This window comes from Buteo buteo, chromosome 13 (genome assembly GCF_964188355.1).
Source record: "Buteo buteo chromosome 13, bButBut1.hap1.1, whole genome shotgun sequence".
Classification (NCBI taxonomy): Eukaryota; Metazoa; Chordata; class Aves; order Accipitriformes; family Accipitridae; genus Buteo; species Buteo buteo.
Window position 1 is genome coordinate 26907933 of NC_134183.1, and position 71858 is coordinate 26979790.

At 36.6% G+C, this 71858-nt stretch overlaps 1 protein-coding gene and 2 pseudogenes across 2 annotated transcripts; 2 read left to right on the forward strand and 1 right to left on the reverse strand.

Moving 5' to 3' along the window:
- The first annotated feature begins 8219 nt into the window (after window positions 1-8219).
- Window positions 8220-16345, forward strand: LOC142038561 (NAD(P) transhydrogenase, mitochondrial-like; annotated as a pseudogene).
- Window positions 16346-24942: 8597 nt separating this feature from the next.
- On the forward strand, window positions 24943-37561 carry LOC142038562 (NAD(P) transhydrogenase, mitochondrial-like; annotated as a pseudogene).
- A 2703-nt stretch (window positions 37562-40264) lies between these two features.
- DTWD1 (DTW motif tRNA-uridine aminocarboxypropyltransferase 1) lies at window positions 40265-52320 on the reverse strand. 2 transcript variants are annotated; one of them, XM_075045212.1, is made up of 5 exons: window positions 52110-52320; window positions 49270-49551; window positions 48058-48201; window positions 46515-46788; window positions 40265-42157 (listed from the first exon to the last, which is right to left on the reverse strand). In XM_075045212.1, the coding sequence occupies exons 2-5, from the start codon at window positions 49543-49545 to the stop codon at window positions 41928-41930; spliced, it is 924 nt and encodes a 307-aa protein (XP_074901313.1). In that variant the 5' UTR covers window positions 49546-49551; window positions 52110-52320; the 3' UTR covers window positions 40265-41927. The 2 variants fall into 2 exon arrangements, with proteins under 2 accessions (XP_074901313.1, XP_074901314.1); XM_075045213.1 differs by lacking the exon at window positions 52110-52320 and adding an exon at window positions 51497-51625.
- Between the last annotated feature and the right edge of the window lie 19538 nt (window positions 52321-71858).

The following is a 71858-nucleotide window of genomic DNA, read 5'->3' on the forward strand; positions in this document are numbered from 1 at the left end:
TTCAATGACCAATTTACCAGAGGGGGGAAGTATGAGTCTGAATGTATCTGCTTCACAGGCTTGCCCTCAAGATAAACTGCCAATTTCCAGAAAAATCTTATGGAGATTTAGATCCTGTTGCTTCTAGGGCTGCCAGAACTTTTACTGCTATTGCATTTATAGAGATAATAAAAAGATGACTTTCCCCCATAAGTGGCTACAGGAAGAAATGTGTCAACAGAAATAGCAGCTTTAGAATGCTTTTTATCAATGTGGTCTATACCGCATAAACTTTTAGAATAATATTTCACTTTAAGGTAATAGTCACAGTTGCTTGCATGACACTGAAGCAGTGATTTGAGGATTCAGCCTTTTCAAATTTGATACATAGATGAAAATACCATTTCCAATATAAAACTTGAATCTAAATCTTGAAGACCAGATGCCAGTCTGTAGTGCTGTCATAACATCAAAGAATGGAAGTTGATATAGATGACTTATAGAATTGACTACAGCTTGAAGGCTAGTGCTGAAAACCAATTCTTCCTATATTGTGCAACCAGTTTGCAAAGTATTACAGTGTTCTTAAGGATAAAAAAAAAAAAAAGTTTGACCTTAGAATAATCTAGGATACGAAAATTACTGTGGGTTGAATCTTTTGTTTCTTACATTTGTATAATTCCACTAGCCATATGGGGTAGAACAGGATATAGGTTAAGCATTTCCAGAACCCATTTTTCCTTTTCCTTTGGTTTACTTGGATCTTGCATCAGAGGTATTCTGTGCTTATTTCCTTCCTTCCTAGAGTAAATGGGCAGGGATTAGAGGGACATTTTGCTTTACCTGCTACTCATTAACCAAGCACCTGATATGCAAGTGCATTGTGTATAGTAATTGCTGATAGTGATGAATTGCTGTCTGCCTCCCAAAGGACAGGGAAGAGCTGTTAATTTGAGGAGTGTATCTGAAGCATATTTTCTTTAACAGAGTTGGTTGTGTATCTTCCCAGGATTGTAACAAAAAGCTTCTATTTTCTGTAGCACTTTACATATAAAGGTTTCCCTTTTTAATAAAAAAAGTATTTTCTTTTAGCTTATTGGCCTGGAAATATCATGCACACATGTGCAGGATGGAACTGAGATTTTTCCAGTGAACTCGTTATGACGCTTTTCTTTGTAGAATTATAAATACTGGCAGTTATTTCCTTTGTGTCAGTTAAATTTCTTATAGTTGTTCCCAGCTTTGCTCTAATGCCATGTGTATATCTTAAGCAAAATGTGCTCTGTGCTAAATGGCTTTGTTTAGAGTGTTTCTAATAGAAATGTCCCCGCCACATGTATCTGCTTGGTCTGTATAATCTCTTGTAGAATGTTTTCTGGCATTGAACTGAGTGTATGTTTCAGCAAGCATGCTTTAGCTTTTGCATTTCTGCTAGTAATTAATGTATAGCTTGGGGTATCCCTAGTTAACTACAGGGACAACCATGTTTTAATGAGATGTATGCAATCAGATATTTGATTGTGTGTAATATTTAAGAAAAATGTAATTTGCAGAAAAACTTTTATGAAATGATGTGGGTATGTTAAAACATTTTATTCTCTTTTGTAATTGGTCTATTTTGGGGCTAAATATCAGGTCTACCTGATGTTTGTGAGAATATTCCTGTTGAATTAGACAGAACAGTACTTGGATGAAACTGATTCATCTTTCAAGGCATCTCCATGGTTCTCTATGCATACTACTTTAACAGACAGCATTGGGTTTTGACAGTATTCTGGAGGATCAAGCCATAAAGGTAAATCTAAATAGTTCAGGGAAGCAGTATGTAACCTTTCTATCACTTAAACTCTGTTTTGAAAGCACAGGCAGGATTTGGGTGATAATGTAGTTCTTGAACCAGTGCTCAGCACAGGGGGAGTGTAATGCTTAGAAATCCAGTTTCCCCGAGTCAATGAAAATATTCCACTGCCTGCAAGGAATAGTGAGCTAGTAGAACAATAATCTAGGACTTCATCCTTCTGTGGATCATCATATTTAGTATGGATATGTGTATACAGTCAGGCATATATATATTTATTTATTTATTTTATACATATAAAAGAAAATGTTTACATGAATGGATGTGCTAACGGGGAAGAGAGATTGCTCCCTAGTCTGCTTCACAAAATGACTTCATTTCTTATTAACAAAACATGGTTTATCTAAACACAAGCCAGGAAAAAAAAAGTGTCCTTTCCTAATCCTGCAGTTTTGTTATTGGTTTTCCCACCTCATGTGTGAGTGGAATTGAGGTTGTCACCTCATTGTGGTCAGTTCCACACCTTTTTCAGGGTAAACAGCATGCAAACTTGTATAAGCAGCATCTGAGCCAAGGCCCTTTTATAAACCAAACTTTAATTTGTTATTGTTTTGGCATCTATAAATGTGTGTGAGACCATGTGGGCTGGCTGTGGAAGACGCACTATAAAAACTAACAGTGGAATGTTCATCTGGAGATGTTCTGTGTTAGTTATGAAAACTTGGGGCCCAATCCTGCCACCTTCTCTCACGCTAACTATCTCGCTAAGGTCAGCCAGTGATTATAGTTCTTTAAGGATGACTTACGTGCATAAAACTTTACTGGATTTAATATATGGATGGAATTTTCAGACTTCATAAGGGAATTAGATAAACGGTGTCTGCTGACATCCATTGGATGTTGAAATGCAATCTATGCCTTTGGAATTAAATAAAAACTAAGATGCAATGAACTAGGTGGGGAAAAGTCTTTGTATTTAGTTGTATCTCTTATTTTATAGGTGTTCACGATAAGGACCTGTTTTGGGGAGTTACCAAAGAAATGTAAAGCTGAGAAGTGGGTTGCAGACTCTCCTACCGGCATCTAGTCCTTGGTAAAACAAGGATTAAAAGTGCAAGTGGAACATAAAGCTGACAAAGAAGCAAAGTTCTTTGCTGAGCAATCCAGACAAGCGGGAGCAGTAATTAATGTTGCAAAAACTATATATTGTTCAGATACTGTTTCAAAGGTAAGTTTGTAATTTGATGTGAATAATGTAACCATATTTATTCTGAAGACCCAAAGTTTCTTTTCATATTTGTACCACCAAATTAGTTGAATTACCTGTAGTGTGAAATCATTCAGCAAGTAGATGTAGCTTCATATATTTGCAGTGAAGAAATGGATATTTTGAATGCCAGTGCTTTAGACTTGTATTAAATTTCTTTTGCATTAGAGATCTTGTTTCACGTCCCAGACAATTTTATTAGTGATCTCCTAGCTTGTATAACCTTTAGCCAGATAAGTCACCTGCCTGACTAGTGGAATTCTGGTCACTTAATGCAAATTACTTTAGTCTACTTCTGTTTGCTATTGCTGGTCCTAGAGCCTCAATCCTGTGCCAGGATCTGTTACATCTGTACTTAGTATAGGGAACATATTGAAAGCACAGTAGAGGGTAGCACAAGGGAAAAGAATCCATATGATTTAAAGAAGAATCTTAAATTAGACTTAGTACCAGCTTAAATTATTAGGATGTTTAATTAAACAAGCATGATATGTTTTTTTTGTCCATGCTTAAATGAGGATCTAGGAGTGCATGAAGCAATTTTGCTCAAGAAAAATGCAACACTTGCCAGCCTTATCTATCCAGCTCAGAACCCAGTCCTCCTGACAAACTTACTGAATGCAAAGCTACAGTTCTAGCAGTGGACTAAGTTGCTCAAGGATCTGATGCCCTTGGCATGATGGCCAACATCTGCAGAGTACTACCAGACAATAACACTAGCGCCAGATCATACTGGATTATTGTTTGTCCTGCTGCAGGCTTTACCACACAGGTAGAATTATCTTAGAAGGACGACTAGAGCAATGCTGGCAGTTTCTAGAACCTGCTTTCCAGATGGACACTGAGAGAGGAGGAGCCAGCGGACATATTGTCTACATGAGGCAAAAACAGAGCTAGCAAAGAATGGTTTTCCTCACCATTCAGGGCACCCAGTGCAACCCAAAGGAGGGAATGAAAAAAAGAACTGAATTAACTTAGTCTGTGTCAGCTAAATGTGATTCAGTTTAGAAACTAGAGCAATTTGAGCTTCAGGAATACTCCCCCCGTGTTCTGGCTTCTGCTTTACACAAGCAGTCCTAACGAAATGCTTTTGACTGCTTTACCAAAAGGTTGAATTTTTTTTTAGGGCTCAGTAATATGGAGCGGGGGGGGTTGCTGCTTAAGCATCACTCTTTCTTTTTGTAAATTACACTATACAGGCTCTTTGTAAGAATGATAGCTATTATAGGTATAAAACAAAACTGATTTTAGTAAATCCATTGAGGCATATGGTAAGAAATTCCATTGACAGCATGATAAATGTGTCTTGTATTTGGCATAGCTTTAACATACCACTTCTTATTATTTTTCCATGATAATCTCATGTGAGTAAGAGTGTAATATAAGATTGTTTGCAAAGAAAAGTGTGAACTGATCACAACATGCAAACAGTATTGTCTTCAGCTTGGAGTAGAACCTGTAATACTGTCTTTGAAGTTGCTGTGTTTATTTTGAGGCCTGGCCCTGGGGGACAGTATGAACTGGGTAAAAGAATCTGTTGCCCTTCCTAAACCTGCAGCCTCTGACAACTAAAAGTGCAACATTCTCCCTGCTAGTTTTGAACTCTGGCTCCTCATGTAGTATCACATTGCATTAGTGGCCAAAGAGTCAAGACCAGTCGTCATTCAGTATAAGACACATTTTGAAACAATTCAGATTTGGAACTGATTTCAAAGCCATTTAGATTTCTATAAGGAGTTCATTAAAAAAAAAAACCTAAAACCAACCACAAACAACTAGTTTAAATACTGAACCAATTTTTTATGTACATAGGCTACATATTGAAATGGTTTAAAATTTGAACCAGTTCATCTCAAACAGAATCAATTTGGTAAAGATATCAAACATGTAAGTGCTTCATTGAACAAGGCATTTTCCCTGCCACTTGCTGCCTTGCCACTGATGTTTTATTCAGAAATCAGTTTTTCATACCACTGCTTATGATATCATGGCATTCCATTGTGGAGGTGCAGAGTGAATGTAGTCCTCTGTTTTTCACATCATGCATACCGTGCTATAGCAAAGTAATTTTATGCATTTCTTTTCTGCTCTGTGTATATCCAAAAAAGTAAAGTGCTCTTTTATAGCAAAAAGGTGGTTTGGGCCCATCCCTGGGCCACTCCTGCTTAGCTGTTAATATCCTATATGCAAAAGAGAATCAACTCTTTCCCAGGATTTTTATTTCCGCAAAACTTGTCCAGGAGTCGGATATCTAAGTGTCTTGAGAATCAGTAAAAAATAAGCTTAAATTTTAGTAGTAAATTGTACAAAATCTGTATTTTTATGCAAGATTTTCTTCAAATCTTGACTAATTTTAAGAATAAGGTACAGCTAGCCTGACATACTCAGGGGCTAATGCCTTTATCATAGTATGTCTAACAAAACCGGAATGGGACATGTAGGGGGTTAGGCTGAATCAAACCATTAATTTGCTTTCTTTGAATCAGAACAACAATTCAAAACAAGATCTCATGTTGCTTTATAGGAGACCCATTTAGCAAAAAAACTTTGCACTTACTGCAGTCTGCAGAGCAACAATTTGTCCTCCCTTCTCCCAACTAGAATGAACACTAAGCTTCTATTGAAGGGAGAGTAATGGTTCACTCCAATACCTGTATTCTCATGCTGTCACTCCTTGGAGTGCCCTGTAAGTGCTTGTGGTCATGTCAGCTTTCACACAAAACCTTGCCTCAATTCCATTCTAACTCTGTGTCATCGTGCATGATTTTGCTCTGTGCCATGTTGTTGCGTTAAAGGGTGAAGAAATTTGGCAGAAAATAAACCCCCTTGCATTCCAGCTTATCCTCAGATGTCAGAGGGGCTGGGGGCACCTAGGTTTAATTTCTGAGTGATGTCCAATCCACAGAATAAGATTCAGTAATGGTTACTAAAGAAGGAAGAGAACTAAAAACTCATATATGCTGGTATTTGGAGAGCTTTGATGTGGTGTTGACACTCCCTGGTGTTTTCAAACCAGACTGTTGTAGTCAGACTAAGCTGAAGCATATTATACAAGCCAGAAATTGTCTTTTCACTTTCTGTCCATATTTGAGAATGAAAAAAGTGAGATGAGGTAAGTTGGTGAGCAGTAAGGTGTATTGATGAAAACAACCTGGGAGTTAGCTGACAGCAAGTAGGGATCATCAATTTTTTTTTCCACAGAGGAAAGTGATGTTAGTGCCATCAGGAGTAACAGTATTGGAGAGCTAGAAAGCTCCTTTAACTGTATCATATCTGGACTGAAGAACAAAGTAAAATTTCTAGAGAACTAATAGATGTCTGATTCTTCTCTATGCAACCAATAACCTAAATGACAAGCTTTCTTGTGATGAAATATATATAACCTTCCCACATCTCTAAGGTCACAGAACAAGACCTTGTCCTGTACCTGGGGGGGGGGGGGGAGGTCTGCTTTTCTTTCCAATTTGGTGCTCTTTTTCATCTGACTTCAGTAAGGTTTGAATGGAATCAGATATGAAGAAAGGCCTTAATCCACAGTGTAACAGTTTAGTTCAGTAGATTTGCTCTTTCGTTTGTATCTCTAAGGAAATTATGACTATGACCTCACATTTCAAATTGCCTTTAATAGGAAACATTTCCTACTTTTCCAAAGCCAAGTTATGTTTATGATGGGGATTGTGTGGTGTTTGCAGTTGAAGGAGACTGGACCTCATGACCTAGATTGGGCCCTTCAGTTGCTGCTTCTTATCTTATTAAAAGGGGTATCCTTCTCTTTTGTTGCAGAAGGAGATGAAGCTAAACAAATGACTTTTCAGGTAGTCAGCCACAGTGAAGTTAAAGGGGGGAAAAAATTACAAGCCATGATAATGTCAGCAGTCAATATTGTTTCTCTTTACAGAACCATAAACAAAATCATGAAACTAGTCTCTAAAAGGTCTTGATGACAGCTCTGGTAAATTTAAGCAATCTGGCTACAAAGATGAATGGTATTTTCCTGTTGCACATTCTCTCTCTCTCAAGCTATTTAAATCTAATTAACCTCGTGTCAAACTCTCTGATTTCCCTTCAATGTTCTAACACATGGCCCTAAACAATGTTGGGCTTTTATACCAACTTCTCTGAAAGTATTTGTTTTTAACACTTATCCTTTTATTTGCCTGTATACCAAAATAGATTATTACCTCAGGATTGTATGGCTATGACACTGAAGCAGATGGTACCCACAGAAGAAAAACAGTTTTTCAACTAATACAGAAAGCATGTGTATACAATGACTGTCTTGCCTTGGCTCAACTTGGATATTAGCAATTCTCATTTTTGTTAGTCTTTAATTTCCTTCCACTGTGTGAAATTTCACATCAGTGAAGCCAGTAGAAATTTGTCTGTTCAGTAGGGAAAAATTCTCACTCACGATTAGCTACAAAATACTAACTTCGGAGAGTTGTATAGGAATTCCCAGAATGGCTGCCTATCTTACCCTGCAGTACTGACAATGGACCAACTTCTCTGCCATCTGTATCCAAGGAATTGGAAGAGTTGCACTGGATGTACCCTGCTTCAGCATTTAGGGCACTGATGTTAGATAGGTTTTATATCTGTTACCCTTTTAGGATAAAGAGAATTTTACTCCCATGTCCAGCTTAGTTTTATTTTAAGCTTTGAAAGGAGAAAAAGATTTTAAGAAAACTATAAAGATGAAAAAAGAGTTTTCCAATTGTCCAGTTTTGCTAAGCAAAATCTTGAAGTTGCTTGGCCTTTTGACCAAGTACTATAAAGCGCTGAGAAACCCATAGTTAACTGGCCTGAAAATCTTTCTTTAACAAAACAAGCCCAAAACAACAGCAACCCCCCTTCAAATTACTGCATACCTGCAGTACTTTTGAAGAAATCAGTAATTCTTTCCTTAATTCCTCAATAAATAAAAAAGAAAAGCAAACCACCCACCAAAACCCCCACAAGTTTTAGATGTTGCTAACAAAAAAGCCTGCTGTAACAAAGTTATACTCTGGTGTGGTCCATATAGCTGCAAATTGTAGACACAAGACAGCATTTTAGTGAATAATTTTTGGGCCACCTCCTGTTCTCTGAACAAAGAACAATAAATTCAAAAGACTTTTGAGCAATAGCTTATTGGGAGGGATAAGTTGTACAGGAATGCTTAAGCAGCATGTAACTATGAATGCAGCTGATGTTTCAAACATACTTCCTTTTGAAGGTAACTGAAAGGCTTGCCCTATTTTCCAGTTCACGTAAAGTTTATATAATCATCAACTCGTTACTTTAGCAAGGGAATCTGTGCTGTAAATTCCTGGAACAGCTATGAGCAGCCTTGTGCACTGTCCACATTCTGTGCAAGTGGGATGACAGTCAAATATAGGCATGTCAGCTGATCCACAGAATTAAAAATAAATAATTCAAATATTGTAGTTGCAAGAAGCACTTTATGCTATGAGTCACCACCTTTGGTATGCATTCTTTTCCCAGCATTTGTTTTCCAACAAACTTTTAATTTTCAAGCCACTAGTATAAATTGGAATGACATTTGAATGTATTGTTTCAAAATTTATTGCTTTAAGATGTCCATTATGCTATTTTTTTATGAGGCTTCTATTAATTATCTAATTGATTTGGTTTATGTATTTGTCTCAAGAGGTTTTGGCTCTGCTTCTGTAATTTGTGTAATGACATCTGAATTCTAGGGAGTATGATATGTCACGGCATATTTTTGGCATGGATACTTGAATGTTTTCTCATCTGAGGGTGTCACTACCTATCTACAATGTTACCTGTTTACATGGTATAGGTACGTATCATAAGTGCTGGTATCTAATAATATTGGCAGGGATTTTACAGGTCAGATAATGGCTGCAGGACAAGTTTCTCCTGTGAAGGTACAGTTGCTACAACTGATATTTAGAGAGTAAAATTTTGTACTGGAAAGCTGGACTACTAGTGTAACAGGGCAGTTCAGCTCTCTCACATACCTTTCTAAGAGATAACTAATAGCGTTTGATTCCTTGTGATTTTATTTGGGTTTGCTGGACTGTACTGGCTTTAGACATTTGAGCCATCCTGTAAAAGTTGATTTGGCTGTATTTGAGAACTTCTGAATGCAGACTTTTCTTCATCAGAACCTTTTAAGACTTCCCCAAGGGGTCAGGATTGGATTGTTCACAGGATGGTCCCCCAAAGGATGTTGTATTAGATCTGCTTCTGCTTGGCAGGACACCAGCATCAAGGACTCCTGTCTTCTCACCTGCCTTAATGCAGTGCAGCCAAGGGCAATTGAACTTTGTGGGTGAATGTATTATGTATGTTTTAGTTCTGCCTTGGGTTTTTATTTTATTTTTGGTGAATGCTTGATTGATTGCAATTATTTTAAGTGTAAAAAAGACACTAAATCACATCATACCTCAGAAGGACACTCACTATTTTTTAAGGATCTTAAAACAGTCTATTTTTTCATTCACAGACTGAACGCTGCCTTCTGATACCCATATCAGCATACCTGTCAGAATTAATATCTGAGAAAAGCTATAGTAAAGGAAAATATTTGTATAGCTGGACAAATAGAGTTAGCATCCTTTGTTACCAAAGTCTGAGTTAAGGTCTATGTCCTGTGGGACTGAAAAAAATGGTTCTAGTCATGTTTTGTTTAACTTAATTTTTTAAAACTTATTTCTATCTTATTTTCTACATATGGCACCTTTTGTACAGACGACCACCTGCTCTTATAGCCCAAACCAGCTGTTTAACTATGTTGCATTGCTGAGATTTTTTTTTTTGCTTCCCTGAAGTACTTACAGTTTTTAGCCTTTGACGCTCTTTAAAGTTCAAGTGCTTTTGAAGATAAGGCATATTGCAGACACAGCATGTGATGGAATAAGTGAACATAGAATGCACTTTACTATCTGTTTGATCTCCCTAGATGCTGATAATTGGTGGTGGCGTTGCTGGGCTGGCTGCAGCAGGAGCTGCCAAAGCAATAGGAGTTACTGTCAGGGGATTTGATACCAGCAAGAGTAAGAAAATATGGCTTAGAATCTAGAACACTGCTTAACACTTTATAAAATATTCTGGTCAAAGTTCTGCTCTGCTTTGCACCGAAGGATGTCCTTCAAAAACATCTGCCATGTTTCTGTGTCACAGGAAAAAGAGTTAACTTGCAGAATTTTTACCTAATTTATTGCTAATTAACACAAACTTCAAATTATTGATTTAAGTATTCAGAAAAAGAGAACGTAATTAAAAAACCCCAACCACTCAAATATGCTTTTTCCCTAATTCCTAGGCCCAACTTAAGCCAAACATCATCTTTCTCCCTGCTTCCTAGTCTCAGCTTTCCTTGTTTTCCTTGCATGTTACACTCAGTCCATCCCAATTCCTTCAAGTGTGGGGTTGTGTGCAACTGTTTCTGATCCACCCCTCATGGCTGCCTCTATCCCAGTGTGGGTCATCCCTGGGCTGCTGTCCCTCAGACATGCCATTCCCTTTGGTATGGAATGCCAGCTTCCAAGAATGTCTCACCAGGTGCCTGTCTCCTCTGCATTCCATGTCTCTCTATGTATCCCTTCACATCTCTTACCCTTGCAGCTAGTGCTCACACATGTGTGAGCAGGGGTGCTATGTGCTGCTCTGGCAGCTTTTGGTGTGTGAGAGGGTGTTTACATGGGTTTCAGAGCTAGATGCAACCAGATGGCACAGGGCGGCTCATGGCTGCCTTCTGTTCAGGTCATCTCTGCAGCCCCTGCCACCTAACCTTGCAATTTATGCCCACTACAGTGCTCACACATGAACTGATTAGGCACTCATGCATGTACTAATTGGGTGTTCATGGGTAAATTAATTGTGTGTTCACGTGTTAACACTGCAATTTGTCCAGGATGCTGGTGGTGGTCTTTGCCACAAGGGCACATTGCTGGTTCATGGTCAATGTGGTGTGCACAAAGACGCCAGGTCTTTTTCTACAAAGCTGCTTTCCAGTCATTGCTTCTAAGCCTGTACTGGTACCTGCTGTTCCCCAGCTGCAGCTAAGGAAATACTGGTAAGCAGATTTCTACCTAGCATTCTGCTATAGATCTTGTATTCCTGTCAGTCAAATTGCTTCATGTTCAAACTTTCAAAAACTGGTAAACAAATCATAATAATTTTGGACAGAAAACCCTGTTATGTCATTCAGTCCATTTCTCTGTCAATGTAATCCATTAACTACAGTCCCTTTTTATTTGACTAATCAAGTCTGTGTCCCAAGCAACTGAACTTTTCTGGTTCCTCTCACATCCTTTGGGAATCTCTTTACTTGTATTCAGGAAATGCCTTTTTTTTTTTCCTTTTTATTCAGACAGTTATGTAGATGTGATTGGGCTCCAATTCTATATCGAAGTCTAGGGACTGTTCACCTGGAGCCCATCAAAATAAAATGGGAATCTGCACAAGAACAGCTGTTCCTCTGCATATACGAGACAGAGTTGGAACCTTGGTGTTGTAGCAGCGACGAGTAGTACTGCAATCCTAAACATACTTTGTTAATGAATATAATACAATTATGGAATAACTACTGCAGTACCTACAGCAAAAAATGAAAGTGCTACAAAAATCCTTCAGTAATCCATATAGATTATAATGTACTTTAATGCACAACAGAGAAAATATGCCATTTAATTGCTTCAGAACTTATTGTAAGTGGTTTATCCAAGGGAACAGCAACTCTCATTACTTAAGAAAGCAGGTAGGTTTTTCCAATGAAGTTATTAAATTGTATGCTTAGACGTGTTAGGGACAGTATCTTTGAGCAGTGACAACTTAGCAAAAGCAGCCTATTTTTAGTTTGGACAAACTAACTTCAGTTTTTCTTTAGTAAAATAACCACCCAGGTAAGTATTTTCACATGTATGAAACTAATTGTAGTAATCAGTTTATTTTTGAAATTCTTGTTTGAAATAAAAAGTTTAGAAGCTGCTGAGATAAAGCTGACGAGTAAGTTGGCACAGCCTGATTTACCTAGTGTTTATGAAAAACTGACTCTTGTCCCTTTTTTAAACAGATCTAGTTATGATGAGAGAGTCTGTTAACTACTATTGTCTTGCTTCTGTTAACATTGCAAAGATTGTTTTTATAAAAACAGAAAAAATACTGTCGTGGTTTAACCCCAGCCAATAACTAAGCACCATGCAGCCACCCACTCACCCCCCCACCCCACCCCCCCCACCCCCCCCGCAGTGGGATGGGGGAGAAAATCAGGAAAAGAAATAAAATTCGTGGGTTGAGATAGGAACGGTTTAATAGAACAGAAAAGAAGAAAAGAATAATGATAATGCTAATAAAGTGACAACAGTAATAATAAAAGGATTGGAATATACAAATGATGTACAGTGCAATTGCTCACCACCCACAGATCGATGCCCAGTTAGTCCCTGAGCGGCGATCCCCCCAGCCCCACTCCCCCCAGTTTCTATAACAGATGTGATGTCCCATGGTATGGAATACCCCTTTGGCCACTTTGGGTCAGCTGCCCTGGCTGTGTCCTGTGACAACTTCTTGTGCCCCTCCAGCCTTCTTGCTGGCTGGGCATGAGAAACTGAAAAATCCTTGACTTAGTCTAAACACTACTTAGCAACAAATGAAAACACCAGTGTTATCAACATTCTTCTCATACCTAGCTCAAAAACATAGCACTATACCAGCTACTAGGAAGACAATTAACTCTATCCCAGCTGAAGCCAGGACAAATATAATCATGTATCTGTTGTCTCCATATCTGTGCTTTGGCCTCCAGCACTGGAAGACCTTAAATTCCTTGGCACAGAACCTCTACAAGGAGATAACTGCTGAAACAGGAAAGGGTGTTGGTGGCTGTGCAAAAGAAATATCCCAAGAATATATTGAAGCAAACCTGGTGGTATTTGCCAAACAGTGTAAAGAAGTGATATTGATATTAGTACAGCTCTTATTCCAGGTAAGACACTGCTTATAACTACTGGAGAGTCTAAACACATGTCCCTATTAGTATAACATGCTTAGTGAAATATGCACGTACCTAGATATGTACTGAAAACTATTAATGAGTAAAGGCTTCAGGATTAGGTTTTATTTCATTTTTATTCAATGGTTTAGAGTATTTCCTTCTCTCTGCTAATGATTACTCAGTAATTTTCAATTCAGGCTCAATACGATTAATATTTTATACTTCTGAAAGCACCTATGTGTATTACATATTTCTCCATTCACCCTCTTTACTTCTAGTAAGAATTAATAAACTTGTTTGGTTTGCTGTCTTAAACATGGATTTGAGGAAGAAAGCTCCAATTCTAATCACTAAGAGTATGATGGATTCAATGAAAGAATGATCAGTGATTGTGGAGCTGAGGCTGGAGGTAAAGTAGAAATGACTCATCCTGCAGAACCTTACATTTTTAAGGTGTATAGATTATACAGCAGCATTTAGAAATAACTGAAGTGCAGAGAAAATACAAAAATAGAAATCTGTATTGCTCTAACAAATGAAAAAGTAATAGATGTTATAGTAATAAAGACTGTCTGTCCTTGAAGCCACTGCAAGTCTGTCATGGAATTCTTACCAATGTGTTAAGGGGTAATAAAGCAGAGTCTTTCATAAGTAATGAAACCACAAATTGGAATATTATCCAGACACCATTCCATCTTTGAATGTTTTATGTGTTGTGACTTTTATAAGCATGGTAACATCATTTTTTAAACAATGATATCTATAAATGCTCTTAAATTCATCCCTGGAGCTTAATTAACAAGAATTGAGTGTGCAATTCCAAATATAGAAAAAGAGAAAAATAAATTTAGAGATTTGTTTAATTTCAGTATTAAGTGTTCTGTGTTACTGTTTTACAATATGAATGGTAGATTTTTTAACAGATTACCATTAAGAGGATTACCATTTTTAGATGAAGACTAAGTTCAGGTGTGAGCTGGAAAAGTCATGCACTGTGTAACGGTAAGATCATATAAAGGTGCAATTTTTTTGTCTACCACCAGAGCATATGTTACAATATTGTCTAAACAGTTCAAGTTTTACCAGGTTTTTGTTGTTGTTGTGAGTTTGGGTGGTTTGGTTGGGGGCGTTTTTTGGTGTTTTTTTTTTTTTTTTTTTTTTTTTTTGAACAGTGCAGTTTTAAGTGGTGATATGCCTAAGAAGATGGGAGACCATTTTCAAAATGTGTAAAGATGTAATCAATCTTAAACTTTTTCTTTCCTTATCTCTTCAGGGATCATACTTAGTTACAAGGATATTATTCTTTTTGAATGGAAGTCTATTTTTGTGTAATGATCTGGTTCTGGCAGTTAAATCTCAATGAAAGATGTAAAACTGATGATATCAAGTGTTTGTAAACTTGCTGGCCTACACTGATATTCTTCTAGGAGGGCCTACCTTTGTCTCTTGATTTTTGCATCTCTAGTTATGTGCTAAATTGGTTGTCCAAATTATTTTAAATTTGTAATGTTGGAGCCTGATTAAAGACAGAGTTGGGAATTATGTAAACTTCACTATGTTTAGCAGAGCTGAGAGGAAATTTGCTCCATCACCTTCTCTTAACGGGAAAAGTCCAGTTATGCCTTTTTCACTGGGGGGAAGAAATATTTTTGTTGATTTTCTGTTGAAAACTTGAATTGAAATACTTAGATTTTATATAGATCTTGCAAATTTTAATATTCCCCTTATTGAACCATTTCCAAGTATTTTGTTCTGGGTCAGGTTGTATGTGCCTGAGCTGATCTGGTGTCACGTATAATGAACAGTGGATATTGGTTGCCTCTCCTCCCCACGTGTGCTACCTAGACTGAATGTCCCATGTTGCACTATGTTTGTGTTGGTGTAGCAGTGGGCTTTAGGCACACAGAAGGCCTGCATATGTGTTGTGGGGCTCAAAGGTTTGTTCAATGTATTAATTTAAATACTCAGCTTACACAGTGAAAAACCCAAATTGTGAGAGTCCTGTAGTGCGAAAACACTTCAAGTACTGTTGTGCTGAGAAAAATCCTCTATGCACCTGCTATTCTCTACCTTACTCTCTTCAGTGATAACTATAATGCTGCATTTTTCCTCCTCTTTCTAGTACTGTCATTTGTTTTCCTTTGTAAAGACCCATTATTTGAAGCCATTAAAAATGGTGTCATGTTAGCATGTGGGAATTTACCTGAGGAGGACAAGTGTCTCATCAGTAACCAACTTGGGAAGTGAGCTATAAAGCAATAGCAGAATACTTGCAGCCTTCACTGTCCTCCAGGTAGTAGATACATGAATTGGCCTGTTCTGGAAAGCTAGGTAAAAAGAACAGTCCAGCTAAAAGTATTTCATTTTTACCTTGTATTGACTACCTCTGTAGCTGCCATACTTGACTATCATGTCATGACTTATTCCAGGATGTGTACTGAAGCCAACATGTGTGGCTGCATATGGGATGAACTGGCAACTGCAATGTCCAGATGGCTATCCTGGAATGATGCAATGAAAGAAAGAAACAATAATTTAGAGTACAGTGTTCAAGATCAGAATTCAATATAAGTTGTTTTCAGAGCATGGCATTAGAATTCTTTTGTGGTTTTTGATGTTCTGCATTCATAATAATATGAAGGGATGTTAAAGAAACATGATCTTAACCCAGATGTACTTGCAAAGAATTTAAGTTTTGAAGGCATCTCTATCTTCTTCCTTAGGATTGACTGGAGTGCAATTAATCTGTGAAACACATTGTGCAATGTGATTCTTATCAGACAATCATGAGGTGTTTTCGAATTTGAAGAAGTAGTTGACTTCTTATTCTCAAAAATAAGCACCATATGGTTTTGTAACCAGTTCCCTGACTGGCCTCCCAGCTCATTTAGTCTCTGGCTTCCTGACAAAATTGCTGACTTTCTTTGGTCATGCATCAGAGTAAGCTATTAGTTTTAAACAGAATCCTTAACTTGTAAAAGAAAGCTTTGGTAACTCATGTCTGCAGTAATATGCAAATTTGATTTGCTAGCATGTATAAAACAGGCATCAGAACTGTGGAGAACATGTGAAAAGTTTCCAATACATGAAAGCTTTGACAAGTATTTATTTTCCTTTCTCATCAGGGTGTGGTGAACACTGGTTACAAGGACTTGCCAAGTAGAATGGCTACTCAAGCCAGTAGCCTTTATTCCAATAACATCTTGAAATTATTAAAGCTGTTTCTCCCGAGAAAGAATATTTTCACTTTGAACAAAAGGACGATTTAGATTATGGGGCTATTGATCATGTCATTAGAGGAATTTTGGTAATGAAGGTGAATTTCAACACCACTTAAATGTTTTTGATAAAAACATATAAAATGTGTTGTATGAAAGAAGTGATTTTGTTAGTGAGTTTAGTCATTCCAGGGAAACATTATCATTCAATGTCTACATGATAATGCAGTGAAGGGAACTTCTTGCATGTTTCAAGCACTGAAATATGGGGCAAAAAGAGATTTATAAAAATTTTGATACTATAAAATCAGTTTTTAAAGAATGTGTTACTGAGAATCAGCCCATCTCCTGAGCTACTGAACTGTGCTTTAAGCAATATGACTTCAAGTGCCAGATAGTTTATGGACTCAAATCAGTATGTGTTGAACAAAGGTGCTGACAAGTAGGAATAGGTGAGCTGTGTGTGATACTCAGAAGGACTTCAAGTAGTGCAAGTACTTCAAAGGCCAAATGGTTTGATGACACTTACTACGTCTTTGTGCCAAGGTCAGGAGAGGTACAGCATTGTTGCTTATAAAGATGCGGTGGTTTTCTATTGAAACAAGCAGGGGTTTAGCCTCACAATATGAAACGTATTTCAACCCTGATATGACATCATTAGGCTACATCCTGCATAGTCCCTGTTGTAATAGCAGTAGCCCTCATACCTTCCTACATCATTTGGCCCCTTATCCTGGGAGAAGAAAAGGAACTACATATAGAGTTAAATCAGGAGGCAGCCTTAAGATCTGTGAAAACTGATACTACTTGTATGTTGGCTGCAACTTTCTGTATGCAAGATGTTTCTTGAGAGACTGATTCTTTTTCAGTTTATTTTGGATGTAGTAAAGAGGGAGGCTTAATTTCTGTAGTCATGGTGAGTGGAAGATTGACAGGAATGCATATTTGCCTGCAGGTAGCATTAAACCGAAGTACAGTCATGCTAAAAATTTAAATATTGGCAGACTGGAATTAGTGTTTGGCTAAGAAAGTGTTTGTAAAGAGAAGCATATTCATGTTCAGATTTTAAGGAATGTAGTCTAGGATTTAGGTAGGGTTTTTTGTTTAGTGTTTTTTTTTTTTGGACTTTTGTGTGTGTGTTTGAGTTTTTGGTGTGGTGGGTTTTTTTTCCCTCCAATGTCAAGTGTATTACATCTGAAATACATCAGGCCAAATTTGGTGCAATAACAACACAAAGATGGTTTTTACAACTGACCAAATTCAATGGTCGGTGCTATTTTACAGAACAACGGTTACTGTAATCAGGATAAGGTAAAGGCCGAATCCCATTCTATTTACTCGTGTGAGTAATCCCGCTAATTTGAGAAGGACAAATGCGTAACCATGACAGAACTTTGCCTGAAGGGTCAGTCCATAGTATAATAGGAGGCAAGATGAAATAGAAATCCATCACAAAGATTTTTTTTTTTTTTTTCAGCAACAGGAAGGTGAAAAGTGTTATTTCCATAACCAAGATCAGCACCCCTTTCTATTAAAAAAAAAAAAAAAAAAAAAAAGCACAAGAACAGGAAGAGCCATACTCTTACAATCTTGGAAAATGATAACCATAGCTGGAATTTATATAAAAGCTGCAAGGGAATTAATTTATCTATATTTCTTGTTGCCAGTTTGGCATTTAAATGATGAGCAATGCTAGGAATAATTATGTAAAAATAAAATGAGCTCCTGAAAGGTAGTGTGGATTAACATTGTAAAGCAGCAGGCAGTGGTAAGTCAGGGTTGCTAACATGTCATGTTGCTTTCCAATTGAATGAAAGGCTAAAAATTCAACTTTTCAGGATCCTTGGTGAATCATTGTATACCTTTTGTTACCAAGAAACTACTTCTGACATTAATTAGAAGTAGAAATAGAGCCAATATGGTATAGGTTAGGGACCCAACGCAGGACCAATTGAAATTAACATAGACTGTTCTCAAAAGCTTTTGGATTGGGGCCTGTATATACTGCATAATTCCAGATGTCATTATCTCTATTGGAATATATGAAATGGAAAATGAATCGTATAGCAAGGTTTTGATTATGTTGAATAATATTTTTCCTCATAAACAAGATTATTATGCTCTTCATATTAACTGCCTTTAAAAGTAATGATGGAATGAAAAAAGAATAATGCAAATGATGACAGAAAATGATACATATAGCACACCTTTTCAAGGGTTCATTACCTTCAAAGCTCCTGTTCAAGATAAATGAGTAATAGTAGAAATGTCTATTAGTTCAAGGAAACCAATTTTTGGTGGTACAGAAAGTTGATTTTAAAGGAAGAAAAAAGAGAAGGAAATCTGTTTCATTTCGGTGAACCATTCCATAACCAAGCTTTGTACAGCATCTGAAAGACCTTCTTTACTGCCTCCTCCCAGGGTCACTGACTTAAAGTGTTTTGTCCAAAGTATCATCCTTGTTTGAAGATCTATTTTCTTTGATTAATGTTGGGCAATTTGTATACAAGTTTTAAAGTTTTTATTAAAAACTTCCTAAAACGATAATCCAACTGAAAATTAAACTCCTGTGATCTCCAAGAGTGAAATTGTGATATCTTTCTACATTGGGCTTTGTCTTGATTGGAGAAATTCAAACTGTACATTGATTTGCTCAGAGCTTACTTGGATATATTTAACAAAACATTGTGCAAGTGATGACAAAATATGTCTCCAAGTAAAATATCATATTATCTTGGATTAATGAAATGATCTAGTCTTTTCCTAAAGAGGGAAAAACATTTCCTTAAACCACCAACACATATGGTCAAAGAGACTAGTACTGGGAGCAATAATATTTTCTCCCAAGGAAGTATTGTTGAACTCTTTGTGTGGTCTGCATCTTTTAACAATGTTCAGATGCTACACTGTGGTCTGTATTCCTACTAAAGCAGTAAAGGTTGTGAGAAGTCATCGGGGAATTTACAACATATTTAATTTTGTTTTTTTGATGAACTATTTCTCCATATTTGCCCAAGTGGAATATTTTTTATTTAAGAAATTTAGCTTGGCAGTACCATATGCATCTGCTGGATCCTGGGGTCCCCACTTCATCCTCAGGTTGACAAAGATTCAATTATTCCAAAATTAGTTTTCTGGCAAAAACAATGTATGCAAGTTATGCATGCAAAAGCATGTGCAGGAAATGCCTTCCGCTGCCATGGGTGTCAGTGACACAACTTCGGTTGAAGTAGGGCTTGGGTTCTACGCCTGTTTTTATTTTATGACTAATAAAAAGTGCTTTTTTATTCTTCCGAGTGCATACTTTTTTTTTTTTTTTAAATAGATTTGGCAGGTATTTTAGGACTGACGCTTGTTTCTCCTAATCCTTCCTTTAGTCAAATAGTGACCAGATTTGTTCTTGCTTGGAATAGTGGTTGGCACACTAGCCAGGGACTCACACCTGGCCTCCATTTGCCTCTCATACCAGAAACTGTATTTATTATTGCTAAGTGTACTATCTGCTTCTTTCTTCTCTTGTATGCCTCATTATGACAGATTGGAGTCCAATTTCATTAGGAGGGACCTACAGGAAGTCAAAACCAGGTTAATGACCTACCCAAAGTGAATTACAAATGAGATTAGTATTTATGAGTTCCTGCCTCAAAACTTTTACTCCAGGCACTGAACATTCATGCACAGAAATTTTACTGGCAACCAAAGGATTGTATAATGATCATTGCTTGTAAATATAGGAATGCCAACATAAGCATGAGCTTTATGTTTATACCCACTGTTTCTACAGTACATATACGTATTTCCATGAGCGGTAAGATGACCAAAGAAGAAAATGTTTAACAGAATTAATGGGAATAGTGAGAAGACGTGATGAGAAAACTTTGATGTCACCTCAGGTATGTGTGTCTATATCCTTTGCTTTTTCATCTGCATAGGAACAGCTTCTTTCTGCATGGGCTTGTCCAAAAAGGAAGATGTCTCCAAAAAAGGAGGATGGTTCTTCAGTTGTTGAAACGACTAGGTTAAATTTTCCAAAGATCATTGATAAACAAGTAGCTAGGTTACCTTGCCTAACTGAGATACTATCAACATCCTTACTGAGTCAACTGTCAATTTCTTGGAGTAGAGCATTTTGCAGAGCAGACTTTTCTTGATGTTTTCAGCTTTAAATTTCCCTTTCAGATGGGAAAAGTATTTAAAAATTGGATTCTGTTCTAAGCAAACCTGAATGCAAGTGGACCTCAGTTTGGCTCTAGAAACATTTTAATTAAATTTAAATTTTTATAGAACTTTAGAAATAAGAACCTGTTCTTTTAATAAACTGCTTATGTACAGTTTTGTGAAAGTAGTCTAATTGTTTTGGTAGTAGAAATCAGTTGTCACTATTCAAGACCTTTGCTCTGAAAAAACATTTTCTAGGATAATTGACCATTTTTTTCTATATAGGATATCTATCTCTGATGTTCAGTACATGAGACTGAGTACTCAGGTGTGGAAAACTTCAGATTACAGAAGTATCTGAGTCAGCAAGTTAGTGTTCAGAAGCAAACCTGTAACAAAAATGTTTGCACAGATGCACACAGTGGAGAGGGATAGATTGTTAAGATAAATTGATTCAAAGGGCTCATTGTAAATAGCCACAATCAAAACATACTTTCATATTTTAGTTTGATCACACTTGCACTGAGACTACCCCTCCACAGACAGGGTTTTCTGCTGGAAACCTGTCTTAGAATCATAGAATGGTTTTGGTTGGAAGGAATCTTTAAAGGTCATCTAGTCCAACCCCCCTGCCATGGGCAGGGACATCTTCAAATAGATCAGGTTGCTCAGAGCCCCATCCAACCTGATCTTGAATGTTTCCAGGGATAGGGCATCTACCACCTCTCTGAGCAACCTGTTCCAGTGTTTCAGCACCCTCATTGTTAAAAAAAAAAAAGCCTTCCTTCTATCTAGTCCGAATCTACCCTCTTTTAGTCAAAAGCATTACCCCTTATCCTATCACTACAGGCCCTGCTAAAAAGTCTGTTCCCAACTTTCTTGTAAGCCCCCTTTAAATGCTGGAAGGCTGCTATAAGGTCTGCCTGGAGCCTTGTCTTCTCCAGGCTGAACAGCCCCAACTCTCTCAGCCTTTTCTCACAGGAGAGGTGTTCTGTCCCACTGATCATTTTTGTGGCCCTCCTCTGGACTCACTCCAACAGGTCCATGTCTTTCCTGTGCTGAGGGCTCCAGAGCTGAATGCTGCGTTCCAGGTAGGGTCTTACCAGGTCAGAGTAAAGGGGCAAAATCACCTCCCTCGACCTGCTGGTCATGCTTCTTTTTATGCAGCCCAGGATATGGTTGGCTTTCTGGGCTGCGAGTGCACATTGCTGGCTCATGTCCAGTTTTTCATCCACCAGTATCCCCAAGTCCTCCTCTGCAGGGCTGCTCTCGATCCCTTCATCCTCCTAGCCTGTATTGATGCTGGGCGTTGCCCTGACCTAGGTGCAGGACCTTGTGCTAGGGCATCTGTTTATCAGTTGTTTCAATTAGTGCGTTTGTCATGCTGATTAGGACCTCATAGTAATTTGTCTGAGGGTATAGATGTAGCAGATCTCATAAGGTATCTAGCCAGGTTCTGAGTAGTAATCTGTGGTCAACCAGTGATGTGATAAAGGTGGAAAAGAGACACTAGAATCACGATTCAACTTTGTCAGTGATTTAAGACAAGAACCTTCATGCTAGCATTTTTCTAAAATACTCCCCAAAACCATGTATATAGACAAAGTCTGCATTGATAGGAAAGAAAGATGTGGTTAGATTTTTTTTTTTTTTTTTTTTTTAGGAACTGGGAAACCTATGGAATAAATAGTTTACAACAGAAGGGTGGGTTCTATCTAGTGGAAGATGAAAGGCTATTGGCACTTACTAAAAAGATTACAGAGTAGTTTTTAAAATGCAAGATCGGGAAAAGCTCATAAATCAGATAATCTAGAATAAAGTTCTGTAAGTCTCAGGAAAAACAAAGGTAGAATTTGATAAAATCAGTTTTAAAAAATAGCATAAACATTCAACACAAAGTCCCTTCTAAGTAGAAAATTAAAAAACTAAGCAAACATACCATATATAGTACCATAACCATGCTGGAAGTTTAGGAAATAAGATGGATAAGGAAGGCTTGACTTTGAGAGAGAATAAGGAATCCATTTAAAAAGAGTGCAGATAGTTAATAAAATTGAAAATGCTCCTCCTAAAAGGAAAACAAGGTAAAGTCCGACACCACATGGGAACTGCAGAACACAAAATGACAGTGTCCTGGTTTCAGCTGGGATAGAGTTAACTGTCTTCCTAGTAGCTGGTACGGTGCTGTTTTGAGTTCAGTATGAGAAGAATGTTGATAACACTGATGTTTTCAGTTGTTGCTAAGTAGTGTTTAGTCTAAAGTCAAGGATTTTTCAGCTTCTCATGCCCAGCCAGTGAGAAAGCTGGAGGGGCACAAGAAGTTGGCACAGGACACAGCCAGGGCAGCTCACCCAAAGTGGCCAACAGGGTGTTCCATACCATGGGACATCACATCGAGTATAGGAACTGGGAGGTGGGGGCGGGGGAATCGCTGCTCAGGGACTAGCTGGATGTCGATCAGTGGGTCGTGAGCAATTGCACTGCGCATCATTTGTACATTCCAATCCTTTTATTATTGCTGTTGTCATTTTACTAGTGTTATCATTATCATTATTAGTTTCTTCTTTTCTGTTCTATTAAACCATTCTTATCTCAACCCATGAGTTTTACTCCTTTTCCCAATTTTCTCCCCCATCCTGCTGGGTGGGGGGGGAGTGAGTGAATGGCTGCATGGTGCTTAGTTGCTGCCTGGGGTTAAACCACGAGAGACAGTTATACCAGTTTTAACAAAGGAATGTGCAGAAAAAGAAAGCGTACTCATGGGAGTTTTTACTTGCTAATTCTTAGAGGTAGAATTTATATTTCTGAATAGGTGCTTTCTTAATTACACAGAATGCTGGATATGTTCAAATGACCTACTCCAGAACATGATTATTTCTGCCTTCTCCCTAAAGCAGTGTTTATAAGCAGTTACCTCTCTATGCCATTGGACATAATATTGAACAGGTTACTCAACATTAAGTTGTCTTCTGTTCAATAGTTAAGTAATCCAAAACTAGGAGGGTGGTCTTGGCTAGCACAGCTAGTCATATGAGCAAGCAGAGAGACTGATTATGCCCAAAATATTAATGCTACAAGTGGCAAGGAATGAGGGATATGTGCAGAATCAGACCCTCCAGGAAAACCATTCACTTATATGGGCAAGTATTTGCCATCTCTCTTCATTAGACCATGGAATCTGTTATCCCTAGGGCCAGGGAAACAATTTTATAGCCTTTTGTTTCCTTATTTGAGCATATTCCTTTGACTGTGCTATGTTTCATTCAAGAGAAAACAGCTTTGCATTTCCAGTTGTCTAATGTTCAGTCAGTTACAAAGCAGCAACACATCCTTCAAAGAACTTAATTCATTTGCAGAAGTACCAATTTGTATTTAGTTTAGAGTGTGAGTGAGTGCATCAGGAGAGAGATCATATTTCCTCTTATTTGCTATTTTTAAATCCACCTCCAGATGTATGTTGTTCAAAACTTATTAAAACTGAACTATTTATTAGAGGTAGAATCTAATTGGCAATTATCTTTACTAAAGACAGAGAAAGGAAGTATTTAGGGAAGAAAATAATCTGATAGTAATCAGACCTGAACTGGTTCTCTTACCTGCCCTTAAGGCTTCCTACATCCTAGAAAAGAGTTCAGCACTAAATCTGGAAGAAATGAGGTGTTGGATTTCATTAATTCTTTAAAGTTTTTCAAACAATACCATTATTGGGGAGAAATCTGATGGATGTCCTGGAACTTATCAGAAGGTTACATGGCAGTCAATATACATAGTAACAAAGCTTATTGTCCAAATGATTTTTTCACAGTTAGTTTTACATTGGAACCCCATTCTTTGAAATTGTATTGTATAACCATACTAGAACAGCTTATATGTGTATTAAAAGGATAAAGTAAAACATTTCCCTCTGTGCTATAATACATGGAAGGAATGGATCGATAAAATCTTAAAAGTAATAAATGTTTCAAAGACTGAGAAAGCCTGGACTGAACAGGAAGTAGTAGTAGATATTTTCAGTTTATATTCTGCATACAAATAAAGGAGACCCTAATTCTTACACTTAGATTTTGACCTGATTCATTGTGAGGACCAGGTTAATAATTAGATAAACACTGGATGAAAATTATATGCTGCATTGTTGCTTCTTAGAAATAAGATGTAAAATCACTGAAGCTAATTTTTTTTTCCCCAGTTGTCTTACAAATGAGTACTTGAGATGTGTTCTGGAAAGTTTGTTATGTTGCTTCCTGCTTCTTGTTACATTGCATCTTTTCCACAGGCCATAGTACAAGCCACATCAGCAGAGTCATACAGCTATTCTGTTTAACCCCAAATCTCCTCAGGATAGAGTATCTATAAACTTGCTCCATCTCAGCATTGTTAATATCCTTATATGACAGTTTCCCTTCTGTCAGACTTAAGTCTTTGGATTTAGACTTCTGAAAAGCCCATAAATATTTCTTGAAGATACCAGCCAACACATGGTCTTTGGCCTTTCTGAATGTTCTAAGAATGTTATCGAATGGCTATTAGTTAGTCTGTTAGTTATGATCTGAGCATCATGGATTTTTCTGACTATATTATTTTGGATCATACTTTCAACTCATTCAATGATGCAGGTTAAAAGACAATTTATTTAAAATTAAGTCACCATGTGCTCTAAATATCAGAAGGAAGACCACATGTTTACTAAATGAGGTCATGTAGGGATTTCAGAGCATTTTTATATCAAAACTTCTAAAATAAAAATGAGAGAATCAGAACTTCATATTTAACTTGATAAAATATACTACTTTTACCCATAAAGAATATAATGGTTGAAACAGTTTTAAATTTGTCCAGTCCAGGGCAAATCCAGCAAAGGTGTAACATCTTTCAGCTTGAACTAATGCGATAAGTATTTTTCTCTTGGGACAGAGTATTAAGAAATAAGCCTGAAAACAATAAAGAATAAGGCAGTAATTGAGGCATTGTAGACTAATATTAGAAAACAATACGTCAGTGTTGATGATAATTGAAAACATGTACTCATATATATGTCAATGGATCCTGGAACTGAGTTGCTGGGATGCTAATGAGTTTCATCGTTGCTTGGTGGACTGGTGTCAAAGAAATACAGAAACCAGAAAATGTGAAGGGAGGAATGTGTAGAAGTCTTATAATCAAAAATGGATATTCACTTGCATTAATAAACAAAGAAGAAATCTTTCTCATCTTTAAAGATAAACTATTGGTTCTCAGTCCTCCTGGAGGTTTTAAAAGCCTTTCAATGCCTTTATATTCCTTTACAAACAGTAAAGCTTGAAGTATAGCAATGTGTATGCAGAAGTGCTGGCAGGGTTGTCTGGTCAGAACACTTCTGGATTTGGGAGTGCCCTTGGTGTGATTGGGGTATCAGAGGTTTAGGAGCAAGCAGCAATAGGAGCACCGAAATCCTCACCAGAAGTGCTTGCACAGATGTCTATACCATGGCTCTGGGTGGCACAATGGGTATGTACAATTCTTATACAGTATATGTGCTCAATTCACAGCATCCTTGTTAAGTGTTATTAATTAATTTACTATTCTTGGAGAGGATAGGAAAATATATTATGAAAGTATATGAATTCCTAAAGGTGGTACTCTTAACTAAGGGGGAAGTATAAGTTGGGGTGAAAGATCTTAATTGCTGATAAAAAGTTTAAGTTTTGTCAAAGCCAAATGTTGTTCTGAAATGAAAAATTGATGTTGCAAAAAGCACTGAAATCATTACTTATTTTTAGAACTTCCCATTTATTTTCTCAACTGAAACAATATTTTTATTATGAATCTACCAACTGCCTCAGTTGATATGAATTAGAATTTATTAATTTGCAGGAAAAGAAATATTTGAAAAATTTAATTTAGTTTTAATGCTGATTCTCTAAGGAAGATTTTGTATCTGATACTATGGAGGCCAATAGAAATTCTCAAAGGCTGAGGTTGAAACTTGGTGAAAGAAGAGGGGAAGGTACTACTACTTTGCCAGTTTGTCACTTAAATTCTGGCAGTCTTCTAATGCATCCAGAGCCATGTTGCCTGCCTTGATTTTCTGTAGGCAAAATGTGCTTGGAAACTGGTGAGTGCATCCACACAACTCTCTCCCGTACATAAGAAACAGTGGCTTCAAAAGAGCTGTTCTGGCTCTGTTTCTTACAAGCTGTCATCCCAAAATGTTCTAGCAATGTATTTTTGGAAAATACTTAAATTAGGTTAAAATTTCCTATAACTATTATATTTCTCTTTCATTGTACAAAAAGGAAAACAACATTAAAAAGTAAACAGCCCTTTCTTGCTCAATTGGTCTGTTTATGCTTTGAGTATGAAACACAATATAATATTTTATTTTGGATCTAAATAATTTAATTTTGCAGGTCTTACCATTGCAAAATAAATTGAAATCTCTGACTTTCCTCAGCTTGTAGCTGCATTTCATAGTCTAGTTGGTTTGGCAGCAGCAGCTCTTGCATGTATTGCAGAGTATGTGATTGAATATCCATACCTTGATGTTCACGCTTCTGCCAAGGTTCTCAAAATTGTGGCATATCTGGGCACTATATTGGGGTGTACCTTTGCAGTGCTGCTTTAGTGACTTATGCAAAACTGCTGGGTACTCTTTACTTTAGCCTGTGATATGAAATTTAGGATGAAGTTCACTACAGTCCCGTCCCCCCCTTTTTTTCTCCTCAGAATGCAGTTGAATCCTAGGAGGACTTGAGGGCTAATTCTTTTAGCTCCTTTGTGAGGGGAAGGATGTAGCAATTTGGTAGGACTGGAACACAAGGAGGAGGAGGTTAGTAACTTTGGCTTTAGTGGTGATTAGGAGAGATGTTGATGTTGGTCTCAAGGATTTCTTTTGCTGGATTTGCTAGAGCGTATGTTTAACTAGGAGTCTAACTTAGATTCTATAGAGCATTACTCCTAAGATTCTGATGTGAACAGCTAGTGGCTAGAGGAATTGTAGTAAGAGATCTTTTAGGTCCCTATGTATCAATTTATTTCCTACTACAATGATATACAGCTATGGAAGCTTTGTACTCTGAATAATTACTGTGTCCTATTTGCTACTACAAAGCAATCATATATCAAACTGCTTTTGCTTTCCCATAATTAACAAGGCTGAAATAGGAGGAGTCACAGATTATGCCAGGAGCTGGAGCACTTCAATTTCTGAGAATTCCTTCCAAAAAATTCCTAAGTTTTTGTCTTGTATCTGCAATAGGTGGCTCTTTCTTCCAGCTAAACTGATTTCTAAGGAGACCAGTGTCTTTGGTGTTTTTGTTCTGTATCTGTAGCCTGTCTTAATTTCCAGTGCTTTAGGATTAAAAATATTTTAGTGCTAAAGACACTATAGCATTAGAGTAGCCATGCTTGCTTCCAGGTTTGTTGAACTCGGCACCATTTGTACTTGGGCACCAGTAGCTGAATGCTGGCTTGCTTACAGCATCCATAGCTAGGATGATAATTTTTACATCGGATCCAAGCTACACCCCTGGATTAGTGTGAAGTCTTGGTGTTACAGGACTCTCCTCAATTATGGTAATGGTATCAAGAGAGCAATTCTTGAACCGCTTCATTGCAAATAAATGTTAAGGTTTTTGCACACACATCCAGGACTTGCTGAATGCTAGCCACAATGCAGTCTTGCATGTTAGCTGAAAAATTTGGCATAAATTATGAGGAATCAACAAAGTACAATGCAGAATGCTTATCTAGCCCTACAGAAATTCTGTAACAAGTCTGCAAGACCCTGCAGGATCACACAAACCACACTGCAGAGATCCAAAACTTTTTAGCCAGCAGCAGTGGTGTAAAATAAGCTATGGATGTTTATCTAGTCAGATATATATGTAATCCTAGCCATTGCTGTAACTGTGGACTAGTTTTGGAAAGAAATAAGAGTAAGGGTCTTTTCCTGCAAAATAACAAATTATTTCAGCTCCTATTATGCCTGTATAATCTTGCAGCAAAAATTCTAAAGGCATATCTGCTTACATGACCAAACCAAATAATGATCATAGGTAACAATCTTCTGCTAACTGGGTGCTTGAATAAGCTTTTATTTGCTTTTGTTTAACTTATTAAATATTTTAGGAATTATATCATTTCTTGAAATATTAATTTAATTTTTTTTTTCCTTATGTGGTGTTTACTAAATTGCAGGGACTGACACTGACAGCTGTAGGTGGAGCAGATATGCCTGTTACTAACATACCAGTTACTCTGGCTGAGCCTTGTGTGCAGAAGGATTTCTCCTTGACAAGAGCCTTGACAATTGTGGGTGCCTTGATTTGGTTCCTCTGGATAGAGCTATCCTGTCACATGTGTCTGTGGTAAGGAAATACCACTAGTTTGTCCCCTTTTCTGTGTGAAATAACAGTAGGGCATGTACTTTAGAAACTTTTAGCAGTAAGATGTTGCGGGAGATTGGATGACTGGACTGGCTCCCTGACAGAATTTTGCTCATAATGGTAGTAAATAATGAAAAGTTACGACAACTGGATAGATGTCACCTTAAATGTCAAGGATAGTCAAGAAATCGGAATATGTCTGGGTTGCACAATGTGGAGCTGTATAGAGATATCCAGCCAGTTGCAAGCAGTATATATGTGCTAGGAGAGCCCTTCCTCGTTTTTACACTTCCTTTTAGTAGCTCCTTTACCCATAGCTCAAGCACTTCCATGTGGCACTTCACTGAAGAGTGTAACATGCTAACGCTTCAATGCTGGCTGGTCACAGGCATGATGGACTGGGCATTGACTGGCACTCACGTGTCAGCATGGGGCTTAAACTACTGGCCTTCAGAGAGCTGATTCCTTCAGATCAGAGTGGTGGTCTTGTACCATAAGAGAACTTGCATAGCTTTGCCTGAGTTCTAGTGGTTCTGTATGTTAACAGTTCCTAGTACACTAAACCTGGCAATTGAACTTTAAAATCAATTAGGAAAAGCAATAACAGCAATGTGATTTAGTCTTAAAACCAACAATGTAAGTTAACATTTTATGAAATGCTGAATGGCCTTCACTGAAGGATCTCACCCAGCAACTGACTTTAAGGAAATGGGAAATGTGCTGTTTCATAACAAGCAAGATGGGAGTTGTTATTTAAACAAAGAACATCTTTGTTTTGCTAAGAAAAAATGTTAAGGTAGTTTAGGGAAGAGAAGAAAAAATGTTTAAAAATGGCTGGAAAACAAGGTTTTCTCAAAGGCGTATCTGAAAAATCTGTTTGAAATGTGTGATTTTTATGCCAAGTGGGATGCTGAAGCTTTCAAAAAAAAAAAAAAAAAAAAGCCAATGCAATATTGAACTGTTGAACCATTGCCATATCAGCTTCACAGCTTGTTAAAGTAAACTTTAATGAGCTGAAGAATAATGCAGTCTGCCTTCCCAAACAAACTACATGGGAATTTACAGCAAATGAACTATTTATTTTGGGATTCTTTTAATGGACTTGGAACTGTTGTTTTGACCAATATGCTCATTTAATATGTTCATATTTAGGCCATGATCAGACCTTTGCCAAATGTCATTTTTGGGTGGATATGGCACGGCATCTACAGCAGGAAGGAAACCTATAGAATTTGTTGGAACTTGCATTGAAGCTGGATTAGACCAAGCTATGGAAATGATAAAGGAGTCTAATTCTATCATTACCCTGGGTGAGAGTTCAGATATTTGTTGTTCAATTACTCAATAGTAGGCTTTTCAAGCTACCTTGAGTCTTGCATAACATTCTGCATATTTCACTGTTCACTGTCACTTGAATCATGTCAAACTCTTGTTTCCATTTCTTCTGAATCTATCCAATTCATGCTTGTTACCCAAATATTAAAATTGTAAATACCTCTTCTCTCCTTATATGTCACCTGTCTCACTGATGTTAGCAGTCATTCCTGCCTGGGCTTTGCCCATAAATACAGATCTCTACAATCATTAGTCAACTTCATGCCCAGTCATCTCTGTTCCTATGTATATGCTATGCTTCCTCAGAAGCTGGAGTGTCCTGAGCTTTCCAACAGAGTGCCATTTTACTTCACTTTGAAATCTGTTCTGAAAGTCAAAGCCTGCCGAGTCATTTACTTGCAGACTACCTGAGTGCACACTATTAAAGCATTGCCCACCTTCACCTTGACAAGTCTACTCTTCTGTCTTTGATGCTAGCTTTTATCCTTGATTTTAAGTGTTTCAGGGCACAGATTTTGCTTTCTTGTCTTTTGCAGATTAGTGCTAAGTATTAACTGTTATTTTAGTAATGTACAAATATGCAAGAGACTTGAAAATTTGCACTATAGACATTAAAAATACAATATAAGCTAATAAGGAGGTTATAACAAATGTTTGGTCACAAAATACAAGGCTGTATTACTCCTTTCCTATGTTTGCAGTGAAACCTTTTGTTCAGATATATTAAAAAAGTACATTTTTGGGACTCAGTGCCTACTTGTCACCAGTAAACCCATTTAATAGTGTCCTGGATGTATGTGACATTAGTGAAAGCTGAATGCTTCCTGATGTATTGAATTACAACCATAATTAACGTTATAGTTCTAATGAAAGATGTTGATTAACCAGAAGTATCACACTTGATAATACATCTTGGCAGTACTACAGTCCTCATCCTTTTGTAATGGTACAGCATAGGCCAAAAGGGTTCACCAAGGTCCTAGACCTAAGACTACACTAATCTTAATTTCATCATGTTTATGCCACTTGTCATATCCTGGAATTTTGAGGCTTTACTATTGATGTATATTTCAGCTATGATGTAAGTCAGACCTGCTCTTTATGATTAGACCTTAATGAATAACGCCTCACTTTATATCTGTGAACTCTGCTGGGAGTTTTTCTCATCTTAAAAAAATAATGAAGGCCTCTAGCACAGAGCTGGGGACAGTGGAAATACAAAGAATTTGGGCACAAACCTTAAATGGATTTTTTTTTTTTAACCTTTGAATGATACTGGATTATAGCAAAGAAAAATGAGGTAAGTCACTGAAGTTACTTCACTGGGCCTCCCTCTTCATGTTAATTCTAATAAAATCCCTTGCTCTTCCTAAAAATGGGTAACCCAGCACTGCCAAGATTTATGCAGGGTAATCAGCTATTCAGTCTGAGATTTCTCTGAGAATAGCAAGCTTTGGCCAACATTCATTTTCAATTTGCAACAATAACAAAAAAGTTTGTGTCATGATATTTTAGGAGAGTTTCATTCTGAAGGATAACTATACATGGAAAATATTAACAGAGATCAGGAAACATTCAGTTTTCACACATCCTATCTACAGGACAGCACAGCTGAACTGAACTGAAATGTGCTAGCTAATCATTCTTGCATTATAACAAATTGCAAAAAGTTACAGTATTTTATGAATGCATGTGAACAAAAGACTATGGTTCCAAATATCTAGGAGAAGATCCTTAAATAAAATAGGTTTTATGCACTGGATTGCCTGAAGCTATTGAGCACTTGCTACATAGCTGGTTGATCTGTTTTGCACCTCTGCTGAAACCTGAGGTAAGGCCTAGGTATTCTCCCCCACTAAGTTACAAGTGTTAGAAGCACTATATATACCTACAGTTGTAATCAAGCAGACTTCTCCAGCTGACCCAAGAATACAGTTGGCTTCTTTCAGATGCAGCTGCATGCAGTCCTTAGCCAAATGGATGGGTCATCATGATGAGGGGCCTCTGAAAGGAGAGGGATATGGAAAAAAAGAAAGAGAACTGCCAAAGTGCCTCCCCCAGCAAAGCAGGCTGCTGTAGAGGGTAATGTTAAGTCCTGTTGTTTTTGTATAGTCACATTAAAAAATCCAACAGAAAACACTCAAAGTCCTAGAAATTTGTTATTAGTCAAGATGTTTATATACTCTTCCCCTGAAGGTTAAAGAAATTATTTTTAAAAGGGTCAGAGGCTTTATTTGCAATAAAATAGTGAATTCCAAATAGAATGCTGCAGTGTTAAAAACACACACACAAAAAAAATCAATGTTCAGGGTGTTAATGATTTGTGGTTTTAATTTTCACTCACTTAATTGTCTCTTTTGGATTTTTTTTTTCTGTATAAGTCCTAAGTTTGTGAGGATGGCAAATCTTTCCTAATATATTCCACATTGCCTAAGTGAGGAAGACCGTAACAGCTGTGATCATTTCTCTGGAGATGCATATGATCTGTAGCATCAGAAAAAAAGGCAAAAATGGGTCTATACTGCATCTAGGCCTTCTCCCCTCCTTCTGAGGCTGCCAACTATTAAACCAGAGATTATGTAGGCCACTGACAGGTGGGGACCTGGTAATTTCAACAGCACCTTTTCAGATCTTTGTATCACCTTGCACTGACCATATTTCTTTCAAGTAACAGTTCTTCACTGCTTTATCTGTTTTAGAGCTGCTTTGCTTCACTGGACCCAGCTTAATGGATGGGAGTCAAACTATATGATTTTGTTCCAAGCAAATATGCAGGCGATAGCTCATAAAGGAAGGTTTATGAGCTAAATTTAGTACCATGGGATCTTGAATTTACTGTCTCTGAGAAGACTCCATGTCAAATGTTTTCAGCTGACAATCTTAAAAAGTTTCTGATTCACTGTCCATCCTATAAACTCAGTCTGGAAAGGCAAGATGATGTATCTACTTTTCATAAATGTCTGAATTAAGTGTAGCTTCACTGCTGTAAATAAGGCTAATCCGCTTACATTGTTTTATCTGGTGTTCTAAGTTTGTCAATGTTATATTTGCATGCATTTTAGGAACTTAGCATGGAAAACAGATATTTCTGTGTTAGACTGCTTTTATTCCCCTCTTTACTCGAAGTAGACCTACTGCTGTCTTACACCTGGAGGCTTTTCTCCATGTAACAGTACACTAAATTCCTTTGGCTTGTGCATCTCAGTCACTTGGAGGGCTCTTGCAGAAGATGATAGAAAAATGGCACAGCTGGAACATCCTTGCCCTCTCTGGTTGCCAGGCTCCTGGGAGGCATAGCCAGCCCTGTGGTTAGAAAGGAAAAAAAAAAAAAGGAAGGAATTGGTAGGCACACGGGTAAGTGTTTGGCAGAGGATCACTGCTGCTTTTGTAGATGTCACATTTCACAAACCCATTAAAGAGTTACTTGAAGGATTCCAATGTGCATGAGGATAAGGGTGACCTAGGTGATACTGCTAGTGCTACAGCTCTAAACTAAGCCCCATTTATCAGCAGAAATATTCTAGAAACACACCATTCATGAGCACTGTGGCTAGAGTTTTTAGGAATTATTAGCAATTCTTAGAGCTGTGTTCTACCATCTTAACCCAAGCTGTGGAATCTCTTGAACTACTAAAATGTTAATTCCTGGACATACAATGGATTGTGTGTGTAAATGGAGTGCTTCTTGAACGCAGAACCATGGAGCTGAGGAACTGAACAGAATAGAGATTGTAGATTTAGACCGTGAGTAGTGTTGAAATAAACCACATGCTATAATATAATGGATGTCATCCTCAGATTCCACATATGCGCTCTATTTAGCAACCTCACAAGGGCCTTGCATAAGACTGCCTCTTAAATCTTAGGAGTATTTATTTTCATTATATCTTACTCAGAGAATGCACAAAATTTTTTTAATAGTTTTCATTAGCACATGTAACTGCCAAGATTCGATTCTAGGTTTGAACACCAACAGATGGACCTAATTTTTTCATTCAGATGAAACAACAAACTGTCGTCGTTTATTGTATACTTGATTAATGTGCTTTGGTGTTGTCTTGATAACTTGAAGCAGTGGCTTTTCCTTTCATAATAACACATTTTGTAATATATTTCCTTTTTGTCTCAGATACAGACTTGGCTCTGGTTATTGGTGCAAATGACACAGTAAACTCAACAGCACAGGAAGATCCCAATTCTATTATCACTAGCATGCCAATATTGGAACGCTGGAAAGCAAAAAAGGTACTGAAAACCAATGGCAGAGTTCAGTACAGTGTTAGTTATGATATGTTAATTTCTCACTAGAAAAGTGCTGACATATAGAGAGATAAGCAAGAAATGTCTTTTCTTAACTGATGCCTCACAAGATGAATATACACAGGCACATGTTTAACGGAAAATGGCCACTGCCTATACAGACAGGGCAGAACTGTGCAGGGGCCTAGAAAAAGAAATCCTGGCTGCTTCCATAGGACCATCTGTATGTTGGAACAGCTACAGTATTGGATGTTACCTTGCTTGCTTGAATCTACTGTGTTAGTTTTCATGGACTTCAAAAGATTCAAGATTTTTGTTTCTTACCCTATTGTATTTTTTCAATACATTCTCCTTTTAAAATGAGCAAAATCAGTTAGGCTATGCCTACTTTACACATTATTCTGCATTTGAGAATTTATCAGCATAGTTTCATTGGCAAATTCCCTGGCAGCTGCTTCAGGCATTGATTTTAAACCAGTTCCCCAGATAAAGTAGGCCATATTCAAGGAAAAGAGGAAGCTTTTGGCGATGTAAAGGTTTCTATGTTATATTTTTTTGCTAACACAGTCATGATAGAAAAGAATGCAAGCAGTTTTGTACTCTTAACTGACATAGGTATGCAGATCGAAGCCAATATTCTAAACAGACTTAGACATGTGTGAGGTTAAAAGAGGAAGTAGCGTAATCCAACTGCTTCAAGTAGACTAAGGTGCTTTACATGATGTTTCTGAAAATTGAAGCTGTATCAAGTTGCTTCCTTGTCTGCTGTAAGTATGAAAAAAATTGATGCTGCAGCATTGATTCAGCCCAAAGGAAGCCTGTGAACAGAGAAAGCGAGATAGAATGTTTCTGCTGCATAGACTAAACACTAGAAAATGCAGGTTCAGGTCAGCTGGAATTCATGCTGCATTTGGCAAACAATTTAGTCATGAAACTGAAGCCCCAAAAATAATTTTTGAAAGAAATAAAACATTTATGATGATTTGAAATACATAACTTTTATTTAGCATTAGCAGCAACATTTGAAATTAAGTCTGTAGTTTCATCTTGAGCAAACTTTTTTGCTGGAACCCAAAGTACTGCTCTTCTGTAGAAAAGACACTATGGATACTTTTTTTTAGACTTACAAAGAGTCTGATTCTATTCAATTCATTAGTATCTGTCTCCAAAGCAAATAGTTTCAGCAATTGTACTAAAGCAGACCTTTAGAGTGTGAGGGTGGCATTCAAGTTTCTAAACTTGAATATTATGGTTTATAAAAAAAAACAAACCCAAGACTCACTGATTATATGAGACACCTCAAAATGGAGTGCATCCTAGGAATGTTTTTTTATAATTCAATTTTTAATTGAGTAGAAGTAAGGTTTTCCATATGGAAAGCAGCTAACTCATTGATGAAAGCCTCAAAAGTCCTAAAGTATGTTTAAAACCAGGACTTGTAGACATTAACAGATATAGACATTAATAAGACTAGAGATTATAGCCAATCATGGTTGCTAGCATGTCTGTTGAAGATTATACTGAGACATAAAACATCACAAAAAATGAAAAATCCATGTTATTTACCTCACAGGCAACTTGTTTTATTAAACTTACATGTTATTCCAGATCATATGCACAAAATGTATTCTCACAGAGTAAAGGCCAGGTCTTATCTCTTTGGTAGGACAGAAGATATACTATAAAATTTACAGTTACATTAATAGGTTTACATGTTGTTGTTTGTCATAAAATTACATTGAAATAAATACTAGTATGAACTGAGGAATTTATAAACTAATTGCATATTATTAATAAACAAACCAAAACATCAGAGAAACGCTAACTCTGGTTTGATTTTTTTTTAATTATTTTTTTAATTCTCCAGTAAGTAATCAAAAGACAGCAAAGCATCATGTTGATTATATATAACACGATTTTTCCATCAAGGGTCACATATGTGCATGTTCACTGTAGGTGCTCATGCATGCAATTATTTGATGAAAACGTATTTTCCTTAGTACCAGGGTGGGTGTGCTCTTGCTCCTTTCTCCTCTTCTCTGCTAAACAAATGGTGGAGCACGATCCATGGCATTTTCTCTGTGCAGGGGAGTCAGAATTTCTGTGTAGTTCAACACTCTCTGAATTTTTCTTTGCAGTTTTACTTTTAATTGTTTTGGAATAACCTGTTTACCCTTTCGGCCTCTTTTGGCATGCCCTGTTAAGCCTGGGTGGATGTGCTTAAATTTTTTTTTTTTTTTTTCTTTACAAATCTAGTCCCGCAGTGCTGCTTGGAGATGCAAAGAAAGTGGGATACTTTACAAGGCAAGAGTAGGGAAATACACTAGATTCATTAGCAGTGATATTCAGAATGGTGAAAAGGTATGAAATATTTGTTTTTTCAGTGTGTTGTTTGGAGACATAATACAGCACGTGTGCTGGATAGTGCATTCAAACTTAACAAATTATTTCCTAGTCAACTACTCATCTGTGTACATTAACAGGCTCAGCTATATGTCTGTATCTAATTAAAGTATACATTTACTCTGTACATATAAAACAGTTTATTCTTTAATTTTGTAAACTCTGATACCAAACTGATTTTCTTTGTCTTTATGTTCCCTAAGACAGAAACAGTGTAGGAGAAAATCTTTGGCTTGTGTCCTAATGCATTTATGGCTAGGAGGAAGGTATATACTCATTGATATTTACACATGTGCACATACTTCTGTATAGCTCTTCCGTCCCTATTGGAAAATTTTACCATCAGAACCTTTGAAGTAACAATACTCAGCCTTTAGATTTCATGCTGAGTTCAACTGGCTTATGGGCCCAGCTTTATATGTAGAGACACGTTATTCAGAGGCAGAAATTAACTTTACAGGTGAGGGAAGTGAAGTGCACAGGATCACAGGTTGAATAGGACTCAATCTTGGGTATACTGGTATGGAGGATCCTCTTCTGTTCACTCTTCTTCTGTGCTATGTTTCTAACCATCCTATTGAAACACCAGTGGTCTGAAAAGTCAGCAGTAAAATCATAATTGATTTGAATGTGATAACAGCACCAGTATTGCTAAAGCTAGACAAAAAAATTCCATTTTCAGTGAGGTGAAAATACAAAGTCTATTTTGCATTAGAGAAGTAGTTCCCACCTCTTGCTGTGGGACTCAAGAGCTATTTGAATTTTTTTCTGCAGGTAGCAGTGAAGAAACCACACAGCTATGAGTGTCTTTAATGTGATACATTACTTTCAAAATTCTACAGCATCTGATTTCTTTTCAGAATCCATAAAATGGCAGCAATGCGTTATCTTTCCCAACAAGTGAACAGGAAGAATGTTGTAAATTTTTCATATAAACACTTACTTTGAATGTTGGTATTACTAAGTGTCACTAGTCAAAATCAACATTCTTACTAATGACAACATTGGAATTTTACTAGAATAATGTCTCTCAAGACAAGAGATAACAGTTCAGGAATTATGTTGAGTTGTTCAGTACCTTAATGGGTGACCTCATATTCTGGTGTCAATAGATCAGTGTCTTACTGCCACGTGATCTCTTCATCTTAGTGGGAAAGCTTTCCTGTTTTAACACTGCTGCAGTTACCATTTTGTGTCACAAAACAAGTTTGATGAATTCAGTTGATGCACAGCTTTCTGGAGTACTTTGAAACACAAGTTAATGGTACCTAGGAGTGTATTAACTGTGTTATAGTAAATGATGGGAAACTAATAGAAAGTTCCCCCCCCCTCCGTATTTTGGTATTTTCAAAGATAGGGATAGGTGGAATGGATTTTCATATCACACTACATTTTCTGTAAGCATGCTATGACCATCATTTATGAAGACAGATTGATTTTTAAAGCATTCAGGCAAAATACTGAAACTCAGTGCAAGAGAAATGCAAGAACAGGTCACTACATTACTCTGCAATTGGGTCTCATGAAGCCTATGTGGAAAACCAGATGGATTCAAACTGAAAAAAAAAAAAAAATTGCAAGCAGCAGTAGCAAAGGATTTAAATTAGGCAAGATTACAAATACTTTGGAAGGTTTTGTTGTAGATTCCAAGTTGCCATCTCTTTTCAATCTCAGTGTACCTTCACCCCATGCACTGACATGACCCTTTATTCAACCTAGGCTTGGATGACATTTGTGCTACCTTCCAGGAAAGGAATTGTTTTTTGCAGCTCCCTCTCTTATTCATTTTGAGAAAAGGATTAAATACTCCCTCTGACCAAGCATACAGGCATGCTAAGTGAAGCCACTTCACGCGCCTGGCCAAACAAAGAACAAAAATACCCACAATAAGCAAAAGCAGATGGCTTCAGTGGCAGGAAATGAATGAGCCAGACTGCAGGTAAAATGGTTCTCTGAACACATCATGGAGGTTTGTAATGACAGGTTCTTTGTTATCTGGGGCCTCCCCACAGGAGGCCAGATGTCTTCTGTTGTGAAAGGAGATAGATAGAGATGCTCTTCCTTTTCCTCCCCCTTTAACTTATGGCTGTTTAAGTTACTGCTAATGGAAGTAGAAGCCTGTTTTCCCCCTTGCTCTCTGATGTTTTTGGAAACAGAAGAGATAGTGAAGGGGTATTCTGATATGAAAGAAAAGGCCCAGAACTGGCCTTTACCTCCCCATGACCCTCATTTTAAAGAACAGGGAGGTCAGTGCTGCTAATTGCACTTGAAAGGATTAACCACTTGATTGCTTTCATTTGGTGGAAAAAAAATTATTCAGTCTCAAAGCTGCAAAAATATATCAGCAGTATTGAGACATTTTCGGCATGAGGTGGATGACTTGGTTGGTTTGGCTTCTTATACCAGTACTGAAATTAAATAGAGGGCTTAAAGTATTTTTACAGAGGGGAGAGCAGGAGATGGGAAAGAAATGGAAACTGTATCTCCTGCTCAGAGAGAAAAGATTTGCATCAGAAGTGACAATAACCTCCTTCCTGCCTTCATAAAAGGTTATCGCAGGAACAGACCATAATTAATTACAGATATTAGATGTGCCTCTGTCACTTGGTATAATAATGACTCTTGCATTACGCTTAGGTTGCACTCAAAGAAAAAAAATCTGAACCCAATTCCTGGACACAGTGTTCCAGATTTAAAATCTTTTCTGTACATTGATTTCACCTGAGAATTAAAACTAATCTACTTTTGGAATAGATTCTTAATTCCCATTGCTCAAATAAAGTGAGGTACACAAAACTTAAATTTGGAAACCATTTTTAACCTTATGAAACTATTTTCCAAAAGTAACAAAGAACAGCTTATACAAGCTTTTATCTGACCTCTGCTTCTTAAATAAAAAAACATGTTTTCAGGGAAATGTGTCTTAGAAGTAACTCCTCCCCCCCCCCCCAATTTTTCTCTCTGGTTCTTGTAAAACATTAGGTCAGTGGGTTCATTTTATTTTTGTTTGTTTAAAGTGGGTGAAAGTTTCCTTCTCGAGCTATTATACTTGTAATATTTTTTTAAAATCACACAATAATCTTTAAGAAATACAAGAACAGATGGAAATGTCAAAAGACTATCAAAATTCATACCACAGGAAATAGCATTAATCATTGTAAAAAGCCCAAATAACCCCTCAATAGCAATAAGAACCAAATGAATAAGAAATGTGTTGTTTCAATAGCACTGAGACATGACTGCTGATTTTTCTCACTGCCTGGCACATGAACTCAATAAAAATATATATTTAAAAATGATTTTTCTCATTCTGACTTCAAGCCTGTGTTTCTTGTGGTGCTGTTATAGTTCATGCACACTTCATGTGCACTCCTGTACCTTAACTAGCATTTCTTCTTGCAAATGGAGATGTTTTGGTTGTCCACGGAAATGTATTTTTGTATGCATTCACTTGCGCAAATAAGCATACAAATCTGAAGATAAGACTTGCAGAGAGAGTGTATTTGTATCTTGTGGTTTAAGCACTATTAACTTTGATTTCAATATCTTAAAGCATTAAAAAACATAGTACAAATCAGTTGTTTGAGCCTGTACGGACTGCTGAGTAAACGTAAAAAGATCTTCTTGAAGTATTTTTCAAGGCACTGTTTCTATGTTCACCAGGGTGTGAGAGTGCCCTCCTGGAGAGTATGCTACAGGTGATAATCTAGGCAGATTTTTTTAAGGAAAATATACAACAAAAACTTCAGAATTTTTGTTAAAAAAAAAACTATTATAATTTTTCAATCTGCGTCACTTTGACAAGATTTAGGTGTTTTTCTTAAGTAACACACTTCTGAGAATATTCAGAAATATTTACCCATCTTACATTGTACCTCTAGTGAAACAGTTTTTCTACCTTAAGACTATAATTTTTACAAACGTGAATTTTTCTGTGAGAACATCCTAGTGTGCTAAGAATATATTTGTATAACTCTTGCTTGTAAAGATATAGCTTAGGTCTATTACCTCTGCTAGCATTAGCTGTACTGGTATAGCTTGGCAAAGTCACACTTGTATAACTACATTTGCATGTGATGACTCTACACATACCAGCAAAAATTTCATCAGCATAGACAAAGTCTTATTTATGCTGTTCATATTTACATTATTACTGGAAAAGAAAAAACACAGCAGATTCATAGTATGCCTAATTTAAGGAAGTCTTGTCAGAAATGTTGTGGTTGGAACCACCATCTTCCCTATTTCTTCTCTCTGCAAATTACTTTGTCTTAGGTCCTGCAAAAAGATCTACATTTTCAGACAACTCCTACAGTACAATGAGCCCTTTCTGCTGCTTAGAATACAAGTATGTGGCTTCCACAAAATTTTACTGTCTGTGATACACCATAGTGACATTTGTTAAGTTAGTGTTCCCCAAAATAACAATGATATTACATAATAATAAAATCTTAACTAAATTGATTTGTTTGAAGTCTAAAATTATCCAAGAAGTTGAGAATAATCTTAATATAACAGTATGTGAATGGTACTATAGACATCATGCAATGTATAATGATGTTTAAAGAGATTGCTCTTTTCTATTACTAGGACAATTTTCCAGAATTAATCTTGAAAGTACATAATTTAATTCTCTTCACTTAATTAATGTGGTCTTTCATTTTGTATTGGCGCACCTCCTCACCCCACAAATTAAATTCCATCCCAATAATTTCAGTAAGTTTTTGATGCCATGAAAGTGAAATCAGTATCACTCAGTAAAACACAAACAAAATACCTGAAACAAAGTATTAAAAATAGTAGAAAGCTAGCATGCTAATTCCTTTTTATGGTTAGAGAGATCATTCCTTATGGCAAGAGGGGCCAAGTCCTATCCCCACCTCAGGAAATACTCTCACTGTGATGAGCATATCAGGTCTCTAGGTTCAAACACAGCAATATTTAGCAAAGCGTAACTGTTTTCAGTAAGTAATGCTAATCAGACTGCTCATCTGAGTTCCACAACCTCAAGTGTGCAGGACATGAAGTCTGCAGCTTACTTTTGGACAAACACTGTAGCCATTATTAAGAGTACAATCTATTTCCAGATTTCAGTTAGATTAAAATAGTTATGTTTGTGCAGGTTATTGTTACAAAAGAAACAATAAAATGTACTGTTATGTACCTATAGACAGATATCTTACTCTTTTCCTGCACAACACTTGGCATTTTTAATCAATGTGTACATAAATGAAAAGAAAAAAAGCAGATTATCATATTGTCCTTTGTAATTCTCTTTCAAAATCTCCTGATGATAGTCCACAAGGAAATAATAAATTGCTTCTATTGTGGAAAGGTATGTATCTGGCTTTCCCTTCTGATGACGCCAGAAGCAAGTTTTCCTTGTCTTCAACTCAATTTGCAGCAACCCTGTCAAGAAAAAACAGATGACATAGATTAGACAATGTGGATTGGTGGATGGGATGCCAAACAAGTCTTTAGTTTTGTTTTCTGACTTTGCTGCTAGCCTTTTAGATGCCTGCATGCAAATAATTTCTCTTCCTGTACCTCCTTTTTTTTATTTGTAAAATGGAGGCAATAATTTTATCCTCCTTTGTAGAGCACTTTGAAATTTGATGAAAAAGCACTGTAAGTTCTAGGTTACAATCCTCATATTTGCAATTAAAACTTATAGGTTATGCCTTCATTCGTACAGCCTCACAGCCCTCAGTAAACTGCAGGGTGTCTTCAGATGCGAAGAGTGAAACCCATACCTACAAAGACTCAGCAGTGTTCATAACATGATTAATAAACTTCATCTTTTGTAAAGATAATACTTTTCAAGTGTAAAACAGAATCCCTCAGACTGTTAGTTTTGCTGAACTGAGGAATATTTGCTAAGATTTATGCTTGTTAAGTAACTGAAATATCACTGGGATTACTCAGGAGTAAGTACGACAGAATCTGGTCATTAATTTTATTAGAAACTAAAAGCATTCCCACTTGAGATGAAAGAAAGAAATTTGGTCTCTATATAGCACAGGAAAATCTTTTATCTACTGTAGTCTCTGTAACTGTTTTATTATTCAGATGAATTTTAAACATGTATCTTGGTTTTTATGTTTCTTAAGATGCACAAACTACTCAAAATGAAAACCACCTTCAGGTGTAATCACTTTGTAAACAGGATGGACAGTTGGACTATAAAGAATAGTGTATACACCTGTCAACAACTAGGATCAAGTTGTAAAATTATTTTTTTCTAAATGTGAAAATTGGATACTAAGTGTGTGTCATGGGATGGTTTAGTACAAGTAATAGTATAAATTACAATATGGTTTAAGAATTGCTTGGAAGTTATGGACAGAGAAGTTTGGACAGAGAAGATCCAGTAAGGTCCAAATTCACGAGTGCAAACTGGCTTATAGACAAGCATTTTTAATTCCATACTTTTAACCTTCAAACTATGTTTAATTCTTTCTAGTGTAACTGCAAGATGGATTTAGTTGTCTACTTTGCAGTTAGCAATGTATGATATCTTGCATAGTAAAAGAGACCTCTTCTACAGCATTATTTAAAAAACTGAACAACAGGAGATTCCATCACTGAATTTAAATTTTATTGCTGGCATTTTGGAACCAAAAATTCAAAATTACATAGTCTAACTATTACCTCTAATAATCTCATACATGTGTATTCAAAATAGTAATTGGAAACTGCATTAAGCTTGTTTCCCTCAAGAGGTTTCAATACTTGAATTTTCAGCCCTAACCAAAGTGAAAACTTTCATCAAATTCAGCGATATTTCCACCCTAACAGCAGTGAACTAAATTTAGGGGATGATTCCTCCACTGTCAACTCCCACCTCTGTAGTTTGAATATGAACAAAAGTTCATTGAAGGCATGACCACTGACACTACTGAGCTTACCACAAATACAGGATCAGTTAATTGCAAACACAGAATTTTAGGAGTTTTTTAATAAAAAAAATTAGAGGGGGTTAAGGGTTACAGTTTACTAAGCATGTTTCTATCATCTGTACTGTATCTATATGCATACAACCAAAGGCAATATTTTATTACAAATACTGATTGTTCATATGAAAGCCTAAAATACTAAGGAAATCAACATGTTGGTTTTGCTTTTTTAGCATCCACATACTTTGAGCTCATTAGAAATAAATGTTTCTGTGAATCTGAGATCAAGAAAAGTGGAAATACATCTACATTTAAATCTGCCTAGGTAACGTAACCAACTTTCCCTTACAAAAGTTATTCTGTGTATGTGTCTTATGGCAGACAATACCTTTCAGAGAGATCTCCCACCTTTCCTTAAAGCCTCTGTTTTTTTTCCCGATATGCTACATCCTATTATCACAGCACAGTCCCTGTGTTCCCTCCACTATAATAATCGAATGCTCAGACCTGTAGGATCCTATATTAATCATGTTTGGTCACTGATGTTACATCTAGAGATGCTAAGTTCTTATCAACAAGATGTAAGTTGTACAGTTTACACACAGGCTGAAGCCTGTTGCTTACTCTGAGTCTTCCATCGCCTCTTCATCCCTGTAGTTTGTATAGTGAACTGGGAGATCCACTAAGCTAATAAAGTAAGGCATTTGGCTAATACGAAGTGGATCAAACTTACAGAAAAAAATACCAAAGCAATCTGTTTCTTTAACCACCATCTTGATGCTGACAATAAGCTTCATCACTCATATGAAAAAGTAATCATTAACATTAGATGCAACTGTTTCCTTTCTAATCTAGTGATCGCTTTTAATGAAGTAATCAATCCTAGACATTACCAACTTTCAAATATTTCCTGTCTTTAACACAAGTGATTTAGTTTTGCTTTCTAAAGATGTATTACACCACTTTTCCAAGAAGATATCTAAGTATTTTTTGTCCAAGTTTTCTTGGCTTTTTTTTTTTTAAGATTGATGTACTCATTTGCTTTCTCTTGCAGTACCATTAGCTAGATTTACTCTCTATATAAATGCAGGCTTACAAAACACAAGGCTTTTCTTTACATTTTCTTGGCTTTGTTAATGTTTCCATCCTGTATTTCTTGAAACTTAATCTTTCTGAATAAGTACAGCAATTACTTTTTAGTTGGAATTATGAACACTCCGTTTTGAACTTTAATATATGAGGAATATTTTGTTGGATGATGACTTCATTTGTAGTTGAATTGAAAAATGACAACAGTTCTCTATTTTTTCATGTGTGTACAACACAAAAATTCCATCAGTTTATGCCTAAGGAAACTCTGCCCCATTCATCCTGCAAGTCAAAATTGCAATCTTTAAAAGGAATATTAATGCAACTTACATCCGCTGTGATGGGCGCTAAGGAAAGCAATGAATGCATGGGTTGTGCACACTTATACCTGCTGTATGGTGGGTAACATTCTCCCCTGGGTGTGGATAAGAGTGACTTGCATGACACTAGTTACACCTTACAGCAATCCTGTAAGGTGCTCAGGGAAACAGAGGACTGGAATACAGCTGGAACAGAGATGAAGTTCCAGAAAAGAGGGAACAGTCCACCAGGTCAGCATTCACATGGGGTAACTGGAAATCATTCTTTAAGAGCTCCAAATTAACACCAATCATTAATTTTTTAATGATATACTGCATAAGCTTCCATGGAAATCTTCAGTTCCCCTGGCTGCCTGTTACTTTTCTTAAATTCATCCTTTTAAAATAAGTTCCATATGCTTTACAGTAACTTGCAACATGCAATTACTCTAATCTTTACAGTAATACTTCAATTTATTTGATAGAGTATGTTTTGTGTTAAAGTAAATACTTAGTAACAGGATTTTAATTAGCCAATACATTATACTAACATGTGGGATTCTTTAGTAAACTGACTAGATAGATACCAAGGCAACATTCATCTTGCATGTAAGAAGTCTGTGAAACTCCCTGTAGGGTCCAGTGCAAAGGAGGCATGAGTAAGCATTTATATATATTACATATAAACTTGATAAGCTGCGTCCCAGTTAAGTGCACCTTTTTCACTAATGAAAGTATTTTCAAATTCCTATTTATTTCAAAGGAAATGAAATGCTGTTGCTAAATTGTTTTATCTTTTATGGTTTTATTTAGAATACTTAAATGTAAACTTCTTGTAATGAACCTAAGATAAAAAACCTTTGCAGAGTTACAAGTTTTTGCTTTCAGAGATGGGAAGGTGTGGAGGGCAAGGAGGCATTCCCCTTTTGTCTTGAAATTAGTGAGGTCACTGAAACAACCATGAAACAAAGAACTTTACTAGAAAAAGAAACCAAGCCACGACATATTTGTGCTGAATCTCCTAGATCCCTCGTTCACCTTCTAGTGGCCTGTCTGCTACTAGCATGTACAAAAATGGTCCCCTGGGTCTCCTGAAAAAACAGATAGCCACCTGCAAAGGAAATCTTTCTGGCTTCCTTCAGAGGTCATTCAAACTACTGTTCTATTGTCTAACATGACAGCTTCCATTCTGTGAGATTGAGGAAATTTATTCCAATACAGAGGTGGGAGAAATAAACGTAAATGCTTTCTTAATACTAGTCTTACCATTTTGCAAAACACATTATATGACATGAAAAGTAATGGAGTCTTTGGCTCAGGAAGTCTTCTACAGCACTGAAATAGGCTGTTGAACCTTTCATGTATACTCAAGATATAGGATTAGGTATACACTTATATCATGCTCAGGTCTGTTATATAGACATATATTTCCCTTAATCATTCCTGTAGCAATAACATCTCAATATCAACTTTTTTTTTTACCTTGAAGTCGTTCATCAGTTATTATTTTGTTAGTTTGATTCCAGGTACTGTCAATAAATATTATTTTCTTCAGTCTAGTGCCTTCACTCCTGTTGCTTGAGATGCATTCGTTTAGATTTTTTTCTTCTTTAGGTTCTATTTTTGCTTGCTTAAGGCGTGGCTCTCCGGAACAGTCATTGTCGTTATCACAAACGCTTTTCTTAGTGTACTTTTGGAGATGGAAAGCAATGTCTTTTACTGAAACTGAATCAGGGCCAGGAAATATAAGCGCTATCTAAACGAAGAAAAGAAAGAAATCTGACTGTCAACAGAATCTAATAAAACACCAGGAATTGTTTCATTAGAAAACAGAAATTTTCTATCCCCTCCCACAAACATGTCAAGTCAGGACATGACAAAAAAGCATTTCTTAAAAAATATTCTATTGTCTAAAAGTATAAAAGACTATGTTAAAATAATGAATAAAGACACTTTATTAGAGATCTTTAATTAAATGTCACCTCCACGCCTCTACTACTAACTCTAATGATTCTGTAAAAAAACTTTTTTCAGCCAAGACAATGGTGTCAGCCCTGAGGAAGTTCAGATTTCACTTGTCATTGCAGTATATGGGGCAGGAAGGCCATAAAGAATAGTTTCTAATTTTGTTCACAAATTTTAGACCAGAAGAAATACTCTCTTCTGCCCTTACATCTACTGCAGGTCCCATGAATATCTTAAATGAAAAAGACCCGTGATGGCCCTATTTAGTATTTTTTCAGTATCTTATTGCAGCATTCAGAATCTGTGACTTGGAAAGCCTGAACAATACAAAGTCACTACAATCTCTTCCCACTTTTGCCTGCCTTCCCTGTTCCTCTTTCTGCTTTTTTCAGCTTCCTGCCTCTTTGCCACCTATGCTTTCCTTGATGGCTCATTTCCTGAAGAAAATAACATCTCTATCAGATATGTATATTATCTTCCTCTTCATGTAGTCAAACAATAATGAAAAGTGTTAATTATGACATCAAATGTGTAAATATTAGATTTCATATTAATCACATCATTTAAATGAGCATATAAATCGAACGCTTTTTCAGGCTCTGTGCTGACTGTGATAGACAATAGTTGCATTTTAGTAGGTTTTCTCTGGAACAGCAAAGTTTAAAATTTTAAGTTTAAGTACTGCAGCTGCTGAATATGATGAGCACAACACCGAACTGCTGTTTAACTTGCTATATGTTGAATACTTTCATATGTTTTGGGAAAATATTTCTTACAGTACACAATGAATCAAATTATCCATTATCTGTGGTGCTGAATATAGGAAATTCAGGGTGGTTAGATGGTGCTACAGTTTTTCTAAACTTTGGAGGATGGTCCATAATCACTGTATATTTGTAGGCCCAAGCTTTGAGAAAGTGCAAGATGGAGTGGATTAATAGAATAATGCTTTCGTCCCACTCCCTCCCAGCAGAGTGCAGTACCACTGCAGGAGGAAGTACAGCAGATACCTCTGCATCTCTCCAGCACAAAGCCCAGCTATCTATATAGAATTTCTTACTTCATGTCTTTTTTCTTCATATTCTGGAATGCAAGGGTATTTATAAATTGTAACATCATCAGGTGCCAAGAGCTTAGCGTGCACAGCAGTGCTTTTGCCATCTGTTTCATTTGGGTGTTTAATAATGTCAATCTTCAAAGGTAACTACAGTAACAAAGAAAAAAAAAAGGAAACAAGCAATATTTATGAACATATATATGGGTACAAAAATTTATGCAAAATCCAGGAGAAATCCCCATGGGCATGTAATTAAGACATATTTGACAATTTTTGACAATTTTTTTAATAGGTTTAGAACTAAACTAGAGACAGGTGACAAGAAGCACCTGTTACATTCTTTCAGTTCATATAAATACCTAAGTATGCAATGAATGCAATTTGGAATGCTGCAGTAGTAGTGTGGTAAAAAACTCTAGAAATAGTATCAGTAAGATAAATAAGATGTGGTCTTAATTTGAGCAATATAATGGCCCTAAATATGAATACTAATATGTATTAGGTATTTGCTCTATTGCAAAAATGGCCAGTTCGATGAAAATACACCTAAATACACTAGGTCAAATTTCCGAAGTATTTCTAAAGTATTTCCACGATGCTTTCAAATTACAGAGTGTCTTCAAATTGCATTTTAGTTCCTAGGTGATTTTGCAAAACGTCTTACTCCTCTTTGATGGTTTCTCTAAATATTTTAGCTGAAAGGCATTACACTTTTTATTCTTTATTTATATTTTAAGAGTGGTTATCTGAATTATACAGCCATGACGTTTAGGAATGCCTTTTAGCTCACACTTTATGTAAAATTCATTCTTGGTTATAGACAAATCATATTATTTGTTCACAATATACTCTGTTCTGGCCAGAATTCTTAGAAACTGAAGAATGATGGTAAGAGCACTGCAAAGAAACTTTTAAGAACTAAGTGAAAACATATCATTTGCTTGAGAAGCTGAGTGACTTCAGCTTATCTTCTCATCTAGTACATACATAAATGTTTATGTGAGGACTGAAACACTGTCAGTGTTTGTATGTGTAATTCCTCAAGTAAGAGCAATAATTTTATCTAACTATAGTTTATTCATACTTATAGCGGTGTTAAAGATGAACATCCATAAAGAATGAATCAGAAAAGAAATTGTCACATACAGACTGTTCCCTGTCCCCAGTAACTAAAAGGCACAAGAATATTACAAAAAATCCATAAGAAATATTAACCTTCACAGTCGGAATTTCTTTGGTAGGGACAGTTTCAACAGGAACAAAGCATGTATAACAATAAAACATCCTTGAACTACTGCATCTGGGGCATTTTGATCGCCCGCTCTTTTTTGCTTTTTCAAGCACTTCCTGTGATGCTAACTGTAATTGTTGAAGTGGGTTTTCTTGAAACGATGATGGAGTCTGCAACTCTAGACTTTCCAAACATTCAGGATTTCTTTTTGGTCCTTGAGAGTTTTCTTCATTTAAAAGCGTAGATGAATTTAAAGACATGGTTAGCTGAAACAGACAATATGTTGTAGCTGTTAAGTAGAAATCCAACATACTATGAACTAATTTATTGGACGTGATTCTGTATGATCCTATTTAGCAAAAAAATACTCATTAAAGAAGGTATTTCCTGTAACAGAAAGAATAATAAAATAATCTGATTCAGTTGTTATAGCACCAAGAACTCCAAATAGATTTCACGAGAGCATGAGATAAGCAGCTAGGAAGAACTTAAGATCTGTATCCTTAATGCACACATATGCACATTCATCATTTTATTAAGATAAGTTATCCCACTCACTTAACTCGTGCAGAATTATATTTTTTTTTCTATTGGTAGGATCAGCGTCTAAAAGCTTGTGAAAACACTGGTAGACACTATTTACCTGGATGAACAGTCCCATTAGTCCTCACCATGACTACTGACAATGAATTAAATGTCTACAGGACAAATCCATAAGAGAAAAGTCAATTGTACAAATTTAGATCTCCATCCTGAAATTTATTGTGTGTGGGCAAACGAAACTACCTGAATGAAATCCCTGTTGTCAGAACTTTGTGAGATAAAAGAAGTCTTCCAGGAGCAAGGCTTGAGGCTGAAAAATTAGTCTCAAGAACTAAAACACGGCTTTGGTGCTCCATAGACAAGATAGTAAGTGCTGACCTAGTCTAGACTCACTCTGCAAGCTTGGATTTATTTAGTAACATTGATGGATTTTTTTCAGGTTTTCTTCAGGACACACATCTCACCCTCTGCAGCTGGCATAAAATTTTCACTGTGTACTCTGGGTAACATATCAGAAACATGACTGTATGTCCATACCTGAACCAGACATAATTTGTATTGCTGTGTGCAGAGGTTCATATTCACAGTGACAGTTTTAGTGAAACCCTTCTGACTAGATCACTCAGGGTCTTCAAAGCAGCCCACAGTCAGGAGCCTCACAGCCTGCAGTAGTCATAAACTGCCTTTTGCACTCTGTGCTGCATCATTTAAAACGAAAAAAGTCATTCTCAGTATTTACTTTCAGCTAATTTAGGTTTACTTTTTCATGTCAGGGATCACACTTGTGAAATGATGTAACAAAACAGTCATGTTTAACAAAACCAAACAAACAATAATTCCTGAGATGTGATCCAAAATTAAGTGTTTAAATAAAACCAAGTGTAATTTAATTGAAAAATAACAAAAACAAAACACTCTACTAACTTTCCAATAAAAATTTAAAATTAATCCCAGAAAAAGTAGTTGTTATTTTCTGGTAAAATTAAATACTCATGCATGCTATGATACCTTCCCCTCCCCTGCTGACAGTCTCTAACTTTGGAAAGGTCAGGGATGTCCATTCAAATAAACACAAAATCAAATATCTATACAAATTTTATAGTGCAATTTACTTTTCAATATCTCCGAGATAAAGCAAATGCACCCAACATCTGAGACTAACCCGTACTATTATCAAGTCTCCTCAAGCAGCAGAGAGGGCATGAGGCCCTGTAATTTGACATGCATTCCCAGCCTGCAAACTGACTCTTTTCAGTATAATGTCTTATGGCACTGTGGTGTTCAACTATGACACCCCAAAGCACTTTCGTTATTGATACTGACAAGAGATATGCTGCTCCAATGGCACAGGAAAACCTCTGTCGTCTCAAAATAATAGCTGTCCACCAAGCTACAGCAGTATACTTACAGTATACTTTTAAAAAAAGACAGCAATAGAGTATACACGACTTGTAAGATCCAAATCTCAAGACATAAAATTTTAAGACCGTAAATAACAACTCCATCTATACCTAACTGAAAAACCCAGATAAATCACATCCGCTGGAAGGTACCCTCCACATTCCAACTGCCCTTCTAAGACAACTTAAAACCTCAGTTCAGGACATAGGGGTTTTGTGTAAATTTCATGAAGTGCCAGAAAGCACGGTTACGGCCGTGTGAGCTCACCCATCTCTTGCTCACCAACGCCTGCTGCGCGATGCGGCAGCAGCCCGCTTCGGCCTCAGCCCGCGGCGGTAACCGCTTCCCAGGAGGCAGCCGACCCCCGCAGCCGCCAGCCAGGGGGAGGGCGCGCTCCGGCACTTGACGGGACTGGGCCCTTCTGTGGCGAGAAAGTCCCGGGGCAGCATAAAACAGGCCGCAGGAAACGCAACGGAGCTCTGCGGGGCGCAGGCCGCTGCTGCTGTGGCGTCTCACGGCAAATCACTGAGCGGTTCTGCTCTCGCGGCCTGACTGAACGGCGCCTGCCACCGCAGGGACGCCAAGGCCTCTGAGGGCAGAAAGCCGCCGCCTTACCGCGGGCCGGCCTAGCCGGCGGCCACGGCGGCGGTCTAGGGCCGCCCCCCACCGCGGAGAGAGCTGCCAGGCCGCCCCGCGCACGGCCCCGAGGCCCCGCCAGCCCCGTCGCGGCCGCCTGCCCCTCTCTCGGGCCGCGGGGCTGCCCCGGAGATGGGCGGCCTCCGCGCCGTGCTCCCTCCTCTCTCCCTTCCTCCGACCCCCGTGGCCTCGACGCCCTCGCGGTGGGGCGAGGAGCTCCGCACCGCTCCGCTCCGTTCCTCACCCGCTCCCTCGGCTCCAGCCCCTCCGCGGGCCCGCGCTCGCCGCGGAGGGCCGCCCGCCTCTTCCGCGGCCCTCACAGGCCCCGGAACGAAAGTGTCGGGCTCGGCCGCCGCGGGGAGGAGAGGGCCGGAAGAGTGTGCCCGGGAGGGTGCTTTTTTTCTTTCTTTTTTTTTTTTTTTTTTTTTTTCCTTCGGCGCGGCGCGGTTGCTAGGGGCGCTTGGTGACGGCACGCGCGGGCGCGGTGGCAGCGCGTGCCGCCGAAGGGCCGCGTGGCAGCCCCACGCGACAGACTGACTGACTGGGCGGGCGTGAGGGCCCTTCTCCGCGGCGGGGTGCCCTCCTCCCCCTCTCCTCTCCCTCAGCTCGGCTGCGGCCCGGGGTCACCCCCCGGTAGAGAGAGAGCCTGAGTCAGGGTGTGGCTCCTAACGGCTCGTCTCTATCGTTGGATTTCGTGTTGATCCGAGGGCCTCCCGCCCCGAACCGGCTTTTCCACGTTTTGTGTCACAAAAACCCGACCAGAAATCACATGCTGTTACCTGTGGGGAAGAAACCCGCCCTTTCCAGCGGGTTTCCCTTCCAGGTTTTACCAGCCCCTGGGAAAGATCTCCTATCCTTTACTCTGCGGCGGTTCCTCGCCTCGATGGGATGTGGTGCCGTCCCGCGGGGTCATCCGCTCGGTAGAAGTACCTGGAAACCATTGTGGTGGGAGGCTGAAGGTTTTGTTTTACTCCCTAGTTAACTCCAGGAAAGCTAGATCAGTTAGATGGGGGTTTTTTTCCACCTGGTTGTTCCCCCCCCCCGCCCCAGTAGTATGCTTACTGCACGCTTAGGGTTGAGTCCCAAGTGGTGGAAGAATTGTGTTGCTGTATTCCTCTCTTGTTTTGCATCTCTCTTTACATAAGGACATGGGACCTTTTCTGTCGAATTCCTTGGTCTGGTTGAGGATGCTGCTCCACAGTAGCATTTACCCAATGTTCAGTGTTCAGTAACTGCAAAGCAGTAATTTTGGTATAGAGGATATTTCTCCCAACTCAGTGAAATAAAGTCTGTGATATATTAGTCGTAATAGCCTTAGGGGAAAAAGTTGACATTGTAGGCAGATTTTATGCCAAACTTTGATCTCAGTTACACCCCAAAAACCTCACTGACTTCAGTGTGGTATTACATTCAGTAGCAGAGGATTTCTACCAGCATTCTGTTGTTACTTGTTTTGTTTTGGCTTGATCTGTTTTTTGTGCTAGCAGTTCTTAATACATTGCAGTAGTAGGAAAAAACGACTACACTTCACCATCCATATTTTTTTTGTCTCCTTATGCTGTGACAATACATATTGATGTGCAGTAGTTAATCATGTTGAAATAACAAAGTGTTTATTGGATGCAAAGAAGACTTTTGTAATAGTTTCTAAAATTTTTTCTTAATTATGGTAGGTTTTACTAAGTGTACCATCTCTTACTTTGTTTGAGTGATTTCTTGGGGTGCTTAATCCAGAACTTGTTGTTTGGGAATGAACAGACCCTGCTCATTATTTAAAAGCAGGCTCTGAAATCTGAATTACTCCTTTGTATACTTTTATTCTATTGTCATTTGCACAAAAGCTGTGATATTAACAAAACCATTTTTAGGAATGGTTGCTATAACATTTGTGTTTGGGGGTTCTTAATTTCACAATTTACTAAAAAGATAATTTTTTTCAAAGCAGTATTTCTCACACTTGGTTTCTGCTCATATGTAACCATGTAGAGTTTGAGTTCTTAATTATACTGAACTCAGAAGATACCAGTTGATTGATTTCAGTAAGAGTTCTTCTAATCTGCAACCCTCGCGTTTCTTCCAACTTCTAAACAAAAACTGAATCTGTAAGAACAGAGCCAATTTGCACGGTGATTGGACATTCACTTTTTCTTCAGTATGTATTAGTATGTCGATAATAATAGTACAAATATTTCATGTGGAGGTACTGAGAAGAAAATGGAAGTTATGCCTTTATGATTAAATATCCTTGCATATCTTTCACATTTTTAGCATGTTTCTCAACATCTAAGAATGTGTAGTATTCTTCTGTTGCTAATGTATGTTATCTTAGGGGTTTTTTAAGGCATTCTGGTGAGAACAATTCTTACTGTATGTCGGCAGAAAATGGAAGAGCCTCCTTTTACTTTTGAAGAATTCTTACGGTCTCAAGATTTGGCGAGTCCAACTGCTTATTATTTCAACTACCCATGTGTATGGTGAACTGAACATGCAGGAGTCAGGTCCTGAGCAAAGCCATGTGAATGTAAATATTGAGAACTGAGTTGAAGCATAGATTGTGTTTCCAAGACCCTCAGGCACTGGAAACTAAGAGGTTTGTAGAAATGGTGAACCTTTAAGAGAGCAGCCTCTCTGTTGTTGACTTCCCTTTTTCTCAAAGCTAAACCATGGAGGATAATTTTTGTCTGCTGTACAGCAATTTTCTATTGTTGGAAGCATGCTTGAGTGATGACACTGAATCAAGCTTTGTTTAAAATATTTGATCAGTCCACAGCATTACTAACGTAATGGAAAGTCCTGAACCCTGAGGCAAAAAGTTTGGATGAGTATGAAAAGGGGAATAGCTAGTTTTGCTTTTTAATGAGATTTCTTTCTTTTCTTGTACTGATAAGACTGCTAGGGAAATCTTTGACTATGCCTTTGTATTTTGTTAAAGAATTTAATATACTGTGGTTACCAGTGATTCACCGAAATTACATTCTCTTTGGAGGAAACAGAATGTTCCTTTTGACATGCCTACATTATTTGCAAGTATTGATTCACTCAAAGCCTTTAACTACAGAGCTATGCGAAAAATTGCCCTTTTGCTTTGAACCAGAACTATTTTTCTCACAGGAACAAAGAAATGAAAAATGTTTAAAAGTATTTTGATGGGCAGAACATTTCATTATAAAATTTAATTTTTTCTTTAAAAGGTGTATTTTTAAGAGGAACAATCTGACATAAAAATGGAAACATTTAAATTTGGGATAATGTCAAAATAAAATATTAATATGTTTTAATTTTCAAACTGGTTTTACTCACCTTTTCCCTTTTTACCTGAAAATACATATGTGTATTAATTGTTTGCATTTAATTTGATATTTTTTTAAAGAAATTGTCTTACTGTCCTGCTATTAAGATAGAACATGTCATTGTCTTTCAGCTATACTATAGGGTTTAAAAACACATTGATTACTCTGTATTAATACTTACTAAGTTATTTCAGGAAAGTGACCAATTTGATGATTAACTTCAGATGACTGCCATTGGTTTCAACAATTTGCTCAAATATTTAAGCTGGTAGTTTAAATTCTTTGCTAGATCAAGGAACAGAGTTTTCTCCTCTGCTTCCAAGGCTGTTCTCAACAGATGGAAGGCGTTACCGTCCTTTCCGAGAACTTAAATTGCACATGATTTTATTTGTCCCTTTAGAAACATAATAGTGCTTTTTTTCTTGACTTATCTCCTTCTGTAACTAAAAAGTTATTTTTTAATTACTCTGTGTATGCCATAATGGGCCTCCCTGGCCTATTTCTGGTTTTCTGTCTCTTTGAGATGATGTAATCATCTCTGAATGCAGTACATGGGAGAGGACGAAATCACAGTCTATGTTAACAATGTTGCCAAAATTAGAGATTCTTAGAAGGTATATGTAAAATGTAATTATACTGGTATTACAATTTTTGATGCAAAATAAAGTTCACAGATTACCTAATTTAATCTTTGCATTTGTATTATTTTCAGAAATAACTATTTTTACTACCTACTGATTGCAGAAGGAATGACCAAGTTGATCTCTCACAATGAGCCTTATTCTTTGGTGGGTAAGTTACAAAAAGATTATTCTTTCAATGCTATATGTAAATATTTGTATGACCATGTTCCATTGACCCATCAGTCCACCCTCAGATTTGGAGAAGAGAATAAACACATGTATCACTTAGCTAAGAGAAACATGCTGAAAAATATTTTCATTACAATGTGGACCAGCATATCTAGAGAAACATCTTGCTGCCCTTGAACAGAGTAATCGACCGACATTGGCCCAGATAAGTGTTTACAGCTTTTCCTCAGTTTGCAAGTGTGAAGTTTATAATTTAAAAAATTCTAATAAGCTGAAGTCCCAGTTCTGCCTGGGTTTCAGGAACATTTTGTTTCAGGCCTAAACAATGTGCGGGCAAGTGTCTATGAAAACATGTCCTCCACAGATTTTGGTGTTACAAAGGAAAGATGAGATACACAGAAAGACCAAAATGGTGATTTTTAAGACTTCCAATCATTCCAGTGATGCAGTTGGACTACACAGTGTGTTAACTTTTCTGCACATACACATTTAGATGTAGATCTAGATATATAAAAAGTCTTTGCCAGATTAAAACTTCTAATCAATAAAAGCATCAATCCAGCCTCTATTTCTAGCTAAACCTTACTAATTTTTTTAAGACATTGTTATTGAGCAAATTGATGCAGAGGAAGTTCTGACTCAGACAAGTGAGATGAGGAAAGCAAAGGTATATTACATGTTTTTAATTCTTTACATGGATTAGACAAGAAAGACCAGATTTTAAAGTGTTTTTGTTGGATCCAGAAGTGGGATTTCACCTATCTCTGTGTGTTTGTTGAGGCAGGAAAAAAAAACCCCTACTTGAAAAAGTACTTTTTTTTCCTTATATCTCCAAAGGTATTTTGTAGTCACCTAAAGTCTCCATTTTAGACCATTGTTCCTTATCTAAAGTATATTCACAGTTCTTAGTATGAATTCTCTTAGCTGAAAATATTGTTTATATCATTGTCTGAAATAGCATTAATTATGAATTAAGTATTTAAACCCTCTTCAGGTTGCCAAATTGTTGAGGAGTCAAAGACTAGAAATGTAGAGGTGAGCTTTTTTTACGCTACATGTAAAAAAGTACACAGCATTCTGTCTTATGAATGTGCATTGAATTGAAAGTCAAAGAAATACTTCTGATACCAAACTGAGGGAGAGAAAAGTTTTGAGATTCACTCATTCAAGAGTCAGTCAATTTTTTCTAAGACTACCTGAATTTGGATATATTGGGTAATGGAAATTCCAAATACAGTGTAAATATGATGATTAGTTTTAGTCATCTGGCATATTATGGTCAAATCTTTGGGGCCTAGTGTCTGGGACTTTACAATGTGCTAGATGAGGGACTTGAAGGAGAACAAATGTGTCTATGGTAGTTTGGAATGTCTTGATCCTGGTATTTCTCAGATGTTGGTTAGACTTCAGGCATAACCAGACATGAACAGGTTCTTTATTTGAAATATTAATGTGAATACTGACAAAACTGGGCCTTAAATTATTAATAACCCATTGAGTTAATGTGTTAAGTGATTCAAAATTTTTAACATAAGGCCATATCGTATTTGTAATTTGGCTTACTAAAGGTTAATTAAAGTTTCTATTGAGGAATATATTGAGATATGTAAAAATAACAAATCCTTTGTTAGAATCTTCTGAGACATCTTGGAAATTTGGCATGGGTTTAGTCATTTTCTGATAGAAAATAAATTTTTGAGAAAGAAAAAACTCACAAGAAACAAACCTCATCAAAGATGGAAGTGGTCATTTCATGTATTTTTGACACACTCTTAAGCGTAATAAAAGAAAGCAACTGCTAAAGAAAGTATCGTTATAAAATGGAGTCACCAGCAAGTGAATGCCTCTATTGTAAAATATTTTTAAAATTTTACTTCAGAAAAAAATTGGTTGTGTTTTAAATAGCATTTTCTCATTGGAGCAGCTATTTAACACAAAGGGAACTTAATAGTTAGCTTTAGTTGCTAAATGTTTTTCTTTTCTTTTTAGACCTGTAACTACCCTGGTTCCAAGGTAAAACAACTTTCAGAATTACCAAGACATTTGGAAGCTCCAGAACTTTGGGACTTAGTTATAAAAGCTCAGCATTCCCAAGTATGTACTCTTTCTTCCACTATCCTAAACAGAAGCTGCTGATATGGAGTATTGCAAATATTTTGACACATCTGTCTTTGCGTTCCATTTTCGTGCTCCTTTTAGCACTATTAGCATTTCTTGAAGCTACAAAATTGAAAAATCTAGTAGTCATTTATTATTAGGAGCCACTGTTGTTGAAAGATTCTTCTTGCTGCCCTGTCCTTATGTCCCAGAGTTGACCAATAATTAAAGTACTGAAATAAATAATGTTAAAATAGTATTAAACTTCAAAAAGAATTTCAAAAGTGATGTAAACCCGGAATTAGAATGTAGAGTATTTAATTTTATTGCAGTCCCTTTTGGCATATATATTACACTTCATCTTAAATTACATGATCTTTTTTTTTAATGTATCGAGTACACAAATCTGACAATGCTCGGGGAGTGATTTAAGATTATGCAGTGAGATGATTATCTGTAACACCTACATCTGATTCGCTGCAGGAATTGTAGGATTGGTAAAGTAGGAGTTTGCAGTAAGTATGTGAAACACTTGAATGCTATCATGCAAATTAATTTCAATTTAATTTCTTCTGTGGGTGATCATTCAGTTTTACTCCACAGCTGGTAAGAATGAACCTCAAGGTTGTGAAACTGATCTTGTAGCAGCAGTGTCAGCAACAGTATGTACATACTCAAATACATACTCATGCCTCTCACCTGAGGGCATAAAAAGTGAAAACATTCCTTATTTCTTTCATATGACCAACAGCAGCAAAATGAAGCCCTTACAGTGTCCAGCTGCTTCTATGTGCTATTAATAATGCTAGTTAACAGCTCTTTTTTGTCAGCCAAGACAAGATTTATTTGATGATATGTTAATTCCCCCAGTGTGCACGCACCCATCTTTTATGTGACTGATGTGGTGTACTAATTATATGTAAAGATAAAGCTTTTCCACCTGCCCCTTGACTGAATTAGTCATAAAAATTTTAAATGACAATTTAGAGTATTATTGCAATGCTAACCTTTCTGTTTTGATTTTTCACTCACTTCAGTGGGAATTAGCTATGGCCTCAAATACTTAGTTACTTCACTAGCAGACAAATGGGAAGTCATAGTCTTTCCATGTGAATTCAGAATTTTAAGTAACAGTTGCAAAAACAGGGCTGTTTTAGAGCTATGTGTCTCCTGTCTTTGTGATCTGCTTCAGACAGTGATCCCTATTCCTGTGGGCAGTTAGTTGACTGGTAGGTCATGGTAGCTTTCTCTTTGGGAAAGTCAGTTTGGGGCAGAGTCAGAATTCATGGCACTGTGAAATGCCAAGATACAGTACGTTAGATTTTTTTATAACTTCCACTTGAAGTGGAAATGTGTAAGCCTTCATTAATATTTATCTTTAAAATGTAAATGCTTAATGTAATAAGATACAGATTAGATAAGTATACATACTTAGAGCATAAATGAAACCATAAGGAAAAAGTAATTTATTTTACGAACAGATTTGAATTCTCACTATAGAAACATTTTAAAAATTTGATAAGTAGCTACCCCAAATTACTTCCTTTATGCCGTTGAATCAATAGGATTGCATTGGTACAGAAATATATAGAAACAAGTGGAACAGATTCCTAATAGTCATGTGATCATAGTTACCACCAACATAAAACAATCACTAATTTGTTACTAGTATCAGATACTCTGAAATCCTGACTTTTGATCCATTTTGCATATTAAGGTGTTATTATTAATCAAAATAAAAATTATTTTTATAACTTTTTTGCAAATTAACCTATCATTAAATACTATTACACAGACTGAATTTCACAATCTATGTTAAAATAGTTACTAACTGATAATACTGAAGGATATTGTAAATGTTATGTCACTTACCTACTGCATTTTTCTGAATGAATTCTGACTGCTTCAAATTTATAAATGAAGGAAACTGTTAATTCCTGACGTTTGTCCAAGTCCAAATACTGTCAAGCTGATAAAAACAAGTTGTGCAGAATGAAGGTTAGATTTAAAATTCAGATTGTTAAGTGGCCTTGACAAACTCTATGTCTAAATAGTGACCTGTTGATAGTACTTGCTGCAAAACGTGTGTGCACGAATGTAACATTTTTGAGAAAAAGTGTTTAAATACAAACAGAAGTATGCTTGTCGAAGTTGACAGTGAAATATCAATATGCAGAAGTAATCACTAGTACTACAAAATATGAAAATTCATAAATTTTTTGCATAAAAACTAATATCTTGGCACTCAAAGAATGGCTGTAGACCTTACTATTTGCACTGGATAAAAATATTGTATGGGTTTATAATCTACAGCTATTCCTATTGAGGCATTTGTAACACACTGCCAGAACCTGATGTAGCTTTCTGAAACGCCACACCTGTGTTTTAAAAAAAACAACTTTGGAGGACTGATCTTAAAATTTTGTTTATTTGTGTTTAAATATGTGCAAATGTACCCAGATAAGCAAGATGCAAGGAATACAGAAATCCTGTTAGCACTTCTGCACACAGTTCTGGCACAGTTTGCAATCAATGCTTGCCTCCTAATGTAAAAGGAAATAAATTAATCCAGTGTCTTCATCTGCTTTGTTGTTGTGGTTATTTACAAAATTTCTGTTCTTACATATTTTTAAACTATGTAATAAATGTAATGCCACAAGGGTGACTTGCTGTCTTACTAATTTTTTATACCTTCATTTTGTGTTTTAAACTTTAGGTATTTAGACTTTCAGTCTTAGGTTTACTGAAAATTTAAAAAAAACAGTAAAACGCTGAGAGTGTTGTGGGTATCTGGCAAATGCAGATCAGTCCTTATATTTTGACGACCAAATGTTGAGGTACCCAAAGAAGCTGCTTTTGTTCTTCTCAGTAACAGTTAAGCATTTCCCCTGCAAGTTTTTTTCCCTTCAGTACTTCCTCAAACTGAAAGAAGTTCCTATTTGCTTGTGGAATTTGTTCCAAATTAAAATCCTTGTACTTTTTGCCTTTGTCTAGTTTTGGTTTGTTTTGTAGTTTTAGAGTTTTTTAAATCTCTGCATTCAGTGTAATTAATATTTTATTGTTGTTTTGACAGAAAAATGTTCTCAAAGTTTGGAAAAGTTTGTTTCTCTCAAAATCATCTATTGCAGTGTTTCAGCATTCTTTTTGATGGTGGTTTCTCCAAAAGTTTAATGTATAAATTAATTTCAAGTATTCTTAGATCTGTTATTATCAAACAAATAAGCTGCACATTCTGCAAGTACAAAAATGCAAGTTTTTTACTGATTAAGCTCAACTGCATCAAGTGTAGGCCCAAGACTTAGCTTTGTAACTTTAAAGAGCAGTAGTTGAACATATGAAGAACTAATTTAGTTAGCAGGCTTATGCCATGAAGCTTAGAATAAACTTTTATATCAAATTGACTATTTATTTTACTTTGCTTACTTTGTGTAATGGTGTTAGGGTTTATAAAAGGTATGAGTTTGGAATATTTAGGTTAAGAACGTAAATCAAGTGTATGGATTCTGTTACCTCAGGTGATCACTATGTTCTTTATTAAGAAGAGAAGGAAAATATTGATGTGGCAGGAGATTGTGATTATGTACACTGGCTTTGATTCAGTACAACACTTAGATTCCGTCTTTAATTGTTAGCTGATAGACTTAACATATGCTTCAAATAATGCATGTTCTTAAGTGCTATTCTGAATCAGGAACTACTGCAATATACTAAAAAAAAATCTGTTAATATATTTAGAAAAACAACATATTGGAGTAAGAGGTGGAACTAATTTAAGAATATGTGTTTCAGTGGTATTCCTTTGTATTGTCAATACCTCACATCATAGGACAGATAACCATGAACTTTAATAATGTCATGCATCAGTATATTAGCACACAACTATACCTGAATTTATGCTGATACCTTTTTCCTGATTTTTTTCCCCTTTGAAGCCTAACCAAGAAGATCAATACCACTTATCAATACCACTTATTTGACAGAATTGCAGAGTTTGTGGCACATTTTATTATTGTTCCCGGGGATGCTAAAGATGCTTTTTTTCAGGCAACAGTACAATTCACATTTTCAGTGATATATGGGTAGATGCTGTATTTCAGCTTATAAAAGTATTAATGTGTCACACAAACCAGTTTTCATGTATCCAGATTGGCACTGTTTGGCTCTAAAAGAGAGCTGGAAGCACACACATGTAAGTACCAGAGAGAGAACAATCAGAAATGGTGAGGAAAAGCTGGAAATTATCATGGGCAATCAGAAGTTAATTTTTTTGCCTCATATAATGTGTGAATAGTAAAATGTAATGATAATATTAAAAGATGTGATTTTTTACAAACATCTTGTTTTTCATTAAATATAATGATTAGTTAAATATTAACAAATAGTACTTTATTCTGCATCCTAATTTTAACCCTAAGTGACTTGTTCAAAGTATGTAATTAGTTGAAATCAACATCCTCCAGTTCAGGCTTAACTGGGAACTTAGACTTATACATTGATTAAGCAAATTTTTGAGAAGTGAATTCCCCTATTGGTGATACAGTTGCCTAATGTTTCACACAAATAATAAAAGGTTGTACTATTTTTGGTTTTAGCAGAATGGCTTTGCAATTACTATGGTTCACTTAAAATATTTTACATTAACTAAGAAAATTGTAATGTGAAATAGCTTTTGTAGCCTTTTTAGATACAGTATTATTCTTATGTTGGCAGTTATTTCCTGATTGTTTGTCACAAGTCATTTGTGTCACTTTCTATGAAGCATTTCCTGAATCTATTACATGTTTTGATGATTATTTTAATGATAGATTGGTAAGCTTAATTTTTCAGTGGACATCAGGTACTGGTGGGTTTTTTTCCTTCTCCCTGAGGCATATTTTGTCCAGACCACCAAGTCTGCATTTCGGTGAGAATCCGTTGCTTTTTCCCCTAGGAATTATATACATATATATACATACATAGAAAATTGAGTACTAGGAATATTACTGTCAAAGCTGGCTTTCTCTGCTCAGTAATAATGATGATGATGATATCTTAATTCTGATTATTGCTATATAAATATGGATAAATAGTTTAAAACTAGCCTGGAAAGGAGACAAAGAATCTGAGCTGACTGTCCATGGCCTTATTTCTCTTTAAGGAAAGATAAAACTGGATCGGACATTTCAAAATGTTTTTGGCAAAAGCATGTCAAGCACAGTATGTAACCTGCATTAACTGTTAAACTATGCCGTATAAATCTGTCCTGACAACCTGTTTAGCATCCCACAGCTGACACAGTGGAAGCATACTGCATTCTAATTATTTATTTGTGTAGCAAGATTAGCTGGACTGGACATCCCCATGTCTACTAATGATAAAGTCTTACTGCAAATATGAGATATTACTGACATTTCTGACAACCTGCTTGTGTTTCTATGTTTCTGTCGTGATACATGTTAGATCCAGTTTTGGAACTGTGTAAGATGACTAAGGATGAAGCTAGACTGGCATTTTTCAGTTGAATTTAATTAAATATTTTTCCCCATTAAATTAAGCTCTGATGTCACAAATGTAAAAGCTTGTATGCCTCAGAGTTTGAGTGGATGGGAACTGATTAATCTCTTTAGAGTTGGTATCAGGATGATACTGAATAGGAAGTATTGTATTTTTAAGACTATGTGTAGGCTCTAATCCAGTCCAATCATTGCCTTATTGCAGTGACTCCGTTCTGTAGTAGCTCTATTAGCTGTAAAAGTGCTTGTCTATTTTGGAATTACCCAGCAAGGATATAATCATACCCAGAGACAACTTATAATTGAACTGATGAATGCAGATTTCATTTCACTGCTTTCTTTGTGCTACTGTGTAGGAGAAGTATTCTGGAAGAATCTATGGTAAGCACATAAATGCAGTCAGGAAGGAAGTCTTACAATTCAAGCCCTAAGCAAAACTATACTAGTTCCTGGAAAAGCTGCTGAACATAGTGAGGTTGGTTTTTTTTGATTAAAACAGAAGACTAGGAGATCTTCCCCAGTAACTGTTTGTAGGTGGCCTTGAAGATCTCTCACTATAAAATATGGTCACTTTGTATAAATATTCTTGCAGGATTCAGACTGAACCTGCCCTAGAAGTTTCTGTTGGAAGTAGTATTATATTACCATTAAATATCTGCATGTTTTAAAAGTAACAGTTTATGATTTTTAGATTGTATATGTCATTTAATATCCATTTTAAAACTTAGTTTTAGAGCATATTTCTATTTTTAGTGTTCATTTACTTAGATTTCATGACAATATGGATTTCATTATCTTGTATGTTGAAGCTGATTGACAAATGCAATAGAAATATGTTTTTGAAGTAGATATAAAATACAGAAATACTTTCTCAAAACCTTTCTCTGTGTCAGTCACTTTTGTTGGGCAGAATTTTCTTTTTAGTTACAGAGAAAATTGTATGTAGAAAAATCACCCTGAAAAATTTAATTTAGAGAAGGTTTACATACTTCAAAGTTATATATGCACCAAACTCCAAATGGGCCTTTAACTTGGAAGACCTGGGTAAACCCACAGTCCACAGTATACTCTGTAATGTGTAGCCACTATAAATAGATAATGGATAGAATTAACTGAAATTTAGTCAGACCAGAAAAAAAATCCCAAGAAACTAGGACACCACTGCTATGGCATAGATTCTGTATCTGCATGAAATTTATGGTGTGAGAGCTATTCTACTGGAATGAATATTGAAAACCACTGAATAAAGTAAATTATGTATTGCTGTCAGAATAATTCACAACCTCAACAAAACATATGCAAATGTATTAAATTACCAGTATTGGAAGAACCACAAAGTAAGGATATTCACCCATGCACAAAACCAAGCAGAAGCAAGAAGGGAGATAGTGAAAACTGTCCTGGTTGACTTTAAGTATATGAATATAATTATTTCAGTTAACAGGCTTGGATCCCAAGCCTAAAGTTGACCATGGGCATAAAAATCTGCACATTGGAGACAGGAAATAAAACAATTTTTATGTCATTTGGGAATATTCATAGGGTGATCTTCAAAATTAACATAAACATGTTTCTAAATTAAATTTTTTATTTTCAGGTCTAAACCCAAGGAAATGTCTATGGAAGAAATGGAATCTCAAAAACTTTAAGGCTGCCACAGTAAATCATACTAGTAAAGATGCTACTGCTAACATATAAGCTAGTGCATCTGCCAGTTCTACAGCAGCCAGTAAGTCTTGTAAATATTTTTAAACATATAATGCACATTACTTTATGCATTTTGGAATGAAACTTATAGTACATTGCAAAATCTAATTGTCAACATAAATTATTAGTAATATTTTCAGTTTGTTTTGCACAAAATCAAAATGTTATAGCAATTAAAAATGAATTGTGGATTTTGATCAGATAATTCCATTTGATTAAGCTATAACAATATTACAAGGTATTTAAAGAAGCTACTGATACTCTGTCTCATAAAAACTGATGGTTTTGATTTGTCAGTTCCTCTAATACTAATGACAGCTACTCTTTTTTCTATTCCTTTCTCTGGCACCTGGCTTCTGTTTTCAGTATGTCTTGCATTCTGGCCTCTAACTTCTACCCCTTTGTCTTCTCTGTCCTGATGGATCAGATCTTGACTTTTATTCTTTCATACCACCCTGCTGTTCTTTCTCATTGCTGCTATTTTAACATCTTTTCTCAAGCTTTTTGGGCTGATGTTGCTTCTAGCCTGTTCCTTTTCTGAACATTATCCAACGTATCGATGATACCACTCTGACACGTTTTCTCTACAGTTATGTTAATGCTTAGGAAAAGATAGAGGGTTGTCTCTTTTATCTGTTAATGTTAAGGAGAGAAGGTTTGGAACATGCTGTACTCAGGAAGTCCTGACTTACTGTGAGTACTGCAGACATGTCAGAGGAATGGAGGTATTCTGGCATGTGCCGTGATTCCCACAAAGCCTTCTCTTGTAATAGGGATGTGAGAGAACTGCGTGAGGTTTTCCCAGTGGAACAGGCTATCTAAGCAAAGAGGAGAGTTGCTCTTGAGACCTAGCTGAAGGATTTGGTCTCTACAAATGAATACAGCTTTGTAGAATCTTTGTATGGATTAGCTATGCACATCTGTGGCTTAATAAAGTGAACTATGTTACTGTCCTTATGTATTGCCTGTTAGCTTTCCTGAATAATTTTCCTTTTTAACTTTAGTATTTCTTTTCAAGTACAATTAAAAAAATGAAATATGGGTTTTTAAAAGTTGAAAGTCAGTGTTAATCTCATCAGGTTGCGGTCTTGAAAGGAAATTCTTGTTTCCAGAATCCATTTTTTTGTGTTTTGCTCAGTTTGCGGTACAGTTTTTAGAAACAGAGATGTATTTATGTTTTTGAACAGAGGAACATTTGGGTTTAAAAAATAATAGTTTTACAAAACCTAAAACCAGTGGAAACATTTGCATGATTTTTATAAATTCCAATGGTTTTGTTGTGGTATAATCGTATTTCCTTTTGGATCTTGGTCATTGTATTACTTTACTAGTACATGAAAACAAGAATATGAAACTGAGTAGAAAGTGATTATTTGTGAAGCAGGTTCAGTAAATCACCTCAGCTGTTGATTATAATAACACTTCTGACCTAAGGGAGTCTGGTTTAATGACAGTAATTTCTGAAGTCACCGAAGCTATTATCTTGATGTTTCACTCCAAGATATAATTACTTGCTTTTTCCTATGACAATAAAATAAAAGGGAGAAGCCTTACTATTTTAGATCTTCCTGTTAATATCTTATTCTGTGAGCTAGTTTATTGCTTTAGGCTTGCAGGATGCTCACAGTTCTGTTCAATAATCACTTGTTCTCTTTTATGACTACTGAGAAGTTAGTTGCTTGTCCAGATCCACTTTGGTGCCTAGCTTTTGGTGAAATCAATAGGAATAGGGTGTATAGCCAAGTTAGCTGTCATATTAATGTGTCTTTTCTTACACAAGAATTGAGTGTCCATGGTTTCCAAATGTTCCCTTTCCTCTAAAGGGTCTCATCTGGTGTTCCTGTACTGTGCAATAATATCACAGCAACTCATATAGACATAAACAAGCTAACCTTCTTAGCTAGCTTGAACAGAGATAACAGTCTAACGGTGATGGTATGGAGTCCTGTGTAGCAACAGAAGTCACCATGAGTATGGGTAGAAACAGCTATATCTCCTCTGCTGACCTGTGCCCTGTTGTGGTTAGTCTGGTAATTTAAAGCTAGTGTTGGGTGTACATTTAATGTTTTAGCAGCATGTACCAGACTTGGACTTCTTTTTCTTACTTATTGAATAGGACATTGAAAGTGGCTTGCTTAAAGTTGTATAAGAAATCTGTAGCAGAACCAGGCTTCAAAGGCCAGTAGATGAACCATGAAAACTCAGCAGTCAGCAGCTAATGACTTGATTCTTGTCCATCAAAACTGGTGCTGTCCAAGGTAATGGTAAATTGTGTTTATGCTTAGACACCCAGCCAGTTGTAATTGTAAAGGGAGTCAGTCCTGAATTCTGATTAAAATTATACTACATAACACTATTATTATAAAAACATTTCTAGTGGTAATAAAGATATTGCTGAATTAGTTGATAGAATAGGGGGGTGATTCTTCCCCTCTACTCAGCACTGGTAATGCCACACCTGGAGTACTGTGTTCAGTTCTGGGCTCCTTAGTACAAGAGAGACATGGACATACTGGAGAGAATCCAATGAAGGGCCACGAAGGTGATTAAGGGACTGGTGCATCTCTCCTGTGAGGAAAGGCTGAGAGAGCTGGGACTGTTTAGCCTGGAGAAGAGAAGGCTCAGGCGGGATCTTATCAATGTATATAAGTACCTGAAGGGAGGGTGCAAAGAGGACTGAGCCAGGTTCTTTCCAGTGGTGCCAAGTGACAGGACAAGAGGCAATGGGCGCCAGCTGAAAGACAGGAGGTTCCGTCTGAACATCAGGAAATGCTTTTTTACTGTGAGGGTGACTGAGCACTGTCACAGGTTATGCAAAGAGGTTGTGGAGTCTCTCTCCTTGGAAATATATAAATAAGACATTACATAAGGATTCACATGAGTTGTTCAGTTAGCATCACACCATATCTCAGTCCATTGTTGGCACATGGCCAGAAAACAGAGGTGCATACCAATGAAGACAGGTCTGTAGAATGAGCTGTTTTCACTGTTTACCTTGCAGAGCTAGAAGAAGATTATTTGTGTTTTAGTCTTAGAAAATTCTGAACATCCAAGTGACACAAATGCTTCCTAATTTCACCGACTCTGTTAGCTCCGGAAAGCGCTTAGTCTGCAGAGGACTCAGCTTAAACTTGACCAGCCTAACTCCACAAAGGTGGGGAAGCTGTTGATATATGTAAAGTGAACTTGTAGTGAGTTTCACAAAGCTATCTGGGTACTAGATGAGGCAGATACCTACTTTCCTTATGTAGCTGAGCACACTAGATATCAACTTCCTTTTGAAATCCATTGAACTTTGGCAGCCTACTTAACCTGGCAACTTCAAGTTCTCACTAGGTACCCATATCCACCTTTTAGGTACCTGGTATCCTTTAAGATCTGTATTTCATTGAAGAATGCTTAGTGTTCAGATCTTAACCATCTTCGCTAAAACACTATTTTAGAAATCATCTTAAAAGAAAGGATTCTTATCTGATGTTGGACTTCAGTCTGAAAACACTGTAACCTTTATGTGACAAGTTTATGCATCTTCATTCTAATTCCTTCAGCTTTTCTGGTTAGCACTGAAGGAAAATAGTTTATTCTCATGAAGTAATTTCCTCTGAACTGAGTTCTTTTTTTCCCCTCTGTGTCAATCTTTTCAAGTGCCAGACCTCTAAATAAAAGAGTTTTCGTAATGAAACAACCAATCTTGGTAAGCTAGCATCTGCCTTCCAAACAGAATTGAAGAAAATTTCCCTTTTTAGGTCTGGAATGTAAGCAGTTACAGAATTTCAGTGTCTGGAATGCTTGAGTTTTACAAGCTAGCTTTCCTCAGCCAGGTATTGTGAAGTTATTTACAGAGTTCAAGTTTTAACACTTGGTAGTTTTAATACTATATGATTTTTTAAAAATTTTTTATAATTAAATTTGCAGTTGTATTTTAGGTAAGACTATGAATTTAAATGTATGGTGTTAAAAAGCTTTTTTAGAAATTTTGCTGTGTGAATATCATTAAAGTTAATATAAATGTCATGTTAAAAACCTCATGCAACTCCTTGAATATTTTCCCATCTGAGTTTCTGCTTTAAAGACAGTCCTAATCTTCAGAATTATTCTACTAACAGCACAGAGAAGTTAGCTTTTTTATCAGCTAATAAATTCACCTTCTCCCCTATTTTAAGTAAACATGTGATTTAAATAACTGTTACCTTTTTAACTCATCCAGTGATGTAAACAGTTGAATTTTTTTTATTATTTTTTTTTTTTTTTTTTTGTTATTAAATGTTAGTTAAAAAAAAGTATAATGTTAGTTCTAAGTATAGATCTCAACTCTGATGATGACTGTTGGGGAAAACCATCTAACCTGTCACTTTCATTTTCTACGTATGTTAAATGTTATGAAATTACTATGTTTTTTAAAAAGTTAGTATTGAGGAGATAGATTGCATAGGCTTATGAAGTATTTAGACTACTCGGATACTGGTCATTGAGTCCAGTGAAATACTGTTGTTCTCTTATTACTTTATTGATTTAATGTTAACTTACATTTTGCTTCAGCTCATTCAAAAAGAATATACATCTTTTCTTCAAAAAGTAGTTTAAAACACAGACAAGTGTATTTTAATAATTACTCAATTGATTAATCATTTAGTAATCTGATTATTACAGATGCTATGCACAGTGGTGTTTTAAAGTACTTGCAACAGAACTAAAAGTGAGACCATATCGTACCATATCATATCTTTTAAAGGTCATGGAAATTGTCCAATTGGCTTTTTTTTATTGTGTTATGGGATGTATTTACACCATTTTGCATACCTTTAATGACATACAAGTTATTATAGATAAACTGAGGCAAATGTGTAATTATCCCCCTAACATGGAAAACATATTTGTGTAGTTGTTCAAAGAGGTTAAACTGCACTCTAAATGGCTGTTTTAAGAAAAATAACTTTCATATGGAATCATAGACTCGTTTGGGTTGGAAGGGTGCTGCAGGTCTCTTGTCCAATGTCCTGCTCAAGGTAGGGCCCACACTGATTTTAGACTAATTTGCTTAGGGCTTTGTCTAGCCAGGTCTTGAAAACCTCTGAGAATGGAGATTCTGCAGTGTTCTATGAGATTCCCCAGATGAGATTAGCTCATTTCTGTGTCACAGAGTATTTATCAGCACTAATACAAAAGATAAGTAAGTAGAACCTTGTTAATTAAATTTAAAGAGCCTGAGTAATGGAGCAGTTTCTGGGAAGTGTGAATGGATATTGAAGGTGGCTAAATAGAATGGCTATTTAAACCACAGGACCTTATATTTCAGTTCTAAACCACAGTCTATTTACATTTTGTAGTATCTGTGGTAAACAAAGAAAAAAGCTATATGAAAGCCAATGCATCTGAAGGAAAAACAAAGAAACTACAACTGAGAGTGGCTTTTATAGCCCACTTTGTTTGGGTTTTCTTGAACTTTTGGTATTATAAAGGTTAGTAATGAGCCATATCCAGACAGGTGTATCTGTTTCTTTTCATACGAACATGTTTTCCTCCCACATGGTGTATTGCATGATTGATGTTAAGATTGGATTGTGATGTAATTGATCTAAAAGGCTTTTGTGAGGATTTCCGACATCTATTTGAATAACACCTGTTAAAATCTAATAGATTCTCTTTTTTCATCCGTTTAATAGTTTGCTACTGTAGATCGTCACTGTAAATTTTCTCATTATTATTCTCTGGTTTTAGCACTAAACTGATTTTTTTTGAGACAGCTGAAAAGAAATATATTTTATTTCAGAAGAGATTTTCTAAGTTAAAGATACATTGCAAATTGCTCAACTGGATCGATCTGATCTTGCTTTTCTGTTTACCTTTTTCATTATGTACTGGAATAGGACAACCCAGGATATAGTCTAACCTTTAAGTCTGTTTGGCTATTAAAATGCCAGAAGAAATGAAAGAGAAAGCATGAAAGAAAGGCACAATACTGATTTTTCTCAAATACAGCGCCTCCCCTGCTAAGTCAACATAAGGAAGGTATTGCAACATGTAAGGCCATATGACTGTGCTATTGAAGGACTGTATCATTTGCACTCAGGTGTCTTTTTGTGAACCATTCACTCATAGGATGCATTTCAGATATGACAGCTGCAAAACGTAAAGCAGCCTTGGCTTACCTGATAATGATGGTAATATAGTGATCCATTAGATAAAGCATATAGCAGGAAGGGCTAATTACTGTTGGGGTTCAGGAATTGTTTGACTAAGTTTCTGTATTCTTGAATTACATAATCGAAATATCTTTAGAAGAGCTTGTCTGTATCTGGATTGTTCTCTTAATTTTTATTTCAAAGCTTCAACTAACCTAGTTTAGATCTAGAAACTTTTGCTAGTATGTTAATGTTGATTATGAGTGTGAACTTTGTTTCAGTGTTTATATATTCACAGAAAGTAGTGCAGACAGTTATCAGTGAAAAAGCTTCTTTGATAGTAGTCTATTGTGTTCAGTGAACAGTAATAGATAAACTAGCAAAAGCACTGATATGCTGATATAGCTGTATTGACAAATTTTTCTGCATAGACCCATTTATATCTACACTTTGATGTTTGATATTAGCAAGTC

Bases quoted from the DNA above. Each gene is read 5' to 3' on its own strand.
- DTWD1 (XM_075045212.1), bottom strand. From the start codon at position 49,545: ATGTCTTTAAATTCATCTACGCTTTTAAATGAAGAAAACTCTCAAGGA. The intron at 48,202-49,269 runs GTTAATATTTCT...TTGTTACTGTAG, and splicing joins AAGAAATTCCGACTGTGAAG to TTACCTTTGAAGATTGACAT. The intron at 46,789-48,057 runs GTAAGAAATTCT...TTCTTCGTTTAG, and splicing joins ATGAAGAAAAAAGACATGAA to ATAGCGCTTATATTTCCTGG.